At 42.9% G+C, this 72,089-nt stretch overlaps 3 non-coding genes across 3 annotated transcripts; all 3 read left to right on the plus strand.

Moving 5' to 3' along the window:
* Positions 1-19,565: 19,565 nt before the first annotated feature.
* Positions 19,566-19,637, plus strand: Trnap-agg (transfer RNA proline (anticodon AGG)). Its single transcript has one exon. It is a non-coding gene; the product is annotated as a tRNA-Pro (tRNA).
* A 15,377-nt stretch (positions 19,638-35,014) lies between these two features.
* Trnap-cgg (transfer RNA proline (anticodon CGG)) lies at positions 35,015-35,086 on the plus strand. Its single transcript has one exon. It is a non-coding gene; the product is annotated as a tRNA-Pro (tRNA).
* A 22,561-nt stretch (positions 35,087-57,647) lies between these two features.
* Trnap-agg (transfer RNA proline (anticodon AGG)) lies at positions 57,648-57,719 on the plus strand. Its single transcript has one exon. It is a non-coding gene; the product is annotated as a tRNA-Pro (tRNA).
* The last annotated feature ends 14,370 nt before the right edge of the window (positions 57,720-72,089 follow it).

The raw sequence follows: 72,089 nt of genomic DNA on the forward strand, positions 1-72,089 counted from the left end.
GTATTCCGGAGGTAAAATAGTCCCCCATTCGGATCTCCGGGCGGGGACTACTCAAGAGGACGTCGTTATCAGGAGAAAGAAAACTGGCGTTCGACGGATCGGAGCGTGGAATGTCAGATCCCTTAATCGGGCAGGTAGGTTAGAAAATTTAAAAAGGGAAATGGGTAGGTTAAAGTTAGATATAGTAGGAATTAGTGAAGTTCGCTGGCAGGAGGAACAAGACTTTTCGTCAGGCGAATACAGGATTACAAATATAAAATCAAATAGGGGCAATGCAGGTGTAGGTTTAATAATGAATAAAAAAATAGGAGTGCGGGTAAGCTACTACAAACATCATAGTGAACGCATTATTGTGGCCAAAATAGACTTCAAGCCCACGCCTACTACAGTAGTACAAGTTTATATGACGAAGAAATTGAAGAAATGTATGAGGAAATAAAAGAAATCATTCAGACAGTGAAGGGAGACGAAAATTTAATAGTCATGGGTGACTGGAATTCGGTAGTAGGAAAAGGGTGGGAAGGAATCGTAGTGGGTGAATATGGATATGGGCTAAGAAATGAAAGAGGAAGCCACCTTATAGAATTTTGCACAGAGCACAACTTAATCATAGCTAACACTTGGTTTAAGAATCATAAAAGAAGGTTGTATACATGGAAGAACCCTGGAGATACTGACAGGTTTAAGATAGATTATATAATGGTAAAACAGAGATTTAGGAACCAGATTTAAATTGTAAGACATTTCCAGGGGCAGATGTGGACTCTCACCACAATCTATTGCTTATGAACTGTAGATTAAAACTGAATAAACTGCAAAAGATGGGAATTTAAGGAGATGGGACCTGGATCAACTGACTAAACCAGAGGTTGTACAGAGTTTCAGGAAGAGCATAAGGGCACAATTGACAGGATTGGGGGAAAGAAATACATTAGAAGAAGAATGGGTAGCTTTGAGAGATGAAGTAGTGAAGGCAGCAGAGAATCAAGTATGTAAAAAAACGAGGGCTAGTAGAAATCCTTGGGTAACAGAAGAAATATTGAATTTAATTGATGAAAGGAGAAAATTTCAAAATACAGTAACTGAAGCAGGCAAAAAGGAATACAAACATCTCAAAAATGGGATCGACAGGAAGTGCAAAATGGCTAAGCAGGGATGGCTAGAGGACAAATGTAAGGATGTAGAGGATTATCTCACTAGGGGTAAGATAGATACTGTTTACAGGAAAATTAAAGATACCTTTCGAGAAAAGTGAACCACTTGTATGAATATCAAGAGCTCAGATGGAAACCCAGTTGTAAGCAAAGAAGGGAAAGCAGAAAGGTGGAAGAAGTATATAAAGGGGCTATACAAGGGCGATGTACTGGAGGACAATATTACGGATATGGAAGAGGATGTTGATATAGATGAAATGGGAGATACGATACTGCGCGAAGGGTTTGACAGAGGAGACCTGAGTCGAAACAAGACCCCGGGAGTAGACAACATTCCATTAGAACTACTGACGGCCTTGGGAGAACCAGTCCTGACAAAACTCTACCATCTGGTAAGCAAGATGTACGAGACAGGCGAAATACCCTCAGACTTCAAGAAGAATATAATAATTCCAATCCCAAAGAAAGCAGGTGTTGACAGATGTGAAAATTACCGAACAATCAGTTTAATAAACCATAGCTCCAGATTACTAAAGCGAATTCTTTACAGCCGAATGGAAAAACTAGTAGAAGCCGGCCTCGGGGAAGATCAGTTTGGATTCCGTAGAAATGTTGGAACAAGTGAGGCAATACTGAGCTTACGATTTCTCTTAGAAGAAAGATTAAGGAAAGGCAAACCTACGTTCCTAGCATTTGTAGACTTAGAGAAAGCTTTTGACAATGTTGACTCGAATACTCTTTTTCAAATTCTAAAGGTGGCAGGGGTAAAATACAGGGAGCGAAAGGTTATTTACAATTTGTACAGAAACCAGATGGCAGTTATGAGAGTCGAGGGACATGAAAGGGAAGCAGTGGTTAGGAAGGAACTGAGACAGGGTTGTAGCCTCTCCCCGATGTTATTCACTCTGTATATTGAGCAAGCAGTAAAGGAAACAAAAGAAAAATTTGGAGTAGGTATTAAAATCCATGGAGAAGAAATAAAAACTTTGAGGTTCGCCGATGACATTGTAATTCTGTCAGAGACAGAAAAGGACTTGGAAGAGCAGTTGAACGGAATGGACAGTGTCTTGAAAGGAGGATATAAGATGAACATCAACAACAGCAAAACGAGAATAATGGAATGTAGTCGAATTAAGTCGGGTGATGCTGAGGGAATTAGCTTAGGAAACGAGACACTTAAAGTAGTAAAGGAGTTTTGCTATTTGGGGAGCAAAATAACTGATGGTCGAAGTAGAGAAGATATAAAATGTAGACTGGCAATGGCAAGGAAAGCGTTTCTGAAGAAGAGAAATTTGTTAACATCGAGTATAGATTTGAGTGTCAGGAAGTCGTTTCTGAAAGTATTTGTATGGAGTTTAGCCATGTATGGAAGTGAAACATGGACGATAAATAGTTTGGACAAGGAGAAAATAGAAGCTTTCGAAATGTGGTGCTACAGAAGAATACTGAAGATTTGATGGGTAGATCACATAACTAATGACGAAGTATTGAATAGGATTGGGGAGAAAAGGTGTATGTGGCACAACTTGACAAAAAGAAGGGACTGGTTAGTAGGACATGTGCTGAGGCATCAAGGGATCACAAATTGACAAATTGGAGGGCAGCGTGGAGGGTAACAATCGTAGAGGGAGACCGAGAGATGAATACACTAAGCAGATTCAGAAGGATGTAGGCTGCAGTAGGTACTGGGAGATGAAGAAGCTTGCACAGGATAGATTAGCATGGAGAGCTGCATCAAACCAGTCTCAGGACTGAAGACCACAACAACAACAACAGGACATAATTTCAGTTCATTTCAATGTGACCACCTTCCATGTCTAGGCACCCCCCCCCCCCTCTCCTCCAGCGCTGTAGACCGAAAAAAACTGCCCAAGGATATCTGGTGTAATCTCAGCAGCTGCGGCTCGAATCCGCTGTGTTAAGTGTTCAGTGCTGCGCATCTGCAACTGGTATACCTTAGACTTGATAAACCCCCATGCAAAAAAGTCTAAGGGTGTCAAGCCAGGAGAGTGGGGTGCTCACATACTTGGAGAGGCACTACCAGTCCATCTGCGGGGAAATGCTTGATTCAGATCATCCCGAACAACGAAGGCAAAATGGGGTGGTGCACCATCCCGCTGAAAAACAACAGTATCCATAATCCCATCAGATATCAACTGGGGCTCCAAAAACTTCCTACATATCTAGGTATGTGGTTCAAGTAACGGTTTGTTCTGCGAAGAAGAAGGGCTCATACATTGTTGACCTCGTTATCCCTCACCACACGTTCAGTTTTGCGGTGTCCCGTTGCCACTCCTGCAGCACACTTGGTTTTTCGTCTGCTCAGATCCTGCAGTTGTGTCTGTTCACATGTTAACAGGTATGAAATGTAGCTTCATCAGTGAACGAGACATTTTGCATCAAATCATCATTTTCCACAGCTTGTAGCACGTCATGACACATAGCTTGTCTGGCTGCGTAGTCCTCCGCTTCAAGCTTACGTACGACCTGGATATGGTACGCACGTTTGTGCAGCTTGTAACGAAGAACTCTCCATACAGTGGTTTGAGGAATACCAAGCTCCCTACTAGGTCTCCTGGTATCCTGCACACAGTTTGCACGGTGTCTGGCGTTATGGCCGGCCGCCCTGGACGTTCTTTATCTGCAACACTACCAGTACGCAGGAATTTATTGACGACGGTCTTGATAGCAAGCCTGGTGGAGCCCGTTTTCCGGAATTGACGGGCAAAGTCTGTCCGCACCTGTTCATACGTCATTCCACGAAGATGAGCAGAAACAACAGCGATTCTTTCTTCTTTGCTAAACATTCTGTCGTAGTATCTGCAAGAAACAAATATTCCGTTACTATATCCCTGAAATATATAGTGACTTTAGAATCACCCTGTATTTCATAGCCCTCGATAATTACAATCAGATTTCGTTCCAAGACTCGTTCCACATTTGACAGAATCGGAATCATTACATGAAACAAAAATAAAATGATTAATTACTATCCTAAACTTGAAAAACATGCTGAGAACATAGTCATTACAAGTGTAGTGTTTCTCTTTTAGTCATACACAGTGTGTCCACAATAAACTATGGTACCTATACACTCTTACAATAAATAACATAATTTTCAATCTAGAAATAAAATGAATATTCCCTTCCTCGATTTTTCTGAAACGGGGACAGATTAATTCAACCGATGCGATGTGTGCCCCGGTATATTAGTCGTAGTTCTAGAAGCGGCATGGAGAAATACAACAGACCATGTGCAGTAGGCTCGTCCGTTGAACTGGTATCATCCTATCAAGCCCACGCCATCAGTCCGTAACCTATATCACTAGAATTCAAATTTATCCTCACCAGCAATGGACAGTTTATTGTTCATTCTGTTCATAAATCCAAATAATTCGTTAGACAAAATTGGCGGAATTATTCATTTGCTTCCTTCTTACAATTTTTTCCACAGATTTACGCACTACTTAGTACAGAACTCAATGTCTTTTCAGAAAAAACTCGACACAAACTTGTATCCATCCAAAATAAAACTAATCTGATATTCATATACTGAGAGTTGACCATAGAATAATACTTCATTACTCTCAATGTTCCTTCAATCTTCATGATGGTAGAGTTGGTCACCAATGAAGATAATGAAGGGGATAATATAAAACGTAGTTGTCTGGGTCTGCTGCGACATATAAAAAAGCTCTAACTAGAAGTTGATAGCGCCATAACTGGTTGATACTACGGTCGTTCACACCGTGTTAAAGAGCTATTTCTACGGAATATGACACACTCTTATCGTAGCCGTTACACACTCGTTGTACACAATACATCAACAGAAGTAAAACCGACTAATGTCCCTAAAAGAGTTGCTGATACTTCTTTTTTGAATTTTTTTTTACTCTTAAGTAAAAAAAGAAATAAAGATGGAATACATAGTATCTTCAGTTGTGTATCTGAAAGATTACAGTATCAGTGGCAAATTTAGTTAATAACGAACAGTCACTAGGACAGTTACTGTGGTTTAGTCGTGAGACATTTCAATCAGTGCTTCATATACCTGTCATTAAATTTTTCATTGAAAGTAATAATCATGTCCATAATTACAAAAGAGAAATAATAATTACAGTCCTCTTCGCCGATCTTCCGAATAATAAAACCGCCTGGTAGCAAAACTAAATTTGAAAAGTTCTTTATTATGAACGAATTCTTCTGTTCTGGAGAGGAATTAATTTGTCTAGCTTAAGAACGCAAGAGAAAGATATAGAAAGTCATGTTGTATGAGATTTGGCCACATTAAAATCTGAGTAATGTTAAATGGTCCTTAAATCAACTCCTCCTATGGAATTTCGATAAATTATGGAAACAGTACACGGAACAGGTAACTAAATGAAGGATTCATGCACGCATCGCGGGCGAAACGGTTGACTGTGTGTATTACAGTAGAAATCAGTCTGATTTCCGCTTCACGATACCTACTACAACAGTGTACGGGTGTCTATCGATACACCTACATTCATTACTGATAACTTTGTATAGTAGGTTCTAGGCCAATTTTCACATCTTTTTAGCATTTCAGTTTTTGTTGTTCTTTATTTCTACGCCAACGCATCGTCATACAATACTCCGACCTTTTATGACCCCTTCCTTATACCCTCCTCAACCGAGTTGGTCGTTTACTATGTGAATCCCACAAATCCGAATTATAGTTGATTGTTGTTGTCCTTCTTATGGTTGTGTTATTGCCGTAACCTTCTTACTGTATTCAAGCCTAGGTCTGCCCCCCCCCCCCCCCCAATACACTTCAGTCCCATTACGAAACTGACGATTCCTTGATTCCTCGTAATTGTCCTATCAACCAGTCCCTTCTTTTAGTCAAGTTGTTTCCTTCATTTCAATTCAGTATCTCCTCATTTGTTGTTCAAGCTACCCGTCTAATCTTCAGCATTCTTTTACAGCGCCGATTCTATTCTCTTCTTGCCTGAATTGCCTACTGGCCACGTTTCACTTCCACACAAGGCTACACTCCAGTTAGTTATAATTAAAGTGCAGCTACTTACGGAGGTTGATTGTGGCCTGTAATCATCGTTTGGCAGCGAATCTTGGTAGATATATCTAACGCTTTAGTGTGTGTGTGTGTGTGTGTGTGTGTGTGTGTGTGTGTGTGTTATCGTTAATACAAACCTGGGAATAAGACCTGACAAGCTAAATGTGCTATTGAGCTAAAAGCGACATTACTTACATGAAATTGAAAAGAATCCTGAGTGTGTATGAAGACCGATGTAATTCATAAGCAAATAAATAAGCAAACCAATAATTTCGCACTCAGTAGACAGTCAATGCGAATTGTTGACAGTTTTTTGTTTTTGTTTCATGCAGTTACATTTCTTGCAATGTCGACGTGTGTAAGAATGTAACCTGAAACACATGAAAATTTCTGCACTGACATATGGCCCTGATAAAATAAAATAACTGATAGAACCTACATTGCGCAAAGGAAAGGAAACAATCACGTATTACGAATCTCACCTGCAAAACGAAGTACTGGCAGAAACAGGAATACAGCAAGGCTCCGCATCAGCTGAAAAATCCTGCTAACAAACTAACTACAGTCGGTTCAAGGAAATTGGATTCATAATCTTGACACAGAAAGCCAACGAAACACGATTAAGTTCTGAAATTTCGGTTAGGAAGGAACTTATCAAATAAACAATTGCCGGCCGCGGTGGTCTCGCGGTTCTAGGCGCACAGTCCGGAACCGTGCGACTGCTACGGTCGCAGGTTCGAATCCTGCCTCGGGCATGGATGTGTGTGATGTCCTTAGGTTAGTTAGGTTTAAGTAGTTCTAAGTTCTAGGGGACTGATGACCACAGCTGTTGAATCCCATAGTGCTCAGAGCCATTTGAACCATTTTGAAATAAACAATTACAGGCTCTAATATGAAAATTTATTTTATCTAATAACTTCCATGGTACAGTAAATTAACGGAGAACAACAATCAGTAGAATAATTATCAAAAACGCGACTGTGACGAGGGCGAAATGGACCAACAATACAAGTCTACAAAAATAAAAATAAATTTTTTACCTCATCAAATAATACCTTGTTCTTCATTTCAAAACCTTTTTACGTCCGTATGCTATTCAAGCATTGTTCTGAGACATCATTCCTCCTCATAATAAACCTGCACCTCACATACTTCCAAAAGTACCTGCATGCCTTAAACAGCACACTGAACGAACCTCACTACTGACTGACAGGGATTGTATGAGTCCACAGGACTGCCAACAGAGACACAGATACTGTTGCCTAACAACTGTTTCTCCGACCACCGGTTTTCAATTACATCATTTCTCTTTAGAAATATTAAGACATCCAATAACATGACCAAAATAATAGCCATGTGATAATGTTTATGTACGTAACGGGACGTGAGCAGGGAAGTTCAAACAAGTGAGAAAGCCGTAATATTGATTTTATTATTAACCACGGTTTACAAAACTTGTTAAATATGAGCACTAGAGGCTTCGAAGAGATGCTGCATCTGTAAAACCACGATCAACAGTTGGTCGCAGCCGTTCCGGTGGAACCTGAACAACGTGTTCCAGGGTACACGGCTTCAGATCAGGTAGAGATCGAACGTGTCTCGGGTAAACGTGTTCTTTTAGTTATCTCCAGAGCCAAAGTCACACGGTTTTAGACCAAGCGATCTTACAGGCTATGCATCTGGAAAATCTCTGGAGTAACGCTTTCGTGAAACATTACCTTAAGGAGAGCCTTCACTGGGTGACATGAGGCGTTGGCCCATTTTGTGTGACAGCAGTGGTTTCCACTCATGATGCACAAAAAGGCCTCGATGATGTGCAGACGCCATGTTACACCTAACAGCCGCTGTGGGCGTATTCTATTCAAACAAGAAAGGAGCGAGAGTCAAGGTGCTTGTGAATCCACACAACACAGTCAAGTACGATGAGTGTATTGGCTTCTCGTGCACAACACGAGATTTAACAGTGTCCAAAATCTGGCACTTCTCTGTATTCACTGCTCCCTGCATCATAAAATTTCCGCCGTCACTCCATAGAACATTGTCCAGTCACATGTCATAAACTTCGATTCGTGCCAGAAAACGAAGAGCAAATTCAAAACGTTGCTGCCTATCATGAGGTTTGAGTTGCCGCACCGTCTGGATCTTGATTGGGAGCCAGTGCAAAATAGACCGGAAAACTTTCCGTGGGCTGGACAGTTCTCGTGACACTGGACGAGCACTATCGCTACGTGGGCCACGTGGTGCACGGTCAGTTACAGCAACAGCAACTTCATCAATAACTTCCCTCAGGGTAGGGTGCATTCCTCTGTCAGATGCCACACCAAGCTAACACGTGTATTCGCCGGAAGTGAGTGCCTACCTGTATCGACGTCTCTTCTGCCTGCGGATTGCACAGTGTATAATCTCGCCGCTGACTGCCGCCACCAGCTCGCAGAGACATCCAAGCCAGTTGCCTGGATTTTTCAAGCTCTCCTACCGTTATCCGGCAGGTTCTTACCTACCCACTGTAAGAGCATTAGACGCTGCAAATACCAGTTACGCTAATGCAAATATTTCTACGTTAGGTTGCAGTTACATATGAATGAACAATAGATTTGGAGGATCACGGGCTGCCACCTGGGGCCGTATTTCTCTCAGGTCCTGCAAAACCGTCGTAGCCAGAGTTTCCGTCCGTTCGCTGCTACTACACTTCTTACTAAATATACTCTTAATGCCCTTACGTATCAGAATGAATGTTGCACCGCCCCTTCAGATCATTTTACCCTGTAATTAGCAAAGTACAGTGACAATACGGTACGTTCTTTTTTCACAAATGGTGGATTTAGCACATGGCATCGCGCCACGTTCTGTTACGGCATCAAGCTTTATGTTGGCAACAGCAGCCTGCGGGAACGTAAGTGGCGCCAAGTATGCCACAGGGTAAGTAGTTGGGTGTCTACAAATACGGACCGACCGACTTGGGAACTGGTCAAGACACTAGGCCATACTGTAACATTTTGTGTGAGCATGAACTAGAATGATGTCATAGCCTCAGTGGTAGGTGAAGTAAATGGGTAGACTTCGGGTGGTTCGCTTAATAATGTAAAAATGCAGACAGTCTACAAAGGAGACAACTTACGAAACACTTGAACGACTGTTCCGAGAATACTGCACTAATGTGTGGCACCCATAACAAATAGGACTAACAAGGAATATTGAACGTATGCAGGGAAATGAAGCACGAATGGTTTGACCCAGTAGACAACGGCAGTATGAATTGGCAGAGGCCTGAAGATACATGACAGTAAAATGCCAGCCTTAAATGTGTGAGAGAGGGGGAAGGGGGATCCGAGCACTGACGCTGAGTGAGAAAACATTCATACAGTTTCTCCAGTTCTGTGTATAGTTGGACAGTGGTAGTAGTGAATTCTCAACCATACCATACGAGCAACTTAATAGTTTGGTCCTCAACCATTCACAAGTACGAAGATTAAAAACTAGAAAATTTGAATCACAGTTAATGAAAGTTCACATAATAACTTAGCTGCTTCATGTAATGAGATACTCAACTTTGATATTCTCAGGGTTTGTTGCTTCAGAAAGTCCCAGAATTCGGCGTTGCTGATGTCCTAATTTTTAAATAAAACACACAATATGTCATTCTTCTTGTCTTATATTATCAATGATTAGCGTGTACGTTGGTGGAATAAACATTGGCCGTATAACAGGCACCGTAAGACTCTCACACAAACAGCTTCCGAAAGATAATGATGCAGACTGACTTCGTGGCACATGCGCCACTTACTTTTATATAAAGCTAAACATTCAAGTATGTTGTTAAATGTAAGATTTACAAAATAACAATTAAAGGTCATTAGATGAATTTAGTTACTTACATAAAAAAGTGGGCCGTAATTGCCCTCCATGTTCTGATATTGAATTTGGAAAAGTTTACTTAACTTCATATACAATTTCAATGAATTTTACAGTAGAACAATTTAAATTACATTTTAGTTACTTCAGAACAAATAACTTTCAATAAAATATTGTTACCAGTATTTTGATTTGATCTCAAGTAGAGCTATCATTTTAAATAATCATAATGAATAAACATTGTAGCTTTTCAGAAATAGGGGAAAAGTAAATTTTCAAGAATATGCGGTGCAACGTGACTGCATAGTTCATATCACAAATTCCAGAGTTGGATTATTAACAAACGGCTTACTCCTCTAGTTGCTAATATACATCGTGTAGAATATTAATCCCTGGACGCTTCTTTATGCAGATGATGTGGTACATGCCTGAACTCCAGCACCAGCTTCAAACGTGGAAGGACAGACTGGCTGAAAATGGACTACACCTCAATGTCCAGAAGACAGAGTACCTAGAATGCGGCTCCCAAACCAGAGGCATCATAACTATCGGCGAAAAAGACAATGCAATTTAAGTACCTATGGTCTGTCGTCACGTCCGACTGCGACACGACTCTTGATACTCAGACGAGGGTGAATACAGCTGGGCTCAAGTGGAGACAGGTCACTGGAGTCTACTTACAGAGTTTCAAGTGCTAAGTGATGAACATACTACAGCCTACCATTTATGGATCCCGTAGGGACAGTGAAGACAGGATTAATTACAGCGTCACAGAATTATGTAAACACCTATTCTTTCCACACATTGCTCGGAAATGGAAATGGGATAATCGCTAATACATGGCACGAAGACGAATTGCCTGAGCCATACACGTCACAATTGTTTGCTGAGTATGGATACAGCATGCATAATGTAGAATGTAGATGTACGAGGGAGTTATGCGACAACTCTTCAAGCTCTTTAAGTAAAACAAACGTTATTAACATTCTACAACTTCATTCTTCAGGTCTAAATACCTATTTCTCAACATAATCAGCCTGGTGACGAACACATTGCTTCCAACGGGATATCAGTTGTTGATACCGTCAGTGTAGGAGGTTTGACTTCATTGACGGAGCTACATCAGCACCTCCGATTGCACCTCTTCATCACTATCAGAGTGAAGTCCTCGAAGGTGTACTTTAAATTTTGCAAACAGATGGAAATCGGATGCATGTGAGTATTTTGATTTGATCTCAAGTAGAGATGGCAATGAACCCAAGACGTCAGATTGTTGCAAATATCGCTTCGCTCGTGTGTGGTCTGGCATTGTCCTGCATATGGAGAGGGTGCTCCATGAGTGGACGAACTGTACGAATTCGAAATTAGATTACAACATGCTGTCTCTCACTCATCGACATAGTTACGTTACACGGTGCCATGTTACATGCCACAATTCGGAGCCATGTAGCGCCAGAGGGCTGCAAATATGTAAACATGAAGAGTAAATATGTAGAATGTTAGTAACGTTTGTTTTATTTAATAAGCGTTAAGAGTTTCCACATAAAAAATTGGTGGCATTAATTTTCAGTATGCCCCCCTAGTTGTAGCGTTTGGGAGAAATATGGCTCAGATCCCCGTCTGGTACGAATGGTTTAGATACACTGCTGACGGAAGTCATTATGAGTGGTGCCCACCGCGAGACTGAACGCCGCCTGGCGGTTTCGGGGTCATGCGAAGCAGTAACTAAAGTGCATAAGCATAGCAAAGACGTATGTTGATCCATTCTAGCGACGGTACGGGCCATAGTTGGAGAAATCCACTGATGCAGACGCCCTTGTCAGAGGGCACACTATTGTGGCTCGGCGCCTGGGAACGAGCAACTCGCAGGCGAGGCGCTGATTCGCTGCTGTCATACCTGTGGAAAGTGGTTGAAGGGCGACAACGTGTTTTACGTTCACTAGGGTGTCCCCTACTTTCGCCCAAAAAAAAAAATTTTCTTAAAGTTTCTGCTCATCCCCCTAAATGTTTTCTATTCCGTTTGATCCATTCGGGAAAAAAAGTCATTCAAAGGGATGACATTTACCCGTTCCGACTAGAGCTACAAATTGTAATTTTGTAAGTTTTAGGTTTTGTGGTTTTCAGTCAGTATGAAAGTTATTCACGACTGCATAAAATCAAAATTATACATATTCTTGCGTTTTAGGATGCGTTATTATTCTTGAGAATATTTTCTTTTCTGTGTTTCTTTCTTTCAATCTGGACGCAGCCTACAGAGTTCCTGAACTCAACGCCTTTTGCTCCTCACCTACGGCCAGTAATCGCTAAAATCCTGCATTAATTTAACACACCTCTCAGCAAACTTGCTAACAGCTTCCATCTCCTTAACTACCCTTTTAGCGCCTAAACATGAAGCGCTGATCGCCCATGTCGAACGGCATTCTTGAATGAAAGTACTGTCCATAATCTTCAGGAAAGGGAACGGATCTGTGCTCTATCTTGACACCAAGTAGGCTAATGCTTTCTCTGAATTGAAGATGAGACAGATTTAGGACATGAATTAACGAATTAAAACCAATAATAAATAGTAGTCAGAATGATATTGAACTTATCACGTAACGCCAATGCAGTTCTCTACAAAAAGGAATATATCTTTTTCAGTTTCTAGATTCTCTCTATGCATATTTCTTACCACTTTCTAGTTTGTACGTCTACTTGTTCATTAAAGAACGATAAGAGAAATGACTGTTCTGATAAATACCACAATTGAAGACAAATTCTTATAGCTGCTTTTGAAATCACGGAATCTATTCTTCTATATGATTTCAGATCTAATGCCCTGAAGACATGGCTTGACATGCACACTCGAGATGTAAATGGAGACATCACTCAATGAATGTTTGTTTTCAATGGGTAGTTGAAGATGTATAAGGAATAAATTGCTCTTGCCATCCATTTTTCTTGATGCATTCCTCCAAGAGGTTTCTTTTCCCCTCTTCGCAAAGAAATATTGCACAGAACTGTAGGAGTTCACATAATCTCCTATCACCATTCGTTTATCTAATTCACTTGCATAGAGGTCTAACAACTCCTGACTGAGTAAAAACAAATCTACAATCTTTGTGGGAAGTGTGAAAATTACTGACATCGAAACTTTTCCACTTTTCTATTAAACATTTAAAAACTAATATTTCAGGACAGTTTGTTACACCATTTTGTTGACATTCAATTAGACTTTTTAAAATCTGATGAAAGTATGGGAAATACAACAACCCCCTGTCCAGTTCGTGTTCAAGTAAGATATTTGCCGGCCAGTATTTGAGAAGGATATGTACATTTTCTTCAACACCCCAGTCCGTTCATGCGTTATAAACGGCGTTCGCTTGCCCTTTACAAGGGCCATCCTGTAATTTCGTAATGGCAATGAGCTGTTCCCTGTCCCCAATGAAACAGTGACTGGACGTAGCCCTCCTTGCGTGACGCCGACATTTAGTGTTGGCAACAGTTAACTGTCCCTGTGAACAATCATAACTGCAGGGATAGCAGTTTGAAAGCCGATTTTATTCTTTCGGAGCGCTGTCTTCTCTTCCGTCTGACTCTAAGAAGAGAAGATTTATTAATACAATGCTCTTCAGGATTTTGACCAAGTGCCTCTGCTATTACATGAAGAGTATATACAGAATCTCCTAAGCTCAGCAGGCATCTATACAAGGCAGCCTTTAATCTTCAGTTATTAAATCTTTGATTGCTCGCCTTGCAGCACTCTCCAATGAACCATTCTCAGAGCTACGTTATAAAGCTTCACCATCACAGACATCAATATCATCTGAACTAAACATCATCAGCAAAATCTGATTTTTCGGATGATGGAGAAGAAAGTACAGCAGAATATGTAAAAGTAGATGCTGTGCGCTATCGTTTCCCTTCTCTCTTCTTCCAATTTCCTATGACCCATTCTTTCTCCATCTGTAGTAGTCGATGTACTGCTGCAAGATAGCCTTTACACCCTGGCTCTTTCTGTCGAAGTAAAACCATTCTGTCTTTCCCAAAAATCGAGTGATTGTACAGTATCGCCATGTGCGATATAAGATAAACTGTAGAAATTATTTGTTAACTTCTCTTCACGATACTTACACACAGCCTGAAACTTTTTTGCGCTTATTTGAAATTTTCTCCATTCCAGATTCAAGCTAATATAGTTTTGTGAACGGCGCTGATTAGTTCTAGTAGGAATTCTTGATTTCTCCACAAGATTATCACTTTTACTAATCATTAATTTTACTTCCAGTATGCTATAAAATACTTCAATCACTTGTCTACTTGATTGTAATTTATGTTTAGTTAGCTAATGTTTTTCATCTCTTATTAAAAACGCATCTTCCTTGGAACTGCGTACTTGCTGTGACATCTTAGATGGCTACTGGAAAATACGTGCGACTCGATCGGTAACATATGAACAACTAACTGTACTGGACGTGCACATACCGATAAGCCGAGGTGACGTCAGCGTGATATCTGCGAACAGACTGAAACATCACAGTGCTCATGCGAATGCAGGCTTAATTTGGCAGGTGTTACAGTGATTCAATCGCAACAAAATTTTAGAGTCATTCAAATAATACTGGTGACTGAGACCTCTAAAATATTGACGTCGGAAAGTAAGGGACATCCTAACATCGACACCTCATCACTGAACGTGGAGGTTGGAGACTTTCCCGCACATGGCGGTCTGTGGTAGATCTGACACGGAGTACAATGCTAGTGCAGACACCGGTGTATCGGAGTGCACCGTGCAGCGCACATTCGTGAACGTGGGACCCAACAGCAGACGACCCCTGCGTGAATGACCCAATGACCCGTCAATTACGAAAGTAGTTGGAGCGGGATCATTGAGATTAGACAGCGGATCAATGGAAACGTGTCGCCTAGTCGGCTGAATGCCGCTTCTTGTTACATCACTTCAATGATTGTCCCAATACGGATGTCATTTCAGTGAAAGGCTGTTCGAAAGACACCCTGAGCCACGGACGGAGAGCAATGTGGGCAGTACTATCCTATTGGAGATATCCATCTGGACTTCAATGCAACCTGAGAGCATCATGACAGCTGTGGATGACTTGAACATTTTTGCGGATCATATGCATTCCTTCATGCCTTACGTCTTGCCCGACAAGGCTGACGTCTTATAGCAGGATAACTATCCGTGTCGCAAGGCCAGAACTGTGCTACAGCCGTTTGAGAAACATGATAATGAACTCACGCTGATGTCTTGGTTAACAAATTCGTGAGATTTGAACGCGATGGGATGCATCTGAAATGCTAGCGGGCACCAGCTCCTAGACCAAACCACAGCGACCAGTAATTTACGGGAATTGCGTGACATATGCGTAGGCATCTAGAGCCACATACTTCAAATGGTTCAAATGGCTCCGAGCACTATGGGACTTAACATCTATGGTCATCAGTCCCCTAGAACTTAGAACTACTTAAACCTAACTAACCTAAGTACATCACACAACACCCAGCCATCAAGAGGCAGAGAAAATCCCTGACCCCGCCGGGAATCGAACCCGGGAACCCGGGCGTGGGAAGCGAGAACGCCACCGCACGACCACGAGATGCGGGCACCACATACTTCCACGCCACACAGACTCGCCTGAATATTGCCTACCGAAGGTGGACAAACACACTATAAAGTACGTGTTCGCAATGTTTTAGCTGATCCATGCACATGTTCGCAGAGACGTGGGGCATTCAGTAAGTAATGCAACACATTTTTTTTTCTGAAAGTAGGCTGGTAATGGGAGGGTACGCAAGGCTGGCCCCCTGCCATTCCCGTTCTGGCACGACGCTTACGCCCAGCGGGTTGCCGCTCTGTACTCCCGCAGGCGCTCCTGCCCCGGATACAAGTCTCGCCAGTACTTCCTATGATTGCATTCGCTGCTGATTATAAAGGATTCTGTTTACAGGCTCAACGCTAACAGGCACCACCAGGGACTGTTACCATGGTCCACAGGCAGCGCGCAGCAACAACGGCGGCGCTGCTATCACGAAATATAGAGCCTGTGGATATTCCTTTCACGCAGTACATTTTAGGCGCGACACACGTTACAGGGGCCAGTCGCAGTCGCAGCTTCGCTCCAGACCACTCAGACCGGTTGCCCTCGGCGTCCCATCTGTTGGACACCAGTTGACTATGCACCACGCCGCATCGCCCCGATGCGCTGTCCAGAAACCATCAGCACTCTCCATGGGACCCATTGTAGTTACACAGCAGTGATCCCGTCAGGACCTACGTCATGATGACATAAGTCACGGTTCACATCACGACAAATTCTTGGTGTTGCTAAGTTCATATTGATTAACACGACGCTCTCCTTAGGCGGCACTTTACCTTTCGGTGGTGAGATTGCAATAAATATTTATAATCTGGCTGTGAAATCATCCATCACTGGGTGCAATACGAACTACTGCCCAACGTACGGACGTAAAAGTTTTATTCAGGTTTCCAGTATACCATATTATTCGCACTCGTTTGGTTAAAAAATCCTATATTTCAACATAATCTCGATACTAAGTGACGGCCTTATACCACTTTATTGGGAGGAACTGTTAACCCGCATGGTACCAGTCCACTGGTTGATCACGGAGCTAGCGTATTGCTGCATCAATAAAGTCCCCAACATCCACGTAATGCTTCGTGCGAAGTGCATCCTTCATATGACCAGACAGATGGAAGTCGGTTGGAGGGTGAGAGATTCGGGCTGTACGGTGGATAGGGAAGAACAGTCCGCTGAAGTTTTGTGAGCTTGTCTTGGGTGCGCAGACTTGTGTGAGGCCTTGCGTTGTCATGGACACGACGAAGTTCGTTCACATTTTTGTGGCGACGAAGTGGTTTTTTTCGATTTTCTGAGAGTAGCACTATAGACTTCCTAGTTCATCGTTGCACCATAAAGGAGGACATCAAACAGAATAATTCCTGCTGAGTCCCAGAAGATCTCATCCATGGTTTTACCGACTGAAGGTGCGAATTTTTCCTTCGGTGGAGATGAGGTGTGGCGCCACTCCATGGATAGCTATTTTGTTCCCTGTCCGAAGTTATGAATCTATTTTTTCTCACCCGTGACGATGTTCGACGAAAAATTGCCACGTTTAGCCTCGTAGAGCGTAAGCAATTCCGCACAGGTGATCTTTCGTTGCTGTTTATGGTCTTCTGTTAGGTGGTCAGGAAAACAGCCGGCACTTACGTTTGAGTACCCCACTCGTGGACTAGTGTGTCAGCACTACTAAGAGAGACGTCTAATTGTGCAGCGAGGTGTTAGGCTGTGATCCGTCGATCACCTAGATTGAGAGTGTCAGCACGTTCCAATATTCCAAGCGTCACAGCTGTGTGTGCTCGGCCGGCACACGAGAGATCAGACAGGCTTCGCGACCTTGTTGTGATGACGAAAGACACCTCGCCCAACGATTCACAGCGGTTTTGTTCACTGCCAGGTCTTCTATAGGGGATGAAGCGTGAATATTCCACAATGTCCCATAGCAAATCCCGCATTGGTTTCAGTCGCAACTGGCCTAGATAGAAAATAATACTTATCGAAACCCCCTCACACGACCAGCACTTACATATCGGCTAAGGATGCAAGCCATCCATAAGTCGTCAGTCTTTGCCAGTATCCTGTTGGTAGCTTATATTCCGCCCGTACACATGGCCATTTTGTCGCGTTGTAATGAACATTACGAATGAAGTACGATTCTCATTGAAATTGGGTATACACGACATGTTGTGTTTTAGTGTTTTACATTGCACCTGCCTCTATTGTGAATAGCTGCAACAACAAAATTGAAACCGCTTTCTAGGTGCGCACTCCACACAAATTATTACAGAGGATTGTAAGACTTCTTGAGATTACAAATGTACTGTCTTAATCTCTTCTTCCATAAGTTCGATCCAACCCGTGTCGTACATATTTTCGCAGAAGATACCTGTTTCTCACAAGGGGCAATACAGTGTTCGATATTGTTATCCATTGACAACCTCGAAACAAGAATTTCAGTAACTATAAAAATAGTTTTAGGCAGCGTCCTCTTTGTGGCGTCATTCATCACTATAACATACAAACCCCTTATTCTCGGTGCAAGTATAGCTTTATGCCGTCCCTCACAAAACTAAATTTGGTTCTCGCTAACGCTCGCAGTTTTAGTAGCATCCGATAGTCAACGGCCTTGACTCTTTGAATACATGGGGTCCAATCAGATCACCGAATTTAACCAACATCCGGTGTGACTGATTCGTGGATTAGTATCTCGCTGAGAAGACATGCAGACTTGGCGACTTCTCCTTTGTCTTCACACGAAAGGAGAAGGGAAGTGCCGGCTTCCTGAGCATCACTCTTCGCGCCAATGTCCTGCATTACATTTAAAACGTGTCCGCAGCATATCATGGAGTGAGAGCATGTAACGCAGTTGATGGAGATCAGTCTGTCTGGTGGAGACATTCAGCTCGGTGGCCCCCTGCCGCTATTCAGAGAACTATGTTATGGCACGGCACGGGCTTTCACCCTCCCCATTCTCTCATCACCTTACAATGCAAACATAACGCCACACTATACACACACACACACACACACACACACACACACACACACACACACACACATTACAATACTGTACATGCATCGGTTACACTTAACACACGACACCCATAGGGGAAAAACGCAAGTCTGTACGAAGAATAGAAAGAAACTTTTCAATTAGGGAGTTAAACCTGCCTCTCGGGACCTCCCAGCCAACCATGTCATACAGCTTTACTTAACATACGGTGTCGCTAGGTGACAAACTACAGAAATTATTGTGTGTTTGCATCATACAAAAACACACAAAAGTCAGGAGGATAATAAGGAAGTAGAATTGAATGGTCAATCATTACACTTGTATTCTTAGGACGCAGAAATGAGATCCTCGTCCGGATGTCATATTTTGGATTTTCTCGTATTCCCTAAATGCGAAACAGCTCGAGACAAATGACAGGGTGGTTCCTCAAATCAAGCTGTGACCTATTTCTTCCGTCATACTGGTGCCGGTTTTCATTTCGTCTCAGAACAATGTAAAAAGCGACGCTACGTCAAACTCTCGAGCTCCTTCCTTCATCTCTCTCTTCAGCAGAGCAGAGAAAAATGGTGCTCTTGTCGAATACTAATGCAGTGTTTAATTAAGTTGCCTTTATCTTTGCTGTGTATTGCGAACTTGCTCCAGTTCTGTACTTTTGAAGTCATTTTACTTGCTAAAGTCCAAAAATTTCAATTGCGCCACGCAGCTACGAAAGCACACAGTCTTAGCTGAGAGTGCCTGACAAACCTGCCAGGCTTGCATTGCGTGCACCCGTCCTGTGCTGATGTGCGGCACAGCTGCGGTTCGCCTCGCGTGAGGCTCGCAGAGCGGAACACAGGGACCGCAGCCGGCCACAGAGCGTGCGCCGCGTTCTGCGAGCATCTGGACCGCCTCGTTGTGTCTCACACAGGAGAAAAGCGTTTTCTTTCACGGGCGGCTCGTTGGTCTAGGGGTATGATTCTCGCTTAGGGTGCGAGAGGTCCCGGGTTCAAATCCCGGACGAGCCCATATTTTGTACTATGTTCCTCGCCACATGCAAGTTGTAAGCCTGTTGTAGTTCACTACAGCCTTGGGTAGCTTTCATTTACTTCTGCTTATTGTACCTTTACGGTGACGACCGCGAAACTCAAGTACTTGATTTCTAATGCGCGTTTTGATGCTGCTCTCATCTCACTCTTCTTGATTTAGCAGGTGCCAGAAGAAGACCGTAATCGCGCTCCCGACTTCCAGTACTTGAATGTAACCAAAGTAGATGATGAAAAGGTAATATAAATATCATAAAAACTGCTATTCATTTACTTTGACAACACTAATTTTTCGTAAAAATCGACTTATTTCAAGTGTCAATATGTCTTCTTTCAATGAATGTACCTGAATGCGGATGTGGACCACGCCAGGGTCAGATCTATGATTTTGTTACCCCCCCCCCCCCCCCCCCCCCGCCCCCCCCGGAAAATACCATTGTCTAAGAACTCCAAAACAATACTCTATTATTATTATTTAAGTTTTGTTCACCGCCTCCTCTCTCGAATGTAGCAAATGTTTAAGATTTAAAAAATTACACTCTTTTACGATTAGCTTATTAAAATTTTTGTATATACATTGTTTACGTCATTACTTGGTCCATCGTTTGACTAGAACTTCCAATAAATTACAAATCAGATAAATACATCATCTAAAAATACTTTTCCCAAAAATTGGAGAACTAGCAGTGTCGTGCCATGAACAACTATAATAGCAACAAACTTGCGCAACTTTACACGTTAATAATTTATACGGTATAAAATCGAAGAGCGCTCTCACCGCAATCATTGTTTCACTTACCTTTAACACTGTTGTAAACAAATGTCTGCAAACTACGGCTCTATGAGTACATAAATGGAGGGAGAGCTGTATCTTTATCTTTATATCGTCTCCACCTATGTTCGCGAAAGTCAGAGGATAATTCATCTTCTCTCTGGCCTACTCTCAACTTGTTGTGGTTTACCGGTTTCACCTGAAGAATCACGAACCTTGTCCGGTTAGTTGTTGGCAGCAGGTGTGGTCAGACTTAGAGATCCCGTCTTTCCCTGGCTGGAATGTTTTCCACAGACTGACAGGCCACAAACGACGTGGGCTAACCCTCAGGAATGCAAACGAAAAGTACCCTGTGTTATATGAGGTTTCTAATGTGTCATAATATATCTTGCCATTTCCTGGTCTCGTATTCTCTCTGAGAATTAGCTACTAAATTTGGAAATTAATATAGGTATCAATATAAATGCCTACTAAAATGGGGGTCATGATCCTTATGAACACCGCCCCCTCCCCCCAACCCCAACTCTCCCGCCATCTTGTATCAGCCCCTCGACAATTCTGGTGGACAGCAGGCAGTCAGTCACCAGTGTAAGGTTTGCCGAAAAGAGTGCTTATGCATCTGTGGTTCTAGGTTCTTCTAGAACAGTTATTACACCTTCTTCAGCGTACTGTCCCACTGAGTTGCTACCACCCGGATTTGGATGACATTTATATCAGAAAAAATGTAAGAACTCTTAGCTACGGCCAGAGTGCAACCACTTCCTCATTAGGTAATGCAGAACAGGACATTTTGTCCTAGCCAGTCGTCTACCAGATAACTATGGACGAGTGATCTTTAAGAAATATGAGCGCAGTTAGCAGTCTCTCAGCCGTCAGCAATAAAGTCATCAACTGCGACCAGTTTGCATCACAGGCCTCTCTTTGCCCTTAGTGGCGTCACAGCCCGAGTGACAAACACAGACACCTCTCCGCTGCCTACTTATTACCCGCCATATTTTGTGCTTTTCACGTAGACTGAATCGTGCAGTAGAGGAATAGAGAACGGGGACTAAAAACCACAAGCAGCTTTCAGAAATGTTACATTAAATGAACGGCTTATTTCAGTAGTGGTACATGTCCATTTTTATTCATTTTGAGATACAGAGTCCTAAAGTTAAACGAGTGCTGAAAAATCTGCAGTTAAAATACCAAAAATATTCAAGTATATGGCTTGTTGCTAGAGATGAACCTTTCTTTCTGTTTGTTTGGATCATTAATTTCAGCAGTATTATAGGTAGAAAAGTGGAGGCAATGGAGCTGTACCACTATTGAAATAAAATAAATTGAACATTGTACATAAACCTGTTAATTCTGTTACTGCAAATAATTTTCATTACAGTTTTAATGTACACCTTATTATTAAATTCACACGTATAATTGAACTACACAGTCAGATATGTTTCAGGTCAATTGCTTTCTGTAAAACTAAGGATTACGTTCCTCTTCTTCTTCTTCTTCTTCTTCTTCTTCTTCATGTTTCAGACCTCTGCCTTCTGTTTGCAGAGCAAGGAAATAACTATGTTTGATAGATGGAATATAAGGGAGCAAATCAAGCATATCCTGCTTTTTTTCTTTTTCAGCACTTTTCTCATGTGTTGATAAAAGTTGTGAAACAGCAATAGTAGCATATGCGTGTGGTCTCCCTCTACCACGTTTGGGAGCAAAGTTTAGGACGTGGAAGTCAATGTCATCATTCAGTGTTCCCTTGTAGAGCACTTTGTACGGCTTCTGCCTCTCAAAACGCATCCATTTTATTTTCAGCCCATAACATCGAACATACTTCCTCATTTTGCTTCCTTCTTACCACTCCATTTTGTAACTGTTTCAATGCTAAAAAGTCAGAATGCTTCATTTCTGTGCATACAAATTTATTTTTTTCTGCCGGTTTTCCTAATTGTTTCAAAAATATCATCTGGGGAAAACAGAAACTCTTTCTTTCTTAATTGTTTTTCTATCTGGGCAAAACCCCCGTCAATTGTCAGGTATGAGTGACCTGGGAGCAGGAACTTTAAATCAATAATATTGACATGACACTGAGGAGATTGTGTCGTTTTCATTAGTGTTAGGGCAATGTTTATGTTCCTGTTTTGCCCACCACACTTGTCACTGTACGCATCTACCTGTTTTTGAGAAGTAACCCACTTTTCAATTTGTTTCAATGAACAGATACCAATTTCCTGTAAACCTCTTCATCGAGATGTTTCATCCCAAAAATACTTATGGATTTTGCCGTCAGTTAAATTATGGCATCCAAAATTAAACACGCACATGTTTCTTTTGTAGCACGATATCGATGTTGCCAGTTTAGGAAATGCAAGTGCTTTTTGCAGGTCGAAGGTAAACACGAACGTCTGGGAATCTACCTCTTTACTACAGTAGAAGTAGTAGTAGTAGTAGTAGTAGTAGTAGTAGTAGATGGGTTTTGGGCGCACGACAGCAAGGTCTTCAGCGCCCGTTCAGCAACATAGTGAGACGGGTGTCAAGAAAAATCGCAGAACAGGAATATAAAACGAAACAGAAAACATGGGTAACAATCGTCGAAAAACATGTGCTCACCCACACCAAAGCGTGGGATGAAGCAGAGCGTCAGCAGTAAAAATATGGACAACACAGGAAGAAAATGATAGAGGGAGCTAAAACAATGTAGCAGATGTGGCTGGCTGACCGCAAGGAAAAAAAGGGGAGGGGTAAGCCACTCTACATTACAATAAAACCTCCAGCCTAAAATTTTAGGCCAGAGTCCAGACACATCACAAAACTTAAAAACCCTATTCACACACGTCTCATGATTAGCTAAAACAGAAGGCAGATCCCCATCAACTTGTGCTTCTGCCCGTGCATCACGGTATAAAATGCAGTCTGTTAAAATGTGCCGGACAGAGATGTGCACACCACAAGCATCACAAAACGGAGGATCCTCCCGCCGTAATAAAAAGCTATGGGTGAGAGGACAATGCCCGATCCGAAGACGTGTGAGGGCCACCTCCTCCCGCCTGAGCAACCGGCAGGAGGAACGCCACGGCCGAATGGTTGACTTTATCAACCGCAGTTTATTGGCCGTCACCGCCAGCCATTCGTCCTCCCACAACTCCATGCACTTCCTGTGGAGTGCAGCGATGACTGACTGCAAGGGAATAGGACACTGGACCACATCCTGCTCTCTGCAGGCCTCCTTGGCAGCCCGATCGGCCTGTTCATTGCCCCATACGCCGACATGACCAGGCACCTAGCAGAAGGATACTTCTGTACCCCGCCGTTGGAGCAAGAACAGTTGGTCATGTATCAGCTGGACCATCTCCTCAGTCGGGTACAGGTTCTGCAGTGATTGTAAGGCACTAAGAGAATCGGAGTAGAGAAGAAATCGATCGCCCCGAACACGATTCATCTGCTCCAGTGCCTTCAGGATCGCGTGGAGCTCCGCAGCGAAAACGGTATATTCAGCAGGGAGGCGAATCCGGGTAACTTGATCATGGAACACTACAGAACAGGCAAGGAAATTCTCCTGTTTGGAGCCATCAGTGTAAACGACAGTGAAACCGTGATGCACATCTAAAATGTTAAAAAACAGAGATTGGAATGTAAAATCTGGTGTGCGATCTTTCTTAAAATCAAATCTAAAATAAGTCAAATCTAAAATAAGTTTGGGTCTCCGGAGGAGCCAAGGAGGAGATCTGCTCCAACCGCGACGCAAAACACGAAGACCAGCCATAGACATCGCAGCGAGGCAATCCTGTGCGCGAATCCCATAGGGCTGCGTCGCACGTTGCCGGTTATGAAATAACTGTGCCAGAGGAGGCTGAGCAACGGTATGGTATGCAGGGGTGTATGGTGTGGACAAAGTTTTACACGCCTGGCGCACTGTAAGTAGCCGTCGCCGCATATGAAGTGGCAGTTCACCAGCCTCTGCACAGAGGCTTGGTATGGGGCTAGTTCGGAATGCCCCAGTGGCCAACCGAAGCCCTTCATGGTGCACAACGTCCAACATCTTTAAGTAAGAAAGCCTCGCAGACCCATACACCATGCACCCATAATCGAGCCGAGATCGCACAAACGCCCTATAAAACTGGAGCAGACAAGTCCTCTCAGCTCCCAATGTACTGTGGCTAAGACATTTTAAAATACTTAAAGCCTTAAGTGACCGCCGTTTCAGGTCTTTAAGATGAGGTAACCACGTGAGCTTCGAGTCAAAAATAAGCCCCAGAAACCTCACCGTGTCTTTAAAAGTAAGAATAGTGTCCCTCATCCGCAACCCAGGAAAGGTTAAAATCGAACGAGAACGGTTAAAAAAAACACATACAGACTTCTCGGTGCAAAACTTAAAACCACTCTTCCGTGCCCAGCCATCCAAACGCCTAATCGTAAGTTGCAACTGACGAGTTGTCGTTGCAAGGCTTGAAGAAGAGCAAAACAAAGAGAAATCATCGTGCTGTGTCTGTAGCCACTGCTGTTCCTGCAGCTTCAGCCCTCCTAAGGCGAAGCTGCTTTTCAGTTTGAAGCTTTCTCTTTTCTTCTGCATTGGTAGCAGCGTCTATTTCAAAGCTCAATTTGTCACCAAAAGAGCAAGTGTCTTTACGTGGTGGTTGAAACGACAGGTTGAAGTCTTTGTTAAAGATTTTTCGATAGATGTGCTCTCCAACAATTTCTTTATTCTGAAATATGCATTTATCTTTGCACAAATCGTACGTTTTGGCTATACACAGCCCAGGATTTAAAATCCTTTGGTGGGGATTGTCCTTCCTTGTATAATGGCTCTCAGACACTGTAAAGTTTTTTTTTTCTTTATTGTTATTTTGAAACCTGTTTACAGGCAGGCCTCCAGCAGCATACTACGCCGCTCTTCGGCCTCAGAGAAACATGCAAGATACAGATGATGACAATGTGAGATAAAAATACGGTGGACATATAAACGGAGACAAACACTTTTTAAAATACATGGAGCCGTTCACGGGCATAGAGTCCAAGATAAAAGTTGTTCAGCCACTTGGACACATACATAGACGAAAATTGTCACACGTGAATGTAGGTGCACAAATCGAATAACACTGAACCACCTAAGCACAAAACGACGGCACACACAGAAACACGAGGCGTTGATCTCCGGCGCGCGAATGTTTACTAACCGTGTACGAGTCTGGGACCTGCCCAGAGAGGAGGAGGGGGTGTGGGAGAGGGAAAGGGAAGAGCAGATGCCATGGGCAGGGGAGAGAGGGGGAGGGGAGGAAAACTGGTGAGCCTGGGGTAAGAGGGGTGGAGGAAGGGGACGGGGGAAAAGGAAAGAGAAGGGAGGGAGGGTGCCTAAAGGAGAGGACACAGGAAGTGGGGGGCGGGGAGGATCAAAGTTGATAGGAGGGGTAGATGGAGGGGAGGAGGACATCATCAGGGAGGGGGAGCTGGCGGAAGCCACCTTGGGAGAGGGTAAGGAGGGTGGAGAGATGGAGACCAGGTGGGACGTGGGAATACAGGCGTGGCAGCGGGCGGGGGTGGGAGAGTGTGGGCAAGACAAGCGGGTGAAGAGGGTCGAGTTTGCGGGAGGTGTACAGGATCCGTACCCTTTCAAGGAAAAGGAGAAGGTGGGGGAATGGAATGAGATCGCACAGGATCTGCATGGAGGAGGGGAGACGGATGCAATAGACGAGGCGGAGAGCATGGCGTTCAAGGATTTGAAGGAATTTATAAAAGGTAGGGGGGGGGGGGTGGAGATCCAGGCCGGATGGGCGTAACAAAGGATAGGGCGGATGAGAAATTTATAGGTGTGGAGAATGGTGGAAGGTTCCAGACCCCACGTACGTCCCGAAAGGAGTTTGAGGAGATGGAGTCGGGAGTGTGCCTTGGCTTGGATTGTCTGGAGATGTGGGGGTCCAGGAGAGGCGACGGTCGAGGGTGACGCCAAGGTACTTGAGGGTGGGGGTGAGGGCGATAGGACGGCCATAGACGGTGAGATAGAAATCAAGGAGGCGAAAGGAAGGGGTGGTTTTGCCTACGATGATCGCCTGGGTTTTGGACTGGAAAGTTTTTGATGTGTTCCTTTACATCATTGATCAGATCTTCCAGTACAGAGAATTTGTTCTGATGTTTGCCTATTCCATCTAGGTGAGGTGTACCTTCTTCCTTGTTTTTTGTTAAAAGCCTAGAGAGTCGTCCATTAGAAATGTCAAAAGTATTCAAGAAAAACTTTTTGCGTACTATTGCACAGTTTTGGTTCACGTATAATCGATATTCATAAATACAGCTTTTTTGAGAACCAGAGCCATCTCTTGGTCGTCGGCGGTTAACTGAATTATACGTGCATAAACCATTCAGATGACTATTTTGGCGATTAATATCATGCACAGCCCAGAAATTGGCTAATAACATGTCCCTGTCATCCTCTGAAATTTTCTTGAAATATTTACATGCACACTTGCAGTCCACATTGCGAAATGTTTCTGGAGGAATTATTTTACCAGTGTTCCTTTTTTTTCTTTCGAATGTGCTTTTCATATGTGTCCGTTTTCCTTGCACACCACTTGCTTTCAGTACATTTCCTTTTTGTCAGCATATTTGCGGCTGCACCGTTCGCACAGGAATCAGTAAAAGTGTCTCCTGTTTCGTCCTTTTTTGCACTTTATTTGGAAGTTTCATCGTCATCGGTACTGGTACCTAGATAGAAAGTAACACAAGTTATGATTTATACAGCACCAGATGATTGAAAACATACGTATATGTGAAAGACATTGAGATGTACGCCCTCATTTTCCATTGTTATGGTCAACATAACCTTCATTCTCGCATTTTTTAAATTTTTTATTTATTTATTTTTTTTGAACAAAATTTCTATAATACTGAGAGGAAAGTAAGTAAATTCTTTTTACCTGCAATGATTCGAAAATCTGGATCAGTCACTTGATAATGCTCCTGAATCCAACATCTTCGTAAGAAATAGCAACCCACTGCAATACACAAAAGCACACGGACTTGTACCACTACTGAAATAAATTCCTGCTTGCTTCCTCTAATGAGTCAGCATTGAGGTTGCACTCTGTTGGCAGCAGGACGAAACTATAACTGTTCCACTGTGCAAATAAATTAAAAACGACTTGTGTGAGTACGTGCGTGAGGATAACTCCAGTTTTTTTTTGAAAAGTGGACTTGTACCACTATTGAAATAAGCCCTTCAAATACAAGTTACTTGTATCATTTTCGAGCTTTTGTCCACTGTGCAGTCACTAGAGCTTGAACCCACGCTAAAGAAAGAGCTTTTAAATGTGAAAAGCCAAACTCAGGAGATAAAACTAGAATCGAAAAGATACATCACTAAATCTGCAGGAGACCGCTCGACTAGCCGCGCGGTCTAACTCGCTGCCTCACTAGCGGGAAGGAGCGCCGGTCCCCGGCACGAATACGCCCTGTGGATTAGTGTCCAACTCCGGTGTGCTGGCCGGTCTGTGGATAGTCTTTAAGGCGGTTTTCCATCTGCCTCGGCGAATGCCACCTAGTTCCCATTATTCCGCCTCAGTTACACTATGTCGGCGATTGCTCCACAAAGACTGTTTCCACGTACGCTAACACGATAATTACTCTACCACGCAAACATTTGGGGCTACACTCGTCTGGTATGAGACGTTCCCGGGGGAGCCCACTGGGGGCCGAATCGAGCAATAAACCTGGGTTCGGTGTGGGGCGGCGGTGGGGCGATTGGACTGCTGTTGCCTGTTGTGGGGTTGTGAACCACTGAGGCCTCCGGCCGGACGAAGCCTCTCCGTGGTTTCTAGGTCCCCGGTTCAATACACAATACACACACAAATCTGCAGAAATCTGTGATTCCTTGGAAAATAAGAGTAACGTCTGTCTACTGTTGTTTACTGGACTTTCGTTGCTCACTTCAGAATAACTGTTTGTAAAAATATTATATTTTTTAAGTGATTGCCTTCAGATCTTTACCACAGTGTATCTCTCAGAACAGTGAATATAGTCAACTATTGTTTACAGAAGCAGTTTAGATATTTCTCTATGATTTGCGCTGCTTAGCAATAAACTTTCAAATTTAATTGTTTGAAATAACTTGAATCCTACAACGACAAGTTGAAACACTGTATTATGTTGAAACTTCCTGGCAGATTAAAACTGTGTGCCCGACCGAGACTCGAACTCGGGACCTTTGCCTTTCGCGGGCAAGTGCTCTACCATCTGAGCTACCGAAGCACGACTCACGCCCGGTACTCACAGCTTTACTTCTGCCAGTATCCGTCTCCTACCTTCCAAACTTTACAGAAGCTCTCCTGCGAACCTTGCAGAACTAGCACTCCTGAAAGAAAGGATATTGAGGAGACATGGCTTAGCCACAGCCTGGGGGATGTTTCCAGAATGAGATTTTCACTCTGCAGCGGAGTGTGCGCTGATATGAAACTTCCTGGCAGATTAAAACTGTGTGCCCGAACGAGACTCGAACTCGGGACCTTTGCCTTTCGCGGGCAAGTGAGTACCGGGCGTGAGTCGTGCTTCGGTAGCTCATTTGGTAGAGCACTTGCCCGCGAAAGGCAAAGGTCCCGAGTTCGAGTCTCGGTCGGGCACACAGTTTTAATCTGCCAGGAAGTTTCATATCAGCGTACACTCCGCTGCAGAGTGAAAATCTCATTCTGAAAACTATATTATGTTGTTGTATTAAAGCACGTATGCACGGATTCGGTAAATGTGAGATAATCTCACTGCTTAGCCTGTTTGCAGTGAACATCAACAATGCTAGAAAGGACTTTAGAATTGTTGTAAGCATTCATGTATTTTAATAAACAAGGCCGTACATAACCTATTACGTGGAGAATAACACTTTAGTAACTCGGAAAGATTTCTACTTTACCTGCATGTTGATGATCGAGATCCAAATGCTTAATAGACGCTTCATGAGGCGTTTATATACAGTACTTTGTCAAGTCTCTGACACAAACTGGGCAAAGAGTGCAGATCTCTTTTTGAATGTTCTCATTATTTTCATCTTCTCAGAGTCGAAGACCTGCGAAACTGACACAAAGTAACATGCAACAAACCTAGTCTAAAGCTATGTCTGAAACTTACCCAGTAACAAGTATTTGTAGCCTACAGAAGTGCTTCAAACATATACAATACGTGACTGTTGTCGTCGTATGTAGCAAAGAATAAAATTTGTCATTTGTAAGTTTTCTAATATTGTTAGAGCAAAGTAAGCTTTTTCCATCGCATTAGGAAGTTGAAAAATTTCTTAAGTAACTAAGGGATTCTGGGCAGGTTGAAATCTTGAAGTTTTCCATTTTTGTTTTCTTTATTGACCTTAATCTATGAAATTTCCATTTGCAACCGTATACGATACATATTAATTAGAGTCTCATTTCTTTTTTATTCACTGATTTAAATAAAACACAGCGCGGTTGTGACTATGTACATTTGACAATTCTCAGACCGAAATTTATTTTTTTGGATCACCCGAATCCGACGGTAATTACTTAGGAATTGGGGGTTCAAATGAAATGTCGTGTGGCTGTGTCCTCCCATTGAGTAGACCGGTCGCCTGGTGCAAGTCTTTTGAGCCGACGCCACTTCGGCGACTTGCGCTTCGATGGGGATGAGATAATGATGATTTGAACAACACAACACCGAGTCCGTGAGTGGAGAAAATCTCCGACGCAACCAGCAATGAAACCCGGGCCGCTTTGTACGGAATTCCATCATTCTGACCATTCAGCTGTCGGGGCAGACAGGGATTTAAAAGCTTTCATACCAGTTGAGAAAGAGAGGCCATATGGAGAAAATGCAACTATCACTAAACTGGAGTGCATAGCTCATGTACAAAAGCGAATGCATATATGGCTGCCGACTACTGAATACTGCGTACATGAGTAAGCTACGGTACTTCAAGATGGAAGAGGATTAGATACTAAGAACAGATTCATAGAATTTGTCTCAAATGAAATTCAAAATTATTATGGCCTCACTATCATTGAAAATCTTGTTAATGTAGAAGACATGAGAAAAGCTGTACAGCCAGTTTATTCACCTCTCTTCAACAGATGATAAATTCATTCATAGCCTATGATCTCCAAGAACTCTGCATCGAGCAAATACCACAGAGCAGAGCAAAATGGTAAGAAATTTATTCATAGACCAGCTATACTTTTTGTCATAGTGGAGGTCTTGAAACGAACTTACAAAGATCCGTCAGATGTAAGACCATTGAAGAAGTGTCTTCATGGCCTAACTCAGGATGCTAACAAGTCCATCAACAGCAAAATCTGAGACAGAGTTAGCAAGACAATGTTTGTGTCAATTAATACACTCCATTTTGGTGTCTTTGACGCAGTGGTAACGTTCAATGACAGAAATGTTGCAACATTTGAAATCCTGGAAAGACTGCTACAACCTGTTGGTTGTTTCACAGTGGGAGAACTGATAAATTTAGCTAAGGAAAGACTTGTACCATCAGAGACAACTGTTAGAAACCTGGAAACAAAGGGAAGACAGTGCAGATGAGCAGGGAGTAGAAAACTGCAAGATGAAATGCAAGAGGCAGCTGACAGCCCAATACGCGGAGCAGGGATATGCTCACAACTTTAACGGCTTATTCCAGTAAATTGTTTTTTTTTAAGTTTAAAGTGTACTTTTTCTTAGTTAATATGCGCTACAATTCGTTGAAAATTACAGAGTGTACTCACTGGGGGGTGTGTGAATATTTTAACGAAGGGATTTTCTTCTTTTGTATATCTGAGAAAGACGTTAGTGCCTTACCTGCAGAAAGAGTAGACAGATTTATTCTTATGTTCACTTTTTACAAAAACAACTATTACCTCTAAGCTAATCAATACCATCACAATCCCTCTGATAAAGTGGTTAAAAATGTGTAAGAAATTATTATTCCCAATAGTTTCTGAGAGAAGGGAATTTTTTTATATGAATAAATTTTACATTGTTTAAGTTGGGTTGTTTTAGGGGAAGAGACCAAACAGCGAGGTCGTCGGTCTCATCGGATCAGGGACGGACGGGGAAGGAAGTCGGCCGTGCCCTTGCAAAGGAACCATCCCAGCATTTGCCTGGAGTGATTTAGGGAAATCACGGAAAACCAAAATGAGGAGGGCCGGACGCGGGATTGAACCGTCGTCCTCCCGGAGTCCAGTGTGCTACCACTGTGCCACCTCGCTCGCACATTGTTTAAGACTGGAATTTTCCAGCCCGTCCGTACCACTTTAATATTTGCATTATCAAATCAGAGTATTGGTTCTTGCAGAGGATCTCGGAACTGATACGCAGTTTTCGGAAAGAACGTTAAAAGTATTGGCTTTAACCCACTGTTTTCGTTCCTGGAGTGCGGGCAAGACGTTTATGTTATAGTACGGATTTCTTGGGCCTTCGTTCGGTTTACCTCCTTTCTACACCGTATTCACTTACTTTTAACGAGTCCACGCTCTGTTTACAGAGGAAGCGACCTATCGCAGCCCAAACAATTCTTCCTTTTCCAAGATGATCCTGTGGTAATATTGTAAAATAGATAGCACTGTTTCTGAACACTGGATAGGCTCGTCCTTCCCACAGAGTGCCCCATCAGGGAAATTAAGCTCTTTCTATCCGGCAAGAATCACTCCGCCTGAGGTTTTCACAAATGCCACAAGGAATCTGAAACTCGCCTTTATACCGTCATCACGTCATTTTGGTTATTTTATATGGAGATCAACACTCCCCACTTCAAACTCTAAAATAGTACTCTCCTCCAGGATACCAACTGAAATAACTTCAGTAATACACTCCTGGAAATTGAAATAAGAACACCGTGAATTCATTGTCCCAGGAAGGGGAAACTTTATTGACACATTCCTGGCAACAGATACATCACATGATCACGCTGACAGAACCACAAGCACATAGACACAGGCAACAGAGCATGCACAATGTCGGCACTAGTACAGTGTATATCCACCTTTCGCAGCAATGCAGGCTGCTATTCTCCCATGGAGACGATCGTAGAGATGCTGGATGTAGTCCTGTGGAACGGCTTGCCATGCCATTTCCACCTGGCGCCTCAGTTGGACCAGCGTTCGTGCTGGACGTGCAGACCGCGTGAGACGACGCTTCATCCAGTCCCAAACATGCTCAATGGGGGACAGATCCGGAGATCTTGCTGGCCAGGGTAGTTGACTTACACCTTCTAGAGCACGTTGGGTGGCACGGGATACATGCGGACGTGCATTGTCCTGTTGGAACAGCAAGTTCCCTTGCCGGTCTAGGAATGGTAGAACGATGGGTTCGATGACGGTTTGTATGTACCGTGCACTATTCAGTGTCCCCTCGACGATCACCAGAGGTGTACGGCCAGTGTAGGAGATCGCTCCCCACACCATGATGCCGGGTGTTGGCCCTGTGTGCCTCGGTCGTATGCAGTCCTGATTGTGGCGCTCACCTGCACGGCGCCAAACACGCATACGACCATCATTGGCACCAAGGTAGAAGCGACTCTCATCGCTGAAGACGACACGTCTCCATTCTTCCCTCCATTCACGCCTGTCGCGACACCACTGGAGGCGGGCTGCACGATGTTGGGGCGTGAGCGGAAGACGGCCTAACGGTGTGCGGGACCGTAGCCCAGCTTCATGGAGACGGTTGCGAATGGTCCTCGCCGATACCCCAGGAGCAACAGTGTCCCTAATTTGCTGGGAAATGGCGGTGCGGTCCCCTACGACACTGCGTAGGATCCTACGGTCTTGGCGTGCATGCGTGCGTCGCTGCGGTCCGGTGCCAGGTCGACGGGCACGTGCACCTTCTGCCGACCACTGGCGACAACATCGATGTACTGTGGAGACCTCACGCCCCACGTGTTGAGCAATTCGGCGGTACGTCCACCCGGCCTCCCGCATGCCCACTATACGCCCTCGCTCAAAGTCCGTCAACTGCACATACGGTTCACGTCCACGCTGTCGCGGCATGCTACCAGTGTTAAAGACTGCGATGGTGCTCCGTATGCCACGGCAAACTGGCTGACACTGACGGCGGCGGTGCACAAATGTTGCGCAGCTAGCGCCATTCGACGGCCAACACCGCCGTTCCTGGTGTGTCCGCTGTGCCGTGCGTGTGATCATTGCTTGTACAGCCCTCTCGCAGTGTCCGGAGCAAGTATGGTGGGTCTGACACACCGGTGTCAATGTGTTCTTTTTTCCATTTCCAGGAGTGTATATTTGGAATTACAATAACTCTAAAAATTACGGGTGTTAGATGAGAGCAGAATAAGCAATTACAAGTAAGGCAAATTTGTTTGCGTAAAAACAAAGCAGTAGTTCATTTCTGATGACAAGTTCCTTGTTTCAAACAACTCATTTTGGGATCCTCCGTCACCCATTTAATTTTGACCCACGAAAGTTTGTGACATCCCATACAGCGTGATTTTGTGATGATCTTACAAAATTCCAGGAATGATTGAGAAAGATAAATGTACCAATTTGCGAAAATGGACCCTGTTCCGGTAACGACTGAGTCAAAAGTTATAAGCGAAAAGCCGCGCGGTAGCCGAGCGGTCTCGGGCGTCTTGTCACGGTCCGCGCCTCTTCCCCCGTCGTAGGTTCGAGTCCTCCCTCGGGCATGGGCGTCGTCCTTAGCGTAAGTTAGTTTAGGTTACGTTATGTAGTGTGTAAGCTTAGGGACCGATGAACTCAGCAGTTTGGTTCCATAAACCCTGACCGAAAATTTTAAATGTAAGCGGTGGTGGTGGTTAGTGTTTAACGTCCCGTCGACAACGAGGTCATTATAGACGGAGCGCAAGCTCGGGTTAGGGAAGGATATCGGCCGTACCCTTTCAAAGGAACCATCCCGGCGTTTGCCTGAAACGATTTAGGGAAATCACGGAAAACCGAAATCAGGATGGCCGGAGACGCGATTGAACCGTCGTCCTCCCGAATGCGAGTCCACCTGTGCTAACCACTGCGCCACCTCGCTCGGTTAAATATAAGCGAAAGAGGTTATTATACCTCTGAAAAGTGATCTTTATGCTGCAAGCTATTTGCTATCCACATTTTTGTAGGAGGTGGTACAGACTAAAAAAATAAAAATAGTTCAGTAAACATATGCTCTATTCTTCTTTGCCACTGGGAAACACATCCCTCACACTAAACAAGATCTCTCAGCTCTTAAGGTATGCGTTTTAGAGCCATGTTTACCACGCTGCCTTTCCTTGTTCTGGTTCATACTAGTTTCTCCCGAAATAAGGAAAGCAAAATAGAAGAGGTCCACTGCACCAGAGCGATTTTCGCTTGCAATTTTTAATTGGTCGTTCTCGGACGGGGGCACCTTACCCCACCTTCATAAGTTCCAGGGTGAACGTATCAAGGTATCCATCATCCCTGAAAATTTGTAACTTCATCACGGAATCACCCGTGTGACACTTCGTTACGACAGAGCCATACTCAGGTAAGTTCATACGTCAGCTGTATGAACGGAAGACAGCGCAGGCCGTGAGGCGAGGTGAAAGAAAGGAAAGTAATAGCTCAGCAAGTCACGCCCCCGCAGTTTTCCGCGCTGCTAGGTTTTGCGATGTCATTTTCCGTCATCAGACGAAGTTGAGCGTGGCTCGTTGGTCTAGGGGTATGATTCTCGCTTCGGGTGCGAGAGGTCCCGGGTTCAAATCCCGGACGAGCCCAAACATTTTGTACTGTACCTGCATTCTATTGAAAATATTTGCAGAGATAGGAAAAATTCTCTCTCCCCTATCCCTTTTAACTTGGCATCAGTGATCAATTTTGTCTTTCATTTTCAATATTGACTTAATGAGCCCTCCTTGGCGGATCGTAGATGAGCTATAGAACAGATATGTTTCGTTATCTTTCAAACATATGAATATTATTTTTTTTCCGTATCACTGTTTTGCTTTCATTTATTCTATCCTGCACTTACTTTCTGATGTGGTATGAGTAACTATTGAAAAAGTCCTGCTGACGTGCGATTCGTAATTGAGCTTCACGCTCTATAGTGATGTGTGTGTCTACCAAACAGGAAAGCCGGCCGAAGTGGCCGTGCGATTCTAGGCGCTGCAGTCTGGAACCGCGAGACCGCTAAGGTCGCAGGTTCGAATTCTGTCTCGGGCATGGATGTGTGTGATGTCATTAGGTTAGTTAGGTTTAACTAGTTCTAAGGTCTAGGGGACTAATGACCTCAGAAGTTGAGTGCCATAGAGCCATTTGAACCATTTTGTGAACCAAACAGGAAAGCACTGGCAACCAATTTACCTGCTTACGACATTGACCTGAATTTATTTAACAGCTGTTAAAAGTCTTGTGGTGAAAAGTACTACGCGATAGTGTCTCTTGTATCGGCTATTTAATTTTAATATGTGTATAGGGTTGTTCATTTTTCATTTCGTGTGATCGCCACGCAGAAGTGAATATGCAAGTAACTGTAGATGAATGGATCTCTCGATAATACCTTTAGTCTGTTGATGAGCAGTGTGAAATGAATCCCGGGTGCACGCGTTGTCTGTCGGATCCTCCAGAGGGTAGGCCATAGCTTGCAGCCTTTCTTGGTATCACGCCTCCTCTTCAGAAAAAAAAACAGACTTCCGTTCTCGATGTTTTCCAGTTTCTTCACTTCATATTACAAGTTTTCGTACAGTGATTCGATGGCGCTCTTTTGGATGTATGATATTATGCAAATTATGAAATGGGCAAATATTTAAATAACTTTATTAAAAGATGTTAAAAAGATTTTCTGTACACAAAAAAGTTAACAAAGGTATATTATTAAACATTTAATATACTTTTATTAGTGAAAGGCCAGAGCTTGATGCAGTGACATTAATTTTTCGATATTTTGTGTCGTATTTGGCAACTTCGATCTCCAATCGCCGTGTTCCAATAGTGACAACCTGATTCTTTTCTTTATCCGCAATCTACTGACTACACTAAATCCTCTTTCGGTTAAGTATCATGATGGGAACGCAATGGAAAACTTCTTTGCTGTATCGTATAAAGCTACTTGTAATACTGGACTTTGACATTTGACGCCAAAGTTCTTTAGGTCCATTTTTTAAATTTATAATGTAGCCCTTCATTTGTTGACTTTCGTGGTGATATTCGAGTGTTTGTGGTTTTGAAATAGGTTCTAGTACATAATCTGGAATGAACGTGTTATGGAAATCTGTTTGTAAAATCCTCTACAACTACTTTCAAATGCAAACAATAAATCAGAATATCATCATTATTTGTTTCTTCGAAGGAAAGATTAGGAAAATGATAGAATCGCCTTCGACTTGACTTTACTTTTTTTTGTTTTTTGTTTTAAGAAGTAAAAACCAGTTTCTTTTGTTTCTCATCAAATTATCTCCATGAAGCTGTAATTTCATTTCTTTAATTTTATTACACATAAATCAGTTGAATAAGCTGTATCCTTGTGCTTTTTCAATAAATTACTTCTTAAAGCTACGTGTACACTGAGGGATTTGCAGCGGAGATTTGTGCCCGGCACATGAGGTGTGTTACAAAGTGCAAGTTCCTGCAACATCGTCGCAGAATTCCGAGAAATACTCCGTTCTGGCACATGTGCCTGTATCCGCTCACTGATTGAAAATAGGGCACAAATCCCAGATACATTTTCTACTGCACTTGTGCAGTTCACAGGCAGACTCGTTGCGTTGCATCTTGGGTACAAGTAATAGTTGTGTGTACAAAGATACGTTTTCGTAGTATTCTGTGTCAGTCCTTAAATATTAATCTGAAAAGATGGAGTGGACGATAAATAATACTCTGAAAGATACTGAAGAATTTCGTGAAAGGCGTTCGTTGTGGGATCCCACATCCCCCGATTACAAAAACAGAAACGCCGAACGAGATGCAATTCATTGGCTTGCGTGTTTATTCGAAGTTTCCGATAAGGAGATGGACAGTAAATCAGATAACCTTAGGTCACAATTCCTCAGGGAATTCAATGAATGTGCTTCTTCGAAGACATCAGGTTCTGGAAGAGAAGAGATTTACTCAAAATGGTATGCCTTCGAATCGTTGCTCTTCCCAAAGAATATAAACAAACCAAGAACGAGGTTATCCACCTTTTAGGTAAGTTATAGTATATTTTTTACATAATTGTTATCAAAAATATTTATTTACATGACAATCAGCAATGCACTTGTGTTTTTTACACTTTTTCACGGAAAAAGAAAGCATTTCTATGGATTTGATATTCATCACTGAACTAAGCAAACAAATATTGCCACTCCACTTGTCCTTCGTTGGTGAAAAAATATGCAGTAAACTCATTCCTCACTTGCTTCGCGTCTTTGGCAACATGTGTGTGAGTCGGTTGTCTCTCCATCTTCCAGGTTCTATGGTCCCTCGTTCTATATTTTCATAATCGAAACTGCCTGGCGGCAAATAAATTATTAGAGCTTCTCGATTTCTTCTTAAGAAATTGTGGAGGTAAAGGCAGCATAAAGTTACAATATTTGCTTTCTTGGGATTGAGGTGAATCGGTTTCAGTAGAACACGAAAGACTGATGGTAATATGCGAAAGGCATTTTCTACAACTCGACTGACTCTACTGAGCCTGTAATTATATATTCTTTTTTTTCTGCCTTTGTTATGACTCCCTGGGAAGGGCTCCATGACGTTCTGTAATGCAAAGGCATCGTCAGCAACAATTACGTAGGGTGTAGACACTGTTCTTCCAGACAGAGATTTCGACCCTGGTACATGCAGCGCACCTGCTTGAAGGGTTTTGTTGAAGCTTGTACGATTAAATACACCTCCATCTGATATACGTCCTTGTACTCCCACATCCGCATTAATAAACTGGTAGTCGGCATCTACCAATGTCATTAAAACAATACTTTAAAGTGTCTCTGTAGTTATAATAACTGCTTCCAACATGTGCAGGATTAACTATTTGTACGTGTTTACCATCTAAAGCCCCTATGCAGTGAGGAAACTTCCAGCGAATCTCAAATTCTCGTGCAATTTCCTTCCACTGTGCTTCAGAATTCGGTACCTAAAAAAAATAACAAATATGAAGAATGTTTTCCCCTTTATTTTATTGTACATCGGAAGAGAGAAGTGAAGAGGACACAACGCTGGAAGAGCACAGAGTACCTGCATAAAAGAACAGAGTACCTCAAGCACACAACCAGAGCCTTCAAGTCAACCGAGGAAGAAGGCTAAAATTATCGGCGGCAATCTAAACACAACAGATGATGCTGCATACGAGGTGCTCAAGCGCACTAACCAGCACATTCTAGGGAAAAAGGACGACAAGTTCACTTTGTTTTCAAAATACGTTGAATGTCAACTGAGAGAAATACGAAACAATGAACGTTTAACAATTTTACAAAAGAATATGCAAGATTTGATCTCCGAAGCAAAAATGGAAGAGCTAGAAGAATTTGAGTGTTCAAGTGAAGTAATTGAATTGAACTTTGAGAGGCAGTCCGAAAATGTGTATATTTTTTCAGAAGATAACTGAAGTCAAGTAGTAACAGCTTCTTCATTTTAAATTTTCATTTAAATACAATACCTTACTCTCTCCTTGAACTGCCTTTATTATAACTTCACACACGTTTGGTATTATTTGACCAATTTTGGATTTGGAAATCATGTGCATGTACATCAACGAGCTATACGAATCTCCAGTACCTAAAAAGCGTAATGTAGCGGCAAGTTGTTCACCAGGAGTTACAGAATCTCGAAAATTTGTGTCCTTCAATGTGTCGTATTGGGCAGTCATATATAGTAATACTTCAAAGTCCGTCGTAGACATACGAACAAAATTTTTGAAACCCTGTAAGTCTTGAAATTTTAGGTCACTCATCACTGAACTGTAAGCTACATGACTACACCGTTTACTGAGAAAATTACGCACCCACCATCTACGTTCCTTTATCCGATTTTTATTCTCCCGTTTTACAATTAGATTCACAGCGCTAGCGCACTGAAATAAAAGTTCTGCGTCAGACGCACTCAAAGTGCCTTAAAAGAAGCACAGTCCAAGCAGATGTGATGTCATCGCTTCCCATATCATTACGTAGGGGGGTTCTTTCTGACCCGACTGTGTAATGAGTCTCTTGTTGGTCCAAATGAAAATATTTCCAAGCACATGAGCTGCCATGATTGCACATTCGTCTGAAAATATAACTTTTCACGGTTCACTATATTTGTAAATTGAGTTAACAAAGTACGATTTTCTAAAACGCAATCAATCCGATCTGCATCTGAGACGTTTACGATCGTCGGTCGAAAATGTCTGACGACCTGAATGCCTTTTTTCATTTGATGTCGGACTGTTGTCCTCGGTATAGCGAGTTTCGAAGCACGTTTGCCTTTCGACTTCATAGAATATGGTTCAATCGAAACAGAGACTCCTGCACACGTCTCTTCTCCTGTCTTCTTCCTTCAATACCGCGACCTGCCTTTAACATTGCCCAAACGAAAAGACGTCTTTTCCAGTTCGGACGTGTTGCCTTTCACGGTGGAGTCTTATTTAATACTTCTAGAATGCTCCCATAATCTCTCATTTCTCTGTCCTGTGTATTATCATTTATGCATCCACACACTTGCCACTAAGCGCTCCTCAACAGGGTAGCTATGACCGCTCACGTTTGCCACGGATTTAAATCAAAACTCAACTGCTACCGCGTAAACATGTAAACATTAATTGATTCCAACTGATAAGAAATAACTTAGCTACCAACCTCGATAAAAACTTTTAATACTAAACAAGAGTTACAGGGGTACCGGGACCTCTCGCCCACCCTGTACGTTGCTACAAATAAATACCACTCGTAACGCTCTTTCACGATACTTTATTTCCGCGAGTCGTTTACTGACGGAAAATTAATAAAGGATGGCTCAATTCCATTAGTTGAAGAAATGTGTTCAGAGAAAGATAATTTATTTAAAAACATCAGTTACTCAGCGAACACTGTAGCTCAAAAAGTAAATAATGTTGCTGAAAATATATTAACTGAGCTGTATGACAAAAATCGACACTCAGACTTGTTCTCTTTGGCTCTAGATGAGTCAATAGATGTTTCAGATTGAGATTTTCGCCCTGCAGCCGAGTTTGCGCTGATATTAAACTACCTGGTAAATTAGAAATGTGTGCCGGAACGAGAATGGAAATCGGGACGTTTGCCTTTCGCGGGCAGTGCTCTACGGAAGGTAGGAGACGAGATATTGGCATAACTGAAGCTGTGAGGATGGGTCCTCAGTCGCGTTTGGTTAGCTCAGATGGTAGACAATTTCCCGCAAAAGGTAAAAGTTCCGAGATCGAATCTCGGTCCGGCACACAGTTTTAATCGGCCAGGAAGTTTCAGATTTTTCAGATAGTGAAAAAGTGTTAGTTTTCATTCGAAGGATAAATAGAAATTATGAAGTGTACGAAGAGCATTTTTACTTTCATAGCATTCATAAAGGATGGACCAGAGAGCTGTACCGTAGGTGTAACCACAACGGAGGGGTATCTGTTGAGAGGCCAGACAAATGTGTGATTCCTGAAGAGGGGCAGTAGCCTTTTCAGTAGTTGCAGGGGCTACAATCTGAATGGTTGACTGATCTGGCCATGTAATATCAACCAGAACGGCTTTGCTGTGCTGGTACTGCGAACGGCTGAAAGCAAGGAAAAACTACAGCCGTAATTTTTCCCGAGGGCATACAGCTTTACTGTACGGTTAAATGATGATGGCGTCTTCTTGGGTAAAATATTCCGGAGGTACAATAGTCCCCCATTCGGATCTCCGGGCAGGGACTACTCAGGAGGACGTCGTTATCAGGAGAAACAAATCTGGTATGGTTCGGAGCGTGGAATGTCAGACCCCTTAATCGGACAGGTACGTTATAAAATTTAAAAAGGGAAATGGATAGGTTAAAGTTAGACAGATTGGGAATTAGTGAAGGTCGGTGGCAGGAGGAACAAGACTTCTGGTCAGGTGAGTACAGAGTTGTAAATACAAAATCAAATAGGGAAATTCAGGAGTAGGTTTAATAATGCATAAAAAATAGGAGCGTGGATAAGCTACTAGGAACAGCAAAGTGAACGCATTATTGCTGCTAAGATAGACACGAAGCCCAAGCCTGTGTCAACTAGCTCCGCAGATGATGATGAGACTGAAGAAATGTATGATGCGATAAAAGAAATTATTCAGATAGTCAAGGGAGACGAAAATTTAATAGTAATAGAGGACTGGAATTCGCTAGTGGTAAAAGGAAGAGAAGGAAAAGGTGAATATGGAATGAGGGTAAGGAATGACAGAGGAAGTTGCCTGGTAGAATTCTGCAACCACAGCTATCACTTGGCTTAAGAATCATGAAAGAAGATTGTGCACATGGAAGAGGCCTGGAGACACTGGAAGGTATCAGATTGATTCTATAATGGTAAGACAGAGAATTAGGAACTAGGTTTTAAATTATAAGACATTTTCAGGTGCAGGTGTCGACTGACTACAATTTATTGGTTATGAACTGCAGAAAACTAAAGAAACTGCAAAAAGGTAGGAATTTAAGGAGATGGGACCTGGATAAACTGAAAGAACCAGAGTTTGTAGAGAGTTTCAGAGAGAGCATTAGGGAATGATTGACAAGAACGGAGGAAAGAAATATAGTAGAAGAAGATTGGGTAGCTTTGAGAGATGAAATAGTGAAGGCACCAGAGTATCAAGCAGGTAAGAAGACGAGGGTTAGTAGAAATCCTTGGGTAACAGAACAGATACTGAATTTAATTCATGAAAGGAGAAAATATAAAAATACAGTAAATGAAGTAGGTAAAAAGGAATAAAGGAAAAAATAAGACCGGCAGGAAGTGAAAAATTGCTAAGCAGGCATGGCTAGAGAACAAAGTAAGGTTGTGGAGGCATGTACACTATGTGATCGAAAGTATCCGGACACCACCAGAAACATACTGTTCTCATATTAGGTGCATTGTGCTGCCACCTACTGCTAGGTACTCCAAATCAGCGACCTCAGTAGTCATCAGAAAATGTGTGTGTGTGTGTGTGTGTGTGTGTGTGTGTGTGTGTGTGTGTGTGTGTGTGTGTGTGTGAATTCCTAATGGCCAAACTGCTGAAGTCATCACGGCTTAGACATACACTACTTACTAACATACACTAAGAACAACACACACACCCATGCTCGAGGAAGGGGCCGCGGAATCCGTGACTTGGCGCCTAAACCGCCCGGCCACTCCTCACGGATGTAGTCATTAAACATTGTGAAAGAGCAGAACGGTACGCTCCGCGGAAGTATAGGACTTCGAACGAGGTCAGGTGACTGGGTGTCACTTGTATCCTATGCCTGTACGCCAGATTTCCAAACATCCCTAGGTCCACTGTTTCCAATGGGATAGTGAAGTGGAAACGTGAAGGGACACGTACACCACAAAAGCGTACAGGTCGACCTCGTATGCTGACTGACAAAGACAGTTGAAGAGGATCGTAATGTGTAATAGGCAGACAATAGGGTGCCCAAAAAATTGGAAGTAGTTTTTATTTGAACGCAAACCCTGTTAATTTATTTGTACGATGCCAAAACATTTACATGTAAAATTTCAGAAACTTGTCAGGTTGGCTGTACTTGGTAAGAAAGACGAGGGCGCGCGCCCTCCTGTCGGTGTGTCTCTAACATAGTCTAAATGGTTGTCAGTAAGTGAAAATGTCAGTGGAATTACGTAGTAGTTCTAAAACGCGGATATTTTTAATAGGTGCGGTAAGACATCAGATAAAAGGTTCAAAACTGCCGTCTGATGGACAAGTTCTAGCAGTTTTATTTTATAATATCCGGAAAGTGAATTTAACTGTCAGTCAAAGTGCAAATCTCACTATTTTTGAATGTATGACCTTTTGGGAAATAGCGCGTATACCTATCAATTCTGTACCTAATTGTGCGAAGAAGTTAGTTAACGTTTATCAAGTTCGGAGGGAGTTGTAAAAAAATGCACATAAAACCCAAAAGGTATTTGAGCAGTGCCGGCTAGAGTTTATCAACAAGTTGGATGATTTGTTCGACATTATACACACCGATGCACTTCAGTTAGTGAAAATAAATGAAGATAAAATATTTTTACAGTGACAGAGAGAGCCAGGTCGGCCTGGTCACTTAGCTGGAGTGGACAAGAAAATGGCTAATAAAGAGGAAAGGTAGCGCATCAGAACTACTGAGGAAGAAAACCGACGTGCTAAATATTTTTCCACGTCACCTCCTTCAACAGCATCTTATGAAGCATTACAAAATGACTCATCTTCAGATTGTAATGAAAATGAGATGTGTTTGCAAGAAAATTTCCCAACTGCGATTGAGAACATAAAATCTGGTACGAATAAAACAACTATGCTGAAAAATTTCGTTACTCCAAAATTAGTAGCACAGCTAGATAGGTGTCAGTTGAGCGTGAGAGATTCAGTGTACATTCTTGATGCTACCATTGAGGCACTTGGATATAGTACTGATGAATTTCCAATAAGTAATTCCTCTTTTCAAAGAATTCGTTCAGAGAAACGGAAATAGCGTGTGGAAGCTATAAAAGTAATTTTCAAAACGCGGTACCAGATGTTGTGACTGTTAATTGGGATGGCAAACTGTTGCCTGCTGCACATGATCGGGAATGAAAAGAGGAACGTCTTCCAATAGTTATTTCATATAGAAATAAAGGGCAACTTATTGCTGTGCCAAGGTTGGAACACTCTTCAGGATGTGAACAAGCGAAAGCTGTTTCGAGCGCGACTGTGGACTGGAATCTCGAAGACAAAGTTCAGTTGCTTTGTCACGATACAGCGGTTTCAAATACAGGTCATATCATTGGTGTCTGTGTGCTACTTGATCGAAAACTTAACAGAAGTGTCATTCTTTTTCCTCCCTGCAATCCAGTGTATGAACTGGTGTTAGAAAACGTATTCCAGGTAAAAATCAGTTCAGTGACAAGAAGTCCTGATATTCCACTCTTCAAAAAGTTCCGAGATAACTGGAAAACTGTAAATCCAGATAACATACAGTGCTTCAAAGAAAAGGTCGCAATACGCCTGACTATTTCGGAAATTGACAATCTCCTTGAGTTTTACCGCACTGAACTGACAAAAGAAATAATCAGAGATGATTACCGAGAGTCGATAGAGCTTTCTGTCATATTTTTAGGTGGAGATAAAGACAGAAAATTCAAGATACTGCCTCCAGGTGCCATACACGGAGCTCGATGGATGGCGAGAGCTATATATTTCCTAAAAATATAATTATTTTGTGCTCAGTTAAAAGTTTTGAGCAAGGAGAAGGTAGCGCTGTTTAACGTTTGCCTGTTCATCGTGACATCCTACGTCAAGCCCTGGCTCCAGCGTAGTTTGGCAGCAAAGCCACCCTGCCAACAATTGTGCTTTTTGAAGTCACAGAAGGCACACAAAAATTGATAAAGGCATCTCAAAACCAGCTCTGCAGAAGATAATCCAGCATTTATGATATTTGACTCATGAAGTTTCTGTCTTGTCACTGTTTGACGATGATGTGGATGTAGAAACAAAAGTAAAAATGGTTGAAAATGTAACCAAACATGATTTATCAGTTCATGCTAACCGTTACATCCCTTCTTAGGAAGAACTTCGCGGTCCATTGTATGGTGAGTTAAATAAATGAATAGAGACGTTGTTTCTTTAGTTTTCTGTTTACATCACAATTTTGTTACCTGCTTTGCTCTCTCTTAATTACAGTGAAAAACATCTACGACTTCATTTCAGTCAGAAGCAAGTCATTGTTCCATCGTCTTAAAATTGATGACAGCTTTCTCCACGAATGTCCTGCCATGTAGTCAAACAATGCTTCCTTTCAAGAAACCAGAAAGAAGGTTTCAGCACTGGAAACAGCCAATGATACAGCTGAAATAGCGGTCAAGTTGATGCAAGACTTTCTTGGTTTAATCTCGGTTAAGGAGGAACAAAAACAATTTTTGTTACCTCGCGTACAAGAACACCGAAAGGTTTATCCTGACCGCAGAGAATAAACTTTGAAACGAAAATTTAGAGACTAATTTTTTTACATGTTAAATAGTAAATAAACACCATATGGGCAATTTGGTGTTTTATTTACCAAACAATCATTAAGTTCCAGAATCCCTCCATTCCTACATTGTAAAAGTTTTCAAGTCTCATGTTTAGCGTCAAGTCGGCACGTGCTATAATAATTTAATTGCAATAATATCTCGTATGTGAGTTACTAAGGTCAAAAAGAAAAAAAAATGTATGCGTTTTCGATTCCACTATAAAAATATCCCCATTATATCTTGGGACACACTAGCAGACATCTATCCAGACCATCACACAGGAATTCCAAATGCATCAGGATCCACTGCAAATACTATGACAGTTAGGCGAGAGGCGAAAAAACTTGGATTTCATGGTCGACCGGCGGTGAATGCCAAACGACGCCTTGCTTGATGTAAGGAGCGTAAACATTGGACGATCGTACAGTGGGGAAATGGTGTGTGGAGTGACGAATCACGGTACCCAATGTGCAATCCGATGGCAGTGTGTGGGTATGACGAATGCCCGGTGAACGTCATCTGCCAGCGTGTGTACTGCCAACAGTAGAATTCGGAGGCAGTGCGGTTATGGTGTGGTCGTGTTTTTCATGGAGGCGGCTTGCACCCCTTCTTGTATTGCGTGGCACAATCACAACATGAGCCTATGTTGATATTTTAAGCACCTTATGCTTCCCACTGTTGAAGAGTAATTCGGGGATGACAACTGCATCTTTCAACACGATCGAGCTCCTGTTCAAAATGCAATAACATCCCTGTAATGGACTGGCCTGCACAGAGTCCTGACCTGAATCTTATAGAATATATCTGGGTTGTTTTGGAACACCGACTTCGTGCCAGGCCTCACCCGCCAACATTGATACCTCTCCTCAGTGCAACTCTCCGTGAATAATTGGCTGCCATTCACAAGAAATCTTCGAGCACCTGAATGAACGTATGCCTGCGAGAGTGAAAGCTGTCGTTAAGACTAAGGGTCGGCCAAAACCATAATGAATTCCAGTAGTACCGATGGAGGGAGCCACGAACTTGTAAGTCATTTTCGGTCTGGTGTCCGGATATTTTTCATCACATAGTGTATCACTAGGGTTTAAGATAGATACTACTACAGGAAATTGAAGTGACCTTTGGATAAAAGAGAACCACTTGTATGAAGATTAAGAGCTCAGATAGAAAACCAATTCTAAGCAGAGAAGGAAAAGCAGATGGGTGGAAGGACTGTATAGAGGATCTACACAAGGGCGATGTACTGGAGGGCAGTATTATGGAAATGGAAGAGGAGGTAGATGAAATGGCTGATATAATACTGCGTGAAGAGTTTGACAGAGCACTGGGAGACCTGAGTCGAAACAAAGCCCCAGGACTAGACAACATCCCATTAGAACTACTGATAGAAATGGAAGAGCCAGCCCTGACAAAATCCTACGATCCGGTGAGCAAGCTCTATGAAACAGCCGAAATACCCTCAGACTGCAGGAAGGATATAATAATTCCAATCCGAAACAAAGCAGATACTGGCAGGTGTTGAAATTGCTAAACTATCGGTTTAATAAATCACGGCTGCAAAATACTAACACGAATTCTTTACAGGCGAATGGAAAAACTGGTAGAAGCTGACCATGGGGAAGATCAGTTTGGATTAAATAGAAATGTCGGAACACGTGCGGCAGTACTGACTATGACTTATCTTAGAAGAGAGAAAAAGATTGAATAATCAATGAAAGGATAATGTTCTACGAGTCGGGGCGTGGAATGTCAGAAGCTTGAACGTGGTAGGGAAACCAGAAAATCTGAAAAGGGAAATGCAAAGGCTCAATCTAGATATAGTAGGGGTCAGTGAAATGAAGTAAAAGGAAGACAAGGATTTCTGGTCAGATGAGTATCGGGTAATACCAACAGCAGCAGAAAATGGTATAACAGGTGTAGGATTCGTTATGAATAGGAAGGTAGGGCAGAGGGTGTGTTACTGTGAACAGTTCAGTGACCGGGTTGTTCTAATCAGAATCGACAGCAGACCAACACCGACAACGATAGTTCAGGTATACATGCCGACGTCGCAAGCTGAAGATGAACAGATAGAGAAAGTGTATGAGGATATTGAAAGGGTAATGCAGTATGTAAAGGGGGACGAAAATCTAATAGTCATGGGCGCCTGGAATGCAGTTGTAGGGGAAGGAGTAGAAGAAAAGGTTACAGGAGAATATGGGCTTGGGACAAGGAATGAAAGAGGAGAAAGACTAATTGAGTTCTGTAACAAGTTTCAGTTAGTAATAGCGAATACCCTGTTCAAGAATCTCAAGAGGAGGAGGTATACTTGGAAAAGGCCGGGAGATACGTGAAGATTTCAATTATATTACATCATGGTCAGGCAGAGTTTCCGAAATCAGATATTGGATTGTAAGGCGTACCCAGGAGCAGATATAAACTCAGATCACAATATAGTAGTGATGAAGAGTAGGCTGAAGTTCAAAACATTAGTCAGGAAGAATCAATACGCTAAGAAGTGGGATACGGAAGTTCTAAGGAATGACGAGATACGTTTGAAGTTCTCTAACGCTATAGATACAGCAATAAGGAATAGCGCAGAAGGCAACACAGTTGAAGAGGAATGGACGTCTCTAAAAAGGGCCATCACAGAAGTTGGGAAGGAAAACATAGGTACAAAGAAGGTAGCTGCGAAGAAACCATGGGTAACAAAAGAAATACTTCAATTGATTGATGAAAGGAGGAAGTATAAACATGTTCCGGGAAAATCAGGTATACAGAAATACAAGTCGCTGAGGAATGAAATAAATAGGAAGTGCAGGGAAGCTAAGACGAAATGGCTGCAGGAAAAATGTGATGACATCGAAAAAGATATGATTGTCGGAAGACTGACTCAGCATACAGGAAAGTCAAAACCCTTTGGTGACATTAAAAGCAACGGTGGTAACATTAAGAGTGCAACGGGAATTCCACTGTTAAATGCAGAGCAGAGAGCAGATAGGTGGAAAGAATACATTGAAAGCCTCTATGAGGGTGAAGATTTGTCTGATGTGATAGAAGAAAAAACAGGAGTCGATTTAGAAGAGATTGGGGATCCATTATTAGGATCGGAATTTAAAAGAGCTTTGGAGGACTTACGGTCAAATAAGGCAGAAGGGATAGATAACATTCCATCACAATTTCTAAAATCATTAGGGGAAGTGGCAACAAAACGACTATTCACGTTGGTGTGTAGAATATATGAGTCTGGCGACATACCATCTGACTTTCGGAAAAGCATCATCCACACAATTCCGAAGACGGCAAGACCTGACAAGTGCGAGAATTATCGCACAATCAGCTTGACAGCTTATGCATCGAAGCTGCTTACGAGAATAATATACAGAAGAATGGAAAAGAAAATTGAGAATGCGCTAGGTGACGATCAGTTTGGCTTTAGGAAAAGTAAAGGCACGAGAGAGGCAATTCTGACGTTACGGCTAATAATGGAAGCAAGGCTAAAGAAAAATCAAGACACGTTCATAGGATTTGTCGACCTGGAAAAAGCGTTCGACAATATAAAATGGTGCAAGCTGTTCAAGATTCTGAAAAAAGTAGGTGTAAGCTATAGGGAGAGACGGGTCATATACAATATGTACAACAACCAAGAGGGAATAATAAGAGTGGACGATGAAGAACGAAGTGCTCGTATTAAGAAGGGAGTAAGACAAGGCTGTAGCCTTTCGCCCCTACTCTTCAATCTGTACATCGAGGAAGCAATGATGGAAATAAAAGAAAGGTTCAGGAGTGGAATTAAAATACAAGGTGAAAGGATATCAATTATACGATTCGCTGATGACATTGCTATCCTGAGTGAAAGTGACGAAGAATTAAATGATCTGCTGAACGGAATGAACAGTCTAATGAGTACACAGTATGGTTTAAGAGTAGAACGGAGAAAGACGAAGGTAATGAGAAGTAGTAGAAATGAGAACAGCGAGAAACTTAACATCAGGATTGATGGTCACGAAGTCAATGAAGTTAAGGAATTCTGCTACCTAGGCAGTAAAATAACCAATGACGGACGAAGCAAGGAGGACATCAAAAGCAGACTCGCTATGGCAAAAAAGGCATTTCTGGCCAAGAGAAGTCTACTAATATCAAATACCGGCCTTAATTTGTGGAAGAAATTTCTGAGGATGTACGTCTGGAGCACAGCATTGTATGGTAGTGAAACATGGACTGTGGGAAAACCGGAACAGAAGAGAATCGAAGCATTTGAGATGTGGTGCTATAGACGAATGTTGAAAACTAGGTAGACTGATGAGATAAGGAATGAGGAGGTTCTACGCAGAATCGGAGAGAAAAGGAATATGTGGAAAACACTGATAAGGAGAAGGAACAGGATGATAGGACATCTGCTAAGACATGAGGGAATGACTTCCATGGTACTAGAGGGAGCTGTAGAGGGCAAAAACTGTAGAGGAAGACAGAGATTGGAATACGTCAAGCAAATAATTGAGGACGTAGGTTGCAAGTGCTACTCTGAGATGAAGAGGTTAGCACAGGAAAGGTATTCGTGGCGGGTCGCATCAAACCAGACAGTAGGCTGATGATCCAAAAAAAAAAAAAAAAAAAAAAAAAAAAAAAAAAGTTTAAGGAAAGGCAAACCTACATTTCTAGCATTTGTAGACTTAGAGAAAGCTTTTGACAATGTTGACTGGAATACTCTCTTTCAAGTTCTGAAGGTGGTAGGGGTCAAACACAGGGAAGGAAAAGCTACTTAGAATTTGTACAGAAACCAGAAAGCAATAATAAGTGCCGAGCGGCATGAAAGGGAAGCAATGGTTGAGAAGGGAGTGAGACAGAGTTGTAGCCTATCCCCAATTTTATTCCATCAGTACATTGAGCAAGCAGTAAAGGAAACAAAAAAAAATTGGAATAGGAATTAAAATCCATGGAGAAGAAACAGAAACTTTGAGGATTGCAGATGACATTGTAGTTCTGTCAGAGACAGCACAGTGCCTGAAAGAGCGGCTGAACGGAATGGACAGTGTCTCGAAAAGAGAATATAAGATGAACATCAACAAAAGCAAAACGAGGATAATGGAATCTAGTCGAATTAAGTCGGGTAATGCTGAGGGAATTAGATTAGGAAATGAGACACTTAAAGTAGTAAAGGATTTTTGCTATTTGGGGGCAAAATAACTGATGATGGTCGAAGTAGAGAGGATATAAAATGTAGACTGGCAATGGCAAGGAAAGCGTTTCTGAAGAAGAGAAATTTGTTAACGTCGAGTATAGATTTAAGTGTCAGGAAGTCATTTCTGAAAGTATTTGTGTGGAGTGTAGCCATGTATGGAAGTGAAACATGGAAGATAAATAGTTTAAACAATAAGAGAATAGAGGCATTCGAAATATGTTTCAACAGAAGAATGCTGAAGATTAAATGGGTAGATCACGCAACTAATGAGGATGTACTGAATGTAATTGGGGAGAAGAGGAATTTGTGGCAGAACTTGACTAGAAGATGGGATCGGTTGGTAGGACATGTTCTGAGGCATCAATGAATCACCAATTTAGTATTGGTTGAAAGCGTGGAGGGTAGAAATCGTAGAAGGGAAAAGAGACGAATACACTAAGCAGATTCTGAAGGATGTAGGTTGCAGTAAGTACTGGGAGATGAAGAAGCTTGCACAGGATAGAGTACCATGGAGAGCTGCATCAAACCAGTTTCTGGGCTAAAGACCACAACAACAGCAGCATTCACGGCACGGCGGGTCAGAGAGAATTTTTAAATAAGTAGAAAATGCTGTTCATAAAACAATCTTCAGTGGAAACTTAATGTTTATCACAGTAGATGATGGTAGCAAAATCACGTTTCGAAAAAAAAGGTGTCTTTCCTTTTGTGCCAAAGGCGGTAGAAAACAGCTGTGGATCAAAACCATCAATCATACATTGGATCACTCACCAACAGTCTTTGTTCGTAAAATGCTTGGATGTGTCAGAAGTTTGAAAGCCCGTAATGTCAGTTGTTAATTAAGTAAGTTCTCATACGTTCAAACGTCGTCAATTCCGCGAGTTTATTGAAGAGACTGAAGAGAATTATATAGCAGGACACTGACTTAGCTGCGGAAAGGCTCTGACGCGATTTCTTGAGCGTAATTTTCTTGAATGAAAGGAATCGTCCTCTGGCTGAGTTCCAAAACAAATGAATGATTATGTAAGTTATCATTTTATACAAATTAAACTAAACACACGAAGGACCTTAATTTAAAATTATAAATAGAAAACCAGGTGCTACCTGATTTGTACACTCATATTAAATCCCTTACACATAAATTGTTTTGTTCCCGTCTGTGCTCAATAAGAAATGTTTCACACATTTTAATACACGCCAAACATTGAGTCAGCAACCAGAGACGCCATTTCCGGTAGATTTGGCGAATGAAGCTTTGGATGTTTTAAAATAACTTTTGAGTTTCGATTTTCAGATTTTGCAAAAGATATCAAGATTATTCAAAATGCTTTGAAAGTTACTATACAAACTCTTGCCCCATAACTTCAAATGGAAATGGTTGATATACAATGTACCGATTTTTATTAAGATGACTATTTAAATTCATCATTGCTTGATTTTTATACGATTCTTCCACTCACACAGTATCGACAGTTGCATAAATCGTGGCTTTCCTCTGACTTCGGCAATACATTTATCGGTGAAAAAAATTTTCTTCAAAGCGAAAAATAAAAAAAAAGTGTTTTACAGACGTAAACTAACAGATGAGTATTTGAAATCGCTGCTCATAATTTCAACTAGTAAACTTTATCAACAGCTGCAAACAACTGTAATTGAGAAGTTACATTTACATAAATTTCTTTTAGCATAATTATGATGTTTAATTTCTTTGTGTGACTAGGCAATATACGTCACTTCAGTACCATAAATTTCAGGAAATCTTAAATAATTAATTACAGTTAAAATGTTCAACTACATTATGTGCCAGTGGTTAAGGATGATAGCAATTGCCGTGTGAGGCGCATTGCGATCGGTACAGCTGACTGAATGCAGCGCTGTCGGAGCTTTTGCTTTACAGAGCGGTAGTTTATAGGAGAAGTGTGACTCAGCTTTCAATGATTATGGTCAATGAGACCGGTCCAGGCCAGAAAGTGCTTCTTGAAATGGTTATCAAAGACTGAAGAAAATATCAAATAGACCGTTTATGCGAAACATCGTTCGTTAGGTGAGGATTTCTTACATTTTCTTTTACTCTGTGTTATTGCATCTGCACGACAAGCAAGGATCGATTTTAATAATAAAAAAATAAAAAAAAACAGGTGAATCGAATATCACATGCCTGACCCATTACCTCGGGCCAGATTTGTGGTGTTCACAGGCCACTGTTGCCCCACGGGCTATAGTTTGGGGACCCCTGCTTTATGCTATTACAGATCTTCAGAAAAATGATGCGCACAACGCAACAGCCACCTGAGAAACAGCGCATTAACTTCCAAGTAGCATCTGCCGGCTCCCCAGTGCCCATAAGTGTCACACAATCCCGTTCTCTAGTGCCCATAAGGGTCACACAATAAGTAATGGTTAGATTATGTGTTAGCCTCCGTTAATCCCTGTACCAAGAGTTTTAAGACTTCTGCAGTTTATCATAGACTACTACAAGAACGTGTAGACAACGGTAGTTCTCTAAGTAGCTTTGGATAGTTAAGATGGTATACGCATTACCTGTATGTCAGGTGTGTTGCTTAAATATCGAGGCTAACCTCCGCATAACGATTGCTTTCTTTACGTATGTGATCATTGTCCTACAGGATTGCCCTAGAAACTGGAAGCAGTGAAGTGTCCCGAAACAGAATAAGGATATATGAAGGGCCACGTTAGCTACAGAACATTTTTGTTCTACATATTTATCCTCTTGTCCGTGGCTTAAAAGAAACAGTATTGATACCAAAACTGAGTTTATCAATGTTTACTTCAGATTTCATTCGAAAATTGTTGATTTGTAATGTGGAAGAGAGGGATGGAGTAGTAAAAGAAAATAAGAAAACAATAAGTTTGTGATGTAGCGCCAGGAAACGCAATTTTCCAAAAACGTAAAATATAAAAAAAAACAAAAGAAAAGTGTATCAAACTTAGATTCAATGCTTTATCGAAGTTATATAAAACATGTTTCTGCTGTTCCTTAACAATTTTCGCATTATAAACAAAAACAAGAAACGCTTGCCTTTCATCATGATGAACTTTCTGTTGAGTGCAAAAGTAATAACTCTAGTTACGTAGACGTGCAGGAGTTACGCGATCAATTAATTTTTATTAGTAAAAAATGCAATTTATATTCTGTAAGGATATAAAATACTGATTATGTGCAAAAGAAACAAGCAAAAAAAAAAAAAGAAAAGTTGTCCACTCCCAGTTTCTCTCTTACACATTCGTTTATGTTTCTATCCCTACCAATATTGTCAGTACTACCGGAAATCCTATAATTTGTTAATCATTATGTACTGTATCAAAACTACTGAACCAGTAGTTTTGGTAGAATGCAACTCGACCTGTACCCAACGCCTCGTGAGATACCGGAAAACTTAATAACTGAAAACTTAATAACTGAATCCCTCACCCTCTGATGTCGCAGTATACACTCGATACGGCGTAATCTGGGACCACTCAGAAACTTGTAAACAGGAAGTGAATGTCCGTACTGCATACATTTATTCAAACACACCCAGACACTGTAGAGATACCTCTCGACAAATTCACAACTGCAGCCGAGACAACTGTCACACAGAAAGCTGATGTTTTGCATTACAGCGCCCGTGGGCGTTCGCAGATATTTCTCCAAGAAGGGGTATGATTCTTAAATCCCCATTTCTGATGTGCCTCAGTTGGCGAACTTTAATATCTACAGCTCCCCAATGACTAATTTTCTCTAGACGGATCGCAATTAATTTTACCTTAAACGGTTTATAGTTATCTACTTATCAACTTTTTTTACCGTAGATTACTCTGGTACATGTTTGGAAAGCACATTTCATTAGTATATGCAGAATCTATATTTTTATATTAATGGCCTGGAATAACTTTAGTAAAATCAATAACAACCGCCTCTAGTCATAATATTTATTTTATTTCAATACGCAATGCATTTTGAGCCCTGCGGGCTCATCTGCAGATGCCTTGATTGTCTACATTTCTTTTCTTTAGGATTCAGGTCAATTCTAGTCTTGGTAGAACTACATTGTTTTATTGTAAAGAGTTACGTTCTAAATATAACTGTACAAAAACTAAGGCAAATCGAAAAATAACTTTTTCGATTCTAGCAGTAGATACATGGTTATGAAACATAGTATGGGGAAATGTTTATGTACATATATACGTTTTCCATTCGACGGCACATTTGTACACAAAAGCCAAAACGAGTTAAAGAATTTCCAATGTAAAGATGCTCTATATCCAAAATAAGCACCTGTTATTATTTCAAAGAGGATATAAATCAGTTATATTACTAATTATACAGACAGGTCATTTATAAAACAAATGTTTCTGAATATGTTGAATTTGACTGTATGCCATTAAATATTTGTTTCATTTAGGGAAAAGAAAATTTTAAAATTACTGAGAAAACATTGGCTATTATACTCCGTTTGTTCAACAAGTTTTCACAAGAGTTTTCTTTGTGTAACACTACTTCTAATTGTTCCACTAGATCAAGTTTTTCCCCGTGATATTCTATGTGGAATGTGCGTCCTACTCCTATTTTCCCATGTTTTTTATTGTACTAATGTTACAATTAGTATCAGCCGTCCAGTAATTTTCTACCAAATGAACGAACCCTACAGACGTAATAAAACCTACAGTGGACTAGTGTGGTGGTGTAACCATTTTAACGTATGATACATCACTATAAAAACAAGCACATCTTCTTTATAAAAGGATATAAAAATTAAATTTACGTAAAGTAAGGATGAATTAACACACTGATGATTTTGTTTTTACAAGGCGTCAAAACATAAAAATTAAAATGAAGTGTTAGACACTGTTAACGCCACCATCTCGCAGGCAGTGCATGTTCCCAGGATAAGATTTTCACTCTGCAGCGGGTTGTGCGCTATATGAAACCTTCTGGCAGATTTCACCTGTGCGCTATGTCTCCTCAATATCTGTTCTTGCATGATCGTTAGTCCTGTAAGTTCCAGAGGATAACTTCTGTGAAGTTTGGAAGGTAGGAGGGGAAGTATTGATGGATGAAAAGCAGTGAGGACAGATCGTGAATCGTGCTTGGGTAGCTCAGTTGGGGGAGCACTTGCCCGTGAATGACTAATATCCTGAGTTCGAGTCTAAGTCGGGCATACAGTTTCAATCTGTCAGAAAGTTTCAAAGTCTGTGTTGCTTTCACTGTTCCAAGAGCCAGGTGAAGAGTGTACCTTTTCATGGGCAGTCCGCTTCGTGAAGAAGCGTACTCCCTGTTGATAAGAATGCAGTAACCCTTCCTGCAACGTTGTATAAACAGTCACATTTGATGTTACCAAGTGACGTGCCGAGCTTCTTGCACTTACGGTGTCTTGTTCTCCAACCATACGTAGAATTTCCTCCTCACGTCCTAAGGCTGCTGCCCCACCCTGCGGCTCACGATCCTCACATTGAGGGTGAAGAGATCCTGTGTCTCGTAGTAGTTGGTGCACTAAACAAACGCTCTTGTGTTCCGAATTCGACGACTTTGGAATCTCAGAATGCCTTACCACAGACTGCCTGGCTTCTCCATAAATTAGGTGCATATCAGCGAATTCTGTAAGGTAGTACGCCTCCATTATGCTGGGACCGTGTTTGCGTGTTTTCTGCAAGGCTAACGGCTCTCGAATACATGGGCGGGGGCTGTTACAGGTGTGGACGTCAGGAGGCAAAGCGGACATTCTACACTGCCACCAGGAGTCGGTCACTTCGTGGCCCGGGTACAACCGTATAAAAAGCATCAGGTGGAAACTTTGTGATGTATTTGTGGGAAAACATTTCGACACAGAGAAAAAAGAATATATAAGGTTTTCCTCAGCATTCGTATTATAGATTTGAAGAAATTCTGCGTTTCGTTGACAAGGCTTTATTGACGACTGGTTTCGGTAACAAGTACCACTCTCAAGTAGACGTTAAAACAAATCTTAGTCTGTTAGGTTAAAACGTAAAACGCACAGCCAAGCTAATTGTATCGGTCAAGAATATGTACATAATAACTTTTCTGCACATTTGATTAGTTTTGCCAGAGGAAGACGCTGAAAATGATCAAATGAGCTGAAGCCATCCAGTTTTGATGTAAATTTTTTTGTCCAACTGTTTGCTTGGATGTGACGTTTTACGGGTTGATCTATCGTACATAGTTACTTGTTGCGGAATTTGGTCCTCAATTAAGTATCAATTATTAAAATCAGTTTATTTTCATTTCTTCGGATATGGATAAATGTTATAAATTATGAAAACTACCAACGTCTATAAAGTTTTCGCAGCTTTTGTCCGGCATAAATGCAATATAAGAAAAATTATTCTGTTTATGACATTTGGTTTTAACAGGTACCAAAAGTAAACGAGTACTATACGAACCAGACAACGTAGTCTCCAAAAAGGTACACTACATTAATTTTAACGTGAAGTGACGAGAATGAAAGCGACAGGTCAGTTCTTTCTTTTTTCAGACGAAAACACAGTGAATAAATGTTGTAAAAGTGTGCACGTGTAGCGTTTTGTGGAGTTCCAGTTGTAAGAATACCGAAGTGTACATTATTGATACGCTCCTCCCTGTATGCAGGGTGTACACACGGCGACGCGACCGCCTTCGGCAAGCGTTCAGGTCACTTTCCAGGACAATAGCTATGTCGCTGCTGATCGGACGCCTGGAGGCCGACAATGTCTGAGGATACATTCCTTGACGATCCGAAAGATATAAGGGAAACATGATGACGAACAGGAAGAAATAGTACGAAAGAAACGATTCAGTTGATTGGGGTACACCATAGATTATAAATACTTTTCTTGACCGGCTTTCACTGCTCTCTCATATAGATACTTCCTGCTTTCCTGAAGTAGGGATGGTCAGACTCAGCACGGCATACCTTAGAAGCGTCGCCCGTCGCAGCTGAGCTGACAACCAATGTCTGCGACCGCAGCAGTAGTAGCAGCGTGCCGCCTGTTGCACAGAAGTGGGTCACACTTCGTGAGCTTTCTACATCACACACGAACACTTTCTCAGCATGGCTCGTTGGTCTAGGGGTATGATTCTCGCTTAGGGTGCGAGAGGTCCCGGGTTCAAATCCCGGACGAGCCCGAATTTTTGTACTTCTTTCTAGCCGGCACGGTAGCTCAGCGTGTTCTGTCAGAGGTTTAGCTGCCCTCTGTAATAAAAAAAACTGAGTGAATGGATCAGTAACGAGCTTCAATGGGCGTCAGGTGACATCCGCCACGAACAATTGAAACGAACAATAACGAATAAAATGAGATTACAAAAAAAAGGGGGTATGATTCTCGCTTAGGGTGTGAGAGGTCCCGGGTTCAAATCCCGGACGAGCCCGAATTTTTGTACTTCGTTCCCACCCTCTTACGAAGTGAAGTAGACAAGCATACGTATTCGGTATACTGCACCCAACTCCACAAAGAACGCCGAAAGCGTTGGGAATCAAGGAATACAGGCTTTATTGATACGCTGAAATTCAGGCCATAAGAGAAGGAGCACAAACACGTATGATAGGTCTGTTCCGCTGCAAGTGCTGTTACATTGACTTTTAACGTTAATTTTCTGCTCAAATACACTTACATTGCATATGTTTAGTTGTTTTTAGTGCAAACGGATTCACGAGTTGGAATTCCTTTCAGTAGAACAGAACATTCTTTCACAAAAATCATTAGGTGACAGTCCTCACATAAATCTTTTATTCGTTTGTTTCATACATTACCATTGCGCGCTGCCTAGGTTTGTAGAGTGGCCCATAAGATTCAGTGTCCCTGGTGCTAGCCAGCAAAAATATTTTACAGTTATATTACTAGACATTTCAACCATCTGTGTTCACTGACATCAGCTGCAGCGGACTTACGAATTTTATCACTGAAAGCAGATCTGTTCAAATGGTTCAAACGGCTCTGAGCACTATGGGACGTAACTGCTGAGGTCATCAGTCCCCTAGAACTTAGAACTACTAAAACTTAACCAACCTAAGGACATCGCACACAACCATGCCATAGGCAGGATTCGAACCTGCAACCGTAGCGGTTGCGCGGTTCCAGGCTGTAGCGCCTAGAACCGCCCGGCCACCCCGGCCGGCACCAGATCTGTCCACTGAATAATGTGCATTAGTAGCTACCAGGCCCCGAAAGTCTCCTTGGACACCATTTTCACGATCAGAAAAAACAAAATCCTGGAAAACGGTCTCAACAACAAACAGGTGGATGCTACACCTGTCTAAGAACTATCTCAAAGTGTTTACTGTGCATCCTAGTTCCACAAGGAAACAATTCATATACTTCCAAGGCATGTCACTATTCTCAACATTGAAGCTGACACCCATTCTTCAGCGTCTTCAATGCGTTTAGCAACTAATGGAAGAAGCAATCATAATGAGCCGTGTCGTGGGTCGAGTTGGTGCTGATAGTGAGTTGGCGTGGTATAATAGGGATAGTGGCTTCTCGTTTGCTTCTCGCATCTACTCACGCCACTACGTTTGCTAGTGTTGTCTATCTGCAAATAGCAGCACCAGCGGTTATCGATACATAGTACCCTGGTACTATCTTTGGAAGGGCGCCAAGTGTTTTCCTGGACGGCGTGTGTCGAGCAGTTTGGTTGGGACGGAGGCGCAGTGAGGTCTGACGGTGCGGAGACATGCCAGGACCAGTGGCGGCATGCAGGCACTGCCGGACTGAGGGGCCGTAGTTGCGAGGGCGACAACATCGTTCTCCACCAGACCCGGGACGTTTGAGTTGAGTGAACATTAACCAATTAGTGAAACCTCCACTATTTTGAGATCATGCCGTTTGTTCATGCACTGCTGCTCGCAGGGTCGCTGGGACAAAGAGAAACGAGTGGAGTGTTTGGAGTTGGCGAAATTAATTAGCCATCCTCCACCTTTTATTATTAATCATTGAATTCCTTATGTTTATCGCTGAAGTTCGACCAGCGGTATTTTTCTGCCTAGCGGCCGCTAATGCCTCAGATACCTGCCCTGGAGGTTAGCGTATTTTCGTGGCAGTTTATCGTTCCTCGCCTTGCCGCTGCTGTCCGGTAAGGCGGGTGATTCGACACCCTTCTTGATTGTCGTTCGGTTATTTGTTTCTTTTGGACTACTTTGATCGTAGTGGGTTCTTCTGATTCTGGATGTTCTAACACCGGATTCAGAAGACGCAGTGCTGTCCATCGGTTCCGCCTGCACTGGGTTATTGTGTCGTTGTGTTGGTTATCAGACGTTAGGTAGATGTTGAAAGAGTGTTGGTCGGCGTTTAAACTGTCACTAGTTTGAGTGACTACAACTCTTGGCTGCCTGTCTCATTGTTTACGAAATTGAGCGACTTCCCCAGGTTGGTCCTTGGAGCACTGTCCAAGGGCCCACTTCTCTCTTGATTTGATCAGATTGTGATGATTGGCAATAAGGCCTTCAGCTGTGAATGTAATTTTATCTTAATAATTTTTAATTAGATATTGCCTCTTAATAGGATTGTCCTTTTTTATAACATTTTAGTAAGAATTTGCTATCTAGGCCTCCAGCCATCAAATTTTTTTAAGTTCTTACGATAATTTGAATTCTGGTCAATAAGGCCTTCACAGCTGGGATTGCAATTTGTCTACAGAATTTTTATTTAGACTTTGTCTTGACAGTCAAATTTTATAATTGTTGCTTATTGTCAACTTTATATGCAATTGATTCCAAATGAAGGGTATGAGATTAAAAAAAAAAAATTTGACAACGAACAGTAACTGAGTAAAGGCCCCGTCCACACCGAAATTTGCCTTTTCTCTAAGTAACCAACGTCTCGCATAATACCATTTTATTTGAGACCTTACTCTCGTGAAGCACTTACATGGCACAAGAAGTAATCAGTCATTTGCGTACGACATTCCCTTGATGTGTACTGGAGTAGGTTGGTGATAAATATCTAACGGCCTCAAAATAGGTTTCGTTTCATTCTGAAAACTGCACAGAATTTTTGTACTTATGTAATTAGGAAGACTCTCTGTATAACAGTGAAGTGACTGAAAGCTTGTGGATATCTGCTTGTGGGTCAGGAACAAACACGCTGCTTCGTCTTTATACTGTTGGTGTCTCGTTGACTACTGAGAAATGCAACGTTCCGTATCAGGGGCGTACTGCTACTGAAACCGAAGACATCGTATGATGCATTTGTATAATCTCGGAAAATTCTGATCTCCTTCTCTGAAGCCTTCGGAAACAGATCCGGCGATCACAGTGCCACTTGCTGAAGCGAAGCTTTCCAAAATCGGCGATCAATTATCCTTCGGGTCTCCACTGTCTCTGATCTCATTTCATTCAGTTGCCTGTGGCGACGACGTTAATGTTACTATAGCGTTCTCTACAGTCCCTGTTTAAGCACTGGTGACTATCATTGCTGTTGGACGTCGTGCGACTTTCTGATGCAGTTAGTACAGCGGATACTTTCAAACACATAATGTGAGCGTTCTCCATTCGAGTTGGTAATGAGATGCTGCGATGGATCAGATACCCTTACCATAGTAATCGTCATCTGATTGCGATCAGCTACTCTTATCATAGCAGTCATCATCTGACTCCAATGCACCATGTGTTTGTAAACAGCCTCCCTTTATGAGCAGCCTCAAGAGTCTTAAGATATCGTCTTTCAGTCAGATAGGAAACCTCCAAAATATCTGTCACTAACACAAGCAGAAAACAGTGTTTGATAATTCGACAGGAGGGTGGCCTAATAAATTGTGAGGTTTTGATTAAAACGCAAAGAACTACACTATCCTCGTAGTGAAATAAGAGCGAAATAAATATGAGCTCGGTATTTCGACAATTTACGACAAGGTCTGAATTATAAAATATTCGTTTTATTTTACAACTTTCCATTTTATCTATTCGTTGTGACTGTACATTCGTTTGCACAATGTTAGTAGTTCTATACTGCCCCCCTCTCAGTAAAACAAAATGGAAATAAGCGTATGGCATTATTGGCCGGGAGGCCCCAACCGGAATATAGACCTATTTATTAGGTGTGAACTAAGTTCGTGGTTTTCCTCACTGCTGGCGAGGGCAGGGGAGGAGAGAGGAGTTGAAAACCTAGCCCGGTGTCGAGGAACTGAAGCATCTCTCGTTAATGTGCGAAATTTTTACTTTCAGTGCACGAAAGAAAATACGAAAAAGGAAACCCTCTATCGAAATGGTTCCTGGAAGTGCCATTGTATTAATTGACAATAAAATTTTATAAAGTACTATTTAATAAAAAGTAAATAAATAAATTAGTTCCGAATAGGACAGCAACCCCGATTCTACGTGTCCGAGCTTTGCCACAGGACCTAGATTTGAGAACCACGTACTTGTGTGAACAAGTGATCGTTTACCATAGTGATCATACGCTTTTAATGGTTGTGGTGTTCTGTTCCTTGACGCTGTTGCTTAGAATAAACGACTTTATTTCAATGCATTTCTTCGTCTAGGAGCTTCAGCCGGCCGTTGACTGCGGGGAGTCGCGCACGCCTTCTTTGCGTCTCGCCTGTTGCACTGCTTGCGAGATAGCGCGCATTTGTTTACCTCTTCGTAGCGGCTTGTCTTGGAGTCCGAGTTCATCAACCATCATGGCGTTTTATTATCGCCAAGACGCAATTAAATTAACTTTTACTCTGTATCGCAAACGACCGAAGTCGTATCAAGAAGAACACATTCTAAGGGTCGAAATTCGTCTCCCGCCACAAGATGTTCTCGGAATTCATTTTTCGATCCTCAGTCCTACTGTGTACGTAAAACTGGAGAATGACGAGCTGTGCACCGACATCGTTCGGCGCCGCGCTAACGATCTCAGCTTCCGATACTCAGAAGGACATACAGGGACTGTAGTGTTTGATCACGCTGGTTTTGGCCTCCGAAGGTTGCGGCTTTTCGCAATTCCTTTCGAAATACCGTCGGACATTGTGGTTACTGCCTGTAAACTTTATGGCAACGTCGTCATTCACGGTGTTGAAATTTGGAAGGCGTTCAAAACATATCGTGTCCTCAACGGTGCCCGTCGGATCAAAATTGAACTGCGGAAACACGTGCCTTCCTACTTGGTAAATGCCGGATGCAGGGCTGTCCTCGTATACTATGGCCAGCCGAGCACCTGTTCAGGTTGTGGCCAGGAAAGTCATGCCCGTTCTGAATGTCTCCGACGAAGACCGGTTGAGACGCCGCTCTTCCTGCGGCGCCCGCTGTGTTGCCTCTATCGTAAGCGTCTGCGCCGGTGCTGCTAGCTGCACCCCCCCCCCCCCCCCCCCCCCCCGAATCAGTCGGTACCGGCGTCGACTCCCCTCGACGACGCAATGGACGTTTCACTTGTCTCTACTGCACTTCTTGCTGGAGGCAGTACAATTGAAGGATAACCGTCAGCAGGCACAAGCTGCCTGCCCCGACCCCATGGTTGTTGATCATGCAGCTGTACCGACCTCCGCTTTTGTGCCTTCTGACCACATGTCAGACGACAACTGCCCGCCGTCCAACATGGAACGGCATGTTACGAAGCAACGGTACCCGAGGAAACGGAAGTGACAACGCTGTATCCTTCTGACAGCTGCCTCCATGACGTCTGCACAGGATGACTACCCTGCTACCGATTGTACGCATCCTCTCCTGCCCTGGCACCTGACGACGTGACGTCCTCTTCCGCCCCCATTTCCAGTCAACGTCCACCTCCGGACACCTACATTCAGCATACTGCGTCTCATACGCTTGCCTTCCTTTGTGTGTCCGGCGCTAGCTGTAGCTGCTCCTCTGATAGTATTTCGCTGAACCGACCCGGTGAGAAGTTGGCAAGTGTAGCGGAGGATTTTCAGCGTGCATATGACAGTATCCACAGGAATAGCCTATACATTGCAATGCGTGACTTCAGAATCCCCGAGAAGCTAGTGAGAATGGTGCAAGCTTGTATGGACAAGTCAAATGCAGCAGTACGTTTTCGAGAAGCCACATCAGAAACATTCCAGATTGAGACAGGCAGGAAGAATTTCTTCAGATAAGTGGCAAGAGGTTCAAATACTTGGGATCTTGGTTTACCACGGACAACGACATAAAAATTGGCATAGCAGTGGGCATGAAACGCATGCATTCTCTCAGAGAGACGCCCGGCTCTAAATCAATCTCAGTAAATACTAAGATGAAAATTTACACCAGAGTGATATGCCCAACAGTAACGTACGGTTCAGAAACATGGAGCAGACTAAGCGAGAAAAGGAAAAACCATTAATACTTGAAACAAGGGCAAAGAGAAAGATATGGGGACCAGCTTTAGATAATGGAGAATGGAGGAGGAGGAAAAACGAGGAAATCTACCTTCTGATGCAACAACCAACTATCCTACAGCAGATAAGGAGCAAGAGAATGCAATGAGTGGGCTCTGTAGCTCGTATTACAGATGGAAGACAGCCGAAGATGGCACTAGAGGGGAAACCAAACACCAAATTCCTCATTGGACAGCCAAGGCAGCGCTAGATGGACGACTTGGCGAAGGACCTATCAGGCCAGGGAATTGAAGATACCTGGAGGAACCGGGTACAAAACAGGAAGGAACGAAGGCAGTTTATGAAGCACCGCATGGTCTGCAGGGCCTCTGATCTCTGGATATTTACCTATCTATCTATCTATCTATCTGTCTGTCTATCTATCTATCTGTCTATGCTCCATCTGGTTCTGATCACCGCCGTGAAGGTTCCACCTTCTTCTCAGAGACAGTCACGCCTCTCATCCTGGGTCGGCAGGACGCATTGATCATGGGAGGCGATTTCAGCTGCACTCAGGCACCCAAAGACCAACTACCACGTCACTCTCTGTGCCCGGCGCTAGCGACAGTTCTCCACCACATGAGCCAAGTAGATTCTTGGGACCATGTTCATGGTGATCGTCCGGGGCAGGATTTCACTAGCCATTGTCCCAGCCAACCCGATCGTATTTACATCTTCCACGATATTATCAATGTGGGGCAGGATGCTGAAGTCTGGTACTCTGCGTTGTCTGACCATGAGGCGCCATCAATCTCTGCCGCCAAAGGGGGTGGCGCGGCCATGGACCATAGAAACAGAACACGATCCACCTAACTACAACCGACTACCGGCAGCTCATCGAGACCACATGGACAGCTTGTCGTCGACGTCGTGATGCCTGTCATTCTGAACTGTCTTATGGGTCTTATGTGCAAAGCCTGCTCTCTGCAATGTCTTCATTGGTTATGGAAGGGAAGTTGCTGGGTGGCCGTGACAGACTCTGGAATTCTGTTTCGTCATTCTCCGAGAATGTACTGTGATGCCGTATTCACCAGAGTGCCAGGCGATGGTGAATCGTGCCAAGGCACAGCTCACGTCCCTCTCTCTCCGCCGCCTTGAAGGAGCTATGGTCAGGGCCCGCACACACGATGGGGTAGTGCAAGAGCGCCCATCGATGTATCGTGCCATAGCAGAACGACGTCGTAGTCGAAGAATTTGATTAATGTTCTTAGTACCGATGATGGGCAGCGTTTTGATATCCAACGGGATGTTGGGTCTGCCCTTCAAGCACATTGTTATGCTGTACTCTGAACAACGTCACCACCCTGCCAAATTACAGCAGTCTCCAGACTCTCCTTTGGCTCGGTTCCCGTGGATGCGACAATGGACTGCTTGCTAACGTCACGGAGGCCGAAGTCCATGACGCTATCCAGGCGGGTTCTACGAACAGGTCGCTTTTCGCTTATGGCTTCCCACTGGAGCTTTATAAGACATTTCTTCTCCTTCTGGCGGCAGCGTGGACTGAAATTTGTCAGGACTTATGTCACCTTTCGTGCCGCTTCCAGACGGCTTCCTCGATGGTTCCCTCATTCCCATCCGCAAGTCTCGGGGTACCTCACGGATATGCGATTACCGCCCCTTGACGTTACTCAACGACGACACAAAGATCTTTACCCAGCTGTTGGCTACGCGGTTTAAAGGGACAGCTCGATGCGTGGCTTCCCCAGATCATACTTCTTTGGGAGGGCCCAATAACATCCGCACTGCCCTCTGGCGCTGTCGGGACGTAATCGCTCTTGCTTGCCCTCGTCGCATGCTTCCACTTGGCAGCTCTTTGATCACCGTTTATAAGCACTATCATCTTTGGCGTCCGTATCCCCCACGTGGCACAGACACTTCCTATTCCACCGCGTGCTAGTGGCATTGGGTTCATTTGTCTGTCACCGCTTGCTCTTCAAGATACGGTACGAGACCCTCACCTTCCAGCGGTGCAGGGGCGGTTTAAGTTTGTGCCATGAGCCTGGCAGGGCAGCAGCGCTTTTCAATGGCTCTCACATGGCGTTGTGACGCCGTTGTCCTACGTGCCTTACCAGCCTATTGGTGGAGGTCCTTGCTACACACTCTCTCTCAGCACCTACCCAGCTTTTGGAAGTACCTCCGCCCCTCTTTTACTTCCGGTACTTCCCTTAAACATCCCAACAACCACCAACCACCACTTCCGGTACTTTTCCCTCGAACTGAGCTACGTCTGGACTGTGATACTGCCTGCGCACTTGACATCCAGGAAGGAGACCTATGGTTTCCTTCTGCAGCACAGGTCACCGAATGTGGTTGAGCGGAAGCGTGCCCACTTCCACTGGCGTGCCGTGAGACCATCGGTGTGCGCTCCTTATCTTGACACTGACGTCCAGTACTCATGGTACCTTACTGTCAATAGGAAGCAAGAATGATGGTCACGCCTTCACAGGATTTACCTCACAGAAACCGCGTTGTGTGTCACCTGTGATGTTTTAGACACAGGCGATCAGCACCTGGTGTGCAGATTGTCAAGAAGTGTCTGGTTCTTCGTGCGACAGGTTATTGTCCCCAATTACCCGTACGACTCCTCATCAGATACCTATTAAACTGCTCCTCTTTCCGGACGTGGGATACTTCCCGAAAGCTATCTCTGGGAATCTAAAAAGTGAATTGCTAAGGCTCAATCTAGATTTTGTGCATGTCCGTGAAGTGAAATGGAAGAAAGACAAGGATATCTGATCAGACGAGTTTAGGGTAATATCAACAGACGCGGAAAATGCTATTCGTTCTGAAAAGGAAGGGAGGAAAGAGAGTGAGTCACCGTGAACAGTTCGGAGATAGCGTTTTTCTCGTTACCTCGGACCAGCAAAGACGACAATAGCTAAGGTATAGTTCCGACGCCGCAATTCGAGGATAAAGAGATAGAGAAAGCATATGAGGACACTGATGGGTAGTTCAGTATGTAAAAGATGGTGAGAACCTAATATTCATGAGGGACTGGAGGGCGTTTGTGGGAGAAGCAGTAGAAGAAAGGGCTACGGGAGAATATGGACTTGGGATTAGAAATGAGAGAGGAGAAAGACTAATTGAGTTCTGCAACAAATTTCAGTTAGTAATAGCGAATGCTCTGTTCAAGAATCAAAAGAGGAGGTATATTTGGAAAAGGCCGGACTATTTCAGTTAGATTACATCATGGTCAGGCAGAGATTGCGAAATCAGGTAATGAATTATAAGGTGTACCGAAGAGCAGATATACAATCAGATCACAATTTAGTAATGATGGAGAGTAGGCCGAAATTTGAGAGACTAGTATGGAACAATCAATATGGAAAATGGGATACAGAAGTACTAAAGAATGAAGAGGTGCACTTGAAGTTCTCTGATGCAATAGACACTGCGATAATTAATAGCTCAGCTGGCAGTACAGTTGCCGCGCGGAGCGGCCGCACGGTTTGAGGCGCCATGTGACGGATTGTGCGGCCGCTCCCGCCGGAGGTTCGAGTCCTCCTTCGGGAATGGGTGCGTGTGTTGTCCTTAGCATAAGTTACATTAATGTAGTTTAAGTAGAGTGTAAGTCTAGGGACCGATGACCTCAGCAGTTTGGTCCCTTGGCAATTAACACGCATTTGAACATTTGGTAGTAGAATTGAAGAGGAACGGACATCTCTAAAGAGGGCAGTCACGTAAGTTGGAAAGAAACCGGCAGATACAAGGAAGGTAGCTGCGAATAAACCGTGGATAACAGATGAAATACTTCAGCTAATCGACAAATGAAGGAAGTTAAAAAAATGTTAGGGAAATTCAGTAATACAGAAATACAAGTCACTCTGGAATGAAATAAATAGGAAGTGCGGGGAAGCTAAGACGAAATGGCTGCAGGAAAAGTTTGAAGATACTGAAAAAGAAATTGTCGGAAGGACAGACTCAGCATACAGGAAAGTCAAAACAACCTTCGGTGGTATTAAACGGAAGGTTGATATCATTAAGAGAGCAACAGGAATTCCACTGTTAAACACAGAGAAGAGAGCGGATATATGGAAAGAATACATTGAAAGCCTGTATGAGGGGGAAGATTGTCTCATGTAATAGAAGAAGAAACAGCAGTCGATTAAGAAGAGATATGGGATCCAGTATTAGAATCAGAATTTAAAAGAGGTTTGGAGGATTTAAGATCAAATAACGCAAAAGGGACAGATAAAATTCCATCAGAATTTCTAAGATCATTGGGGGAAGTCGCAACAAAACAACCATTCACGTTGGTTAGTAGAATGTATGTGTCTGGCGACATACCATCTGCCTTTCAGAAAAGCATCATCCACACAATTCAGAAGACGGCAATAGCTGACAAGTGCGATAATTACCGCACAATCAGCTTAACAGCTCATGAAACCAAGTTGCATACAATAATAATACACAGCAGAATGGAAAAGAAAATTTAGGATGCGCTAGATGACGATCAGGTCGGCTTTAGGGAAGGCAAAGGCACGAGAGAGGCAGTTCTGACGTTTCGGTTAATAATGCAAGCAAGACTACAGAAAAATCAAGACACCTTCATAGAATACGTCAACCTGGAAAAAGCGTTCGACAAAGTAAAACGGTGCAAGATGTTCGAAATTCTGAGAAAAATAGTATAAACAATATGTACAAAAGCCAAGAGGGAATAACAAGAGTGGACGACTAAGACGAAGTGCTTGTATCAAAAAGGGTGTAAGACAACGATGTAGCCTTTCACTGTTGAATCTGTACATCGAGGAAGCAATGATGGAAATAAAAGAAAGGTTCAGCAGTGGGATTAAAATTCAAGGTCAAACGATATTAATGATACTATTCGCTTATGACGTTGCTATCCCGATTGAAAGTGAAGAAGAATTACATGATCTGTTGAATCTAATGATTAGTCTGATGAGTACAGAGTATGGATTGAGAGTAAATAGAAGAAAGACGAAGATAATGAGAGTAGTAGAAATGAGAACAGCGAGAAACTTATCAGGATCGATGGTCAAGAAGTAGATGAAATTAAGGAATTCTGCTACCTAAGCAGTTAAATAACGAGCGATGGACGGAGCAAGGAGGACATTAAAAGCAGACTAGGGACATTCCTGGCCAAGAGAAGTCCACTAATATCAAGTATTGGCCTTATTTTGAGGAAGAAATTTCTGACAATGTACGGTATGTATGGTAGTGAAACATGGAGTGTGGGAAATCCGGAACAGAAGAGAATCGAAATACACTCCTGGAAATGGAAAAAAGAACACATTGACACCGGTGTGTCAGACCCACCATACTTGCTCCGGACACTGCGAGATGGCTGTACAAGCAATGATCACACGCACGGCACAGCGGACACACCAGGAACCGCGGTGTTGGCCGTCGAATGGCGCTAGCTGCGCAGCATTTGTGCACCGCCGCCGTCAGTGTCAGCCAGTTTGCCGTGGCATACGGAGCTCCAACGCAGTCTCTAACACTGGTAGCATGCCGCGACAGCGTGCACGTGAACCGTATGTGCAGTTGACGGACTTTGAGCGAGGGCGTATAGTGGGCATGCGGGAGGCCGGGTGGACGTACCGCCGAATTGCTCACCACGTGGGGCGTGAGGTCTCCACAGTACATCGATGTTGTCGCCAGTGGTCGGCGGAAGGTGCACGTGCCCGTCGACCTGGGACCGGACCGCAGCGACGCACGAATGCATGCCAAGACCGTAGGATCCTACGCAGTGCCGTACGGGACCACACCGCCACTTCCCAGCAAATTAGGGACACTGTTGCTCCTGGGGTATCGGCGAGGACTATTCGCAACCGTCTCCATGAAGCTGGGCTATGGTCCCGCACACCGTTAGGCCGTCTTCCGCTCACGCCCCAACATCGTGCAGCCTGCCTCCAGTGGTGTCGCGACAGGCGTGAATGGAGGGACGAATGGAGACGTGTCGTCTTCAGCGATGAGAGTCGCTTCTGCCTTGGTGCCAATGATGGTCGTATGCGTGTTTGGCGCCGTGAAGGTGAGCGCCACAATCAGGACTGCATACGACCGAGGCACACAGGGCCAACACCCGGCATCATGGTGTGGGGAGCGATCTCCTACACTGGCCATACACCTCTGGTGATCGTCGAGGGGACACTGAATAGTGCACGGTACATCCAAACCGTCATCGAACCCATCGTTCTACCATTCCTAGACCGGCAAGGGAACTTGCAGTTCCAACAGGACAATGCACGTCCGCATGTATCCCGTGCCACCCAACGTGCTCTAGAAAGTGTAAGTCAACTACCCTGGCCAGCAAGATCTCCGGATCTGTCCCCCATTGAGCATGTTTGGGACTGGATGAAGCGTCGTCTCACGCGGTCTGCACGTCCAGCACGAACGCTGGTCCAACTGAGGCGCCAGGTGGAAATGGCATGGCAAGCCGTTCCACAGGACTACATCCAGCATCTCTACGATCGTCTCCATGGGAGAATAGCAGCCTGCATTGCTGCGAAAGGTGGATATACACTGTACTAGTGCCGACATTGTGCATGCTCTGTTGCCTGTGTCTATGTGCCTGTGGTTCTGTCAGTGTGATCATGTGACGTATCTGACCCCAGGAATGTGTCAATAAAGTTTCCCCTTCCTGGGACAATGAATTCACGGTGTTCTTATTTCTATTTCCAGGAGTGTATTTGATATGTGGTACTACAGACGAACGTTGAAAATTAGGAGGACTGATAAAGTAATGAATAAGGAGTTTCTCCGCAGAATCGGAGAGGAAAGGAATATGTGGAAAACACTGATAAGGAGAAGGAACAGGATGATAGGACATCTGTTAAGACATGAGGGAATGACATCCACGATACTACCGTGAGCTGTAGAGGGCAAAACCTGTAGAGGAAGACAGAGATTGGAATACAACCAGCAAATTATTGAGGACGTAGGTTGTAAGTGCTACTCCGACATGAAGAGGTTAGCACAAGAGAGGAATTCGTGGCGGGCCGCTTCAAACTAGTCAGAAGACTGATGACAAAAAAAAATGTTCCTCTCCCATCATTCTTAATTACTAAGGACTCGACATTCTGTTCATGTACGATTGTAGATATAAATCACCTCACGTTCTCACGCAGGAAGCATAAATTTGCGATGGAAAATAACTGATGCATCAACTAAGAATACCACACCATAAGTTCCAAAAATGATGTGTGGTAGTTATGACGGATGTTTGTTCACGGGTGACGTCTACCGAAACATACCCTTTCGAACAGCACACAGCTCCTGTACGTGACTGCCAGTTGTTTGTTATTAATGCTTTAAATATAGTAGTTGTTATGAATACCAGTAGTTGTCTTGTGATGTACATTTTAATCGTCGCTCTTTCCAGGTACTTTCAAGGACGTGTTTTTTCTCTCTCTTTAGAATGTTTGTGTCTATTACATGATCGAAGGAGTTCAGACGTTAACAGATTTCTCATTCAAATAGTACGCTAAGAATTACTATACTTCTGCAATCCATTCCCGCAGTAGAAAGGTTATCGCTGATGGTACCGTCTATGTGCTTGAATTTCAGAAAATTCTGTGATGAAACATTCATGTAATCTTAATATTTTCCTACAACAGATACGCAGTTCAAAAGAAGAATCTGTTTGGGTCCCTTACAGTACGTCCTCAATTATTTTCACTGTGTCGAAAAGCCATTCATGTAGATCAGATATTGTCTCGAAAGGATACTTTCTCAAATTTTCTTTCTTGACATCAGCCATGACGCTACTTACAGTTTTCTCGGATATGGTGACAACTATTGGATAATTTCAATAAATCCCAGATGTGGAATGTATCGTGCTTTCCGTATTTAATAAGTGATGAGATTTTTTCCGTTTTTATGAATCCACTTCACTCTTTAACACCTACGATAATCGATTGTACCTTTTGTCAGTGCTGCACAACAGAAATGCAAGATTATTCTTAACTTCTCATTTTCTCAAGTCATTTTAATAAAATCTGTGCTTTCTATGGTTTTATGATTATATCAGCAAGAAAAGCACAAGCGCCTTCTAACCAAACTGCCTGCCTATGGAATATCACCTCAGTTGTGCGACTAGATCGTGATTTCCTGTCAGAAAGTCATCGAGTAAAACAGAAGTAATATCCTGCATTCCCCTAGGAAGTGTTAAAGGTCTTTTGTTGTTCCTGCTCCATATTAACGACATAGGAGACAATCTGATTAGCCCTCTTAGAGTATTTTCATATG

The sequence above is a fragment of the Schistocerca gregaria genome, chromosome 2 (assembly GCF_023897955.1).
Source record: "Schistocerca gregaria isolate iqSchGreg1 chromosome 2, iqSchGreg1.2, whole genome shotgun sequence".
In the NCBI taxonomy this organism is placed as follows: domain Eukaryota; kingdom Metazoa; phylum Arthropoda; class Insecta; order Orthoptera; family Acrididae; genus Schistocerca; species Schistocerca gregaria.